Raw genomic sequence first — 66,796 nt, 5'->3', positions numbered from 1 at the left:
AGGCCTGGGAAGGGCGAGAAAGGAGAAAAGAAAAGCATGGAAAGGAAAGGAAGGGAAATGGAGGGAAAACACACAGCCCACCCCAGCATGTCCTTCCCTGTCCACCCAGCTGCAGCAAGGCCAGCCAGCACTGAGCCCTGGCTTGTGTCTGCTGCTGGGACAGAGGATGGGGGATGCACCCAGAGGTGTCCCAGGAGGCACAAGGAGTCCCAGGGGAGATGTGCTGCCTGGGCACCATCGTGTCCCACCACAGGGACAGGAGGGACGTGACAGAGCTCCACATTGCCATGGCAACTCAGAGAGACAGCTCTGCTCCAATCCCCAATCTCTAGGATGAGCTTTACAAATCAATAACCCAGCAGAGACAGACAGGGCTGGGCTGTGGGTCCCCTCCTGGGATTGACCACAGGGTGTCCCTGCCCTCTGAACACCAATTTGCTGATCCTTTCTGCAGCAGTTTTGTCCCGTGCCAGAGCAGCTGAGCCAGGGGTGCTGCCCCTGACAGGGGCATCAGTGCTTCTCTGCAGGGATTGTCCTGGTTTGGAGGACAGGTGTCTGCCAATGAAGGCAGAAGCTTCTCTTTGAAATGGAGAATGTAAACCCCCTCCCTCCAAATTATTATCATTTTGAAATTAAGGGGCTCTCAGGCAAAGAGATGGGAATAGGAATAACAGTTCCTTACTAGGAAAATTAAAATAGAAATGCAGTATTACAAAGAACAATCCCAAACCCTGCCAGAGTCAGAATCCAAGCTGACACCCGTCAGTCAGTCAGGGTGGTGGCAGCAGTCCCATTCCATGGTGGCTGCATCCTCCTGCAGTGGCAGATGTGGTTCAGCTGGAGCAGTGCTCCTGGAGAAGGTGCAGTTTTCCTCTGAAGGTTCCAGGGATGATGTGGAAAGGTCTGGCTTTCCTCTGGAATCCAGTGGAAAGAAGGTGCCTTGGTGTCCAAAATGTCAGTTTTTCTCTGGGTAGGAAAGGCTTGGCTCCTCCCCTGGCTGGAGCATCTCCCATGGGATGATGGAATTTTATCAGTCATGCTCTGGGACTCACTGGCCATGAACAGGAGATATCTGCTGGAGGGAGGATGGGCTGTGGGAAGATAAAGATGATTGCCCAGCTGGTTTAAAGATGGCCCATTAGCAGATAATATGTGCCAGGAGATCAGGGGCACTGCCCCACCCAGCTGCAGCAGATGGGGACAGAATACACATTGCTGGTCACATCCTGCACTGCAACCCAAGATAGGGATATTTCTACCCTGAATCCTGCTGGGAAATTTCTCTCCTGGTGAAACTCTCAGTGGAGCTTTGGTTAGTGCATGGTAAGTGAGAGACTGCATCGAGCAGAGCTGATGGGGAGTTGGCATCCCCTGTGCTGATTAGGGAAATGTTCTTGTATTTCTAACGCTCTAGAGATTTGGTCCAAGAAGATCCTCAGAGGAAATCAGCAGTCTCAAGATGCTCTTGCAAGACACAGTGTTTCTTCCCCAGAGGCAGCTCCAGTGGGATGTGTCCCCATCCTCCTGCTGTGGTGACACACAGCTGCCTCTTGGTACCTCCACTCTTCCATCTCATCAGCGTGGCCCCACGTGGGACCAGAGCATGGATAGGAGAGTGGGACTCCCCAGCTTTTCCCCAGCTCCAGTTCCATCCACATCTCCAGGAAAAGGAGGTTTTGATGAGTCCCACTTTAGGAGAAAGTCCTGGGAGCTGTGCAAAGCTGTCTTGTTTCCCACCCTCCTGGCCCCTGCCTGGTGGTGAGGTCCTGCCCAGTCAGCACTCCCAGACACAAGAGCCACACTGTCCCAGCCTGTCCTTGAGGCAAAGAGCCCATCCCAAGGCTTCCCAAGTGCCTGGCATGGACACAGTGCTGTGCCCAAGCCCTCCCCAAAGCAGTGGCCAGTGATGATGTGTGATGAGTGTGAGCACACTCAGCACAGGGCAGTATCCCCATCTCCTGAAGCTGCCCTTCATTCATTCCTAACTGAACCATTTAACACATGGATGCATGTGCCACCACATCCCAACACTCCCACCCTGTGGCCACCCTGCCCAGGGCCAGACCCTCACCTGTGGGTACCAGCCAGACCCCTCACCACTCCTGCCTTCCTTTTCCCCAGCTCTGCTCCTGACCCCACTTCCAGCTTTCCCCCAGAGCCCACATTTCTTTGGGGTTGAATTGTGCTGTGGCAGCAGAGCCATTAAGGCTCTTGTTAGTAGCGAGGGAGGGACGCCTGCTGTGTGCCCATGGCCACGTTAGGAAGCCAGATGAGGGCAGTAAATAAGGTTTCACTCTATTACAATGATTGGAAAGTCTTGAACGAGAGCAGCAGGCTGACAGAGCTGCAGAGGAGGTGTCCTCCAAGGGGCAATTGTCAAACAGTAATCTGCCAGCTGTCCCCATTTATCTTTCTGTCTTGCCAGAGATTATATCAAGCTCCTTGTGCTGTCTGGGGTGCTGAGGTGGCCACAGATGGCCCAGGGCTTGTCCTGTGGGACAGGACAAAGTGAAGGACTCCTTCAGCAGCAGGAGTCTGGCATTTTGCTGGGTTCTGGCTGCAAATCTGCTTCCAGGGGATTGTGGAGGAACACAAAACATGGGAAGGGTCTGGCCTGCCACAGGTGGCATGGAGCCAGAACTGCTGCTGTCCCTGGCTGGGATGCAGAGGGTAGTGGAGATCCCCACTCCTGCTATCTCCCTTCCTCACTTCAATATTTCTGTGTGCTGGTTTCATCCCCAGCACAGCAGCAGCTCTGCTTTCCTCTCCTCACTGGGTATTGGGATACTTAATTCATTAGCCTTAACGAGGTGTGGCTGGCTCTGCTGCAGCAGCACCCTGGTACAGCTCAGCTGGAGGTATCTCAGCCCCAGAGAGATGCTCGACAGAGTGAATGTGCTGATTATGGCCCTCGGTTCCCCCTGCTGCTGAGTCACAGCCAGGCTCAGCTGCAAAGCAAGATTTAAAGTCCTTGTTTAGGGCTTATGGGGTCTCTGGTCCATTACCAGGATGTCTGAGCAGCTCCAGTGCCCCTGCAATGAGCCAGGCTGGCAGTGAGGGCTGATGCCAGCTGGAGGCTGCCCCAGACACACAGGCAGCATCAGCAAAGGGGCAATGCTCACTGAAGGACTTGCAGTCCTTAACTCTGCTCTGAAGGGCAACACCAGGTGCCTAAAATTAGACTCCCACCTCCTAATTTAGGTACTTCAAAAAATAGGCTGATTTGTGTATTCCTTTCTCCCAGCCCCACTGGCACAGCTCAGCATCCAGAGGCTTCCAGGGAGGTGCTCTGCTCTCGGGCAGGTTGGAGCACTCCAGTAGCACCCAGTGAAAAAACCCATATCTTCCTGTATCCTGGTTTACCCTGAGCAGGAAAGAGGAGCTGCTCTCCATCTCTGCAAGGCAGAGCCCTCCTGGTGCTGCAGGAGCCTGATGGCTGCTCCAGCAGCTCTTAATCCGCATTATCAAAGAGCAGCCTGGTCCTGGGTCCCAGCTTAGCTACGGTGGGCTGGGGTTGCACCTCAGCCTGGCCATGCCCCAAGGGGTTTCTGATACCCCAAAGCAGTGTCCCTGCAGAACCTCCCTGCTAACCATGGCCTACCCAGCCTCCAGGAGGGACCAGAGTGGTCACACCCCCTCAATCCCATGACAGTAGGAAAATGTTGGACATGGCCAGCAGTGTGGAGGCACAGCTGGGCTCTAACCTGTGTAAAGGGAGCCATGGGGGCAAAGCAGTGCCATCCTGCTGCCTGCCAGGGCTGCTCCCTCCCCATGCCTGGGAAGGTGGGTGCCAGCCTGGCAGCTCCTCACTGCACTGGAGTGATCCGTGCACGTTTCATAGTACACGTGCCCCATTAAGAAAAAGATCAGAGTTCCCAGCAGCTAAAAATAACAGCAGGCAGTGGAGTTTGTCCAGGAGACAGCAAGGGATGCGGGGGTGTGGAGCAGAAGGTGTAATTTCACTGCTGGCTCTGCCAGTGACAGGGTGCAGGAGAAGGGGAGTGAATCAATCGTGCCGTGGCGCAGGAAATCGCTGCTGAAGGAGCAGCGTGGGGCTCTGCTAACTCAGCTCCAGCCTCACTCCTGCTGGCCTGAGGCACTGCAGGGTGCAGGGGGAGCACAGCCGGGTCCCAGGGGTGCCCTGGGTGCAGCAGGCAAGGACAGAGCTGCTGGGATGCTCCCAAATTATGGGGATGCTGGGGTAGCAGCATCCTGGAGATGGGTGTGAGCTGTAGGGCCCTGTGATGCTGGAGTGACAGGGCTGCTCTCCATATGGCAACCTCTGGTGCTAAATGGAAGAGTGAGTGCAAACACAGATCCTAATTACCACAGCTCCTCCAGAGCCAGCTCTCCCCAAGCTGTCAGATGCTCTCTAGCAAAAGCCTCCATCTCCTTTCCATGGCTGAGTTGAAGCTATTTATTCTTTACTCAAGATCCAGCAACTTCTGTTTTACCACTAGTTGAACAGCTGGGAGAGAGAGCAGGAGGAGTGAGAAGGGAAGAAACCCCTGCAGTTTCTTATAATAGCACCAGAAAATCCAAGCCCCATGTGAGAGAGAGAACAGAGGTCAGTGCCTGTCCTGGGCCAAGGAAGCAGCTGGCCCTAAGCAAGCCTTGCTGGAGAAATGATCTTCACTCCCTGAATGTTATCAGTGCCTAAAGGGACTCCAAGAGACCTAGAGAAGGACTTTGGGCAAGGGCCTGAGGTGACTGGACAAGGGGTAAAGGCATTAAGCTAAAAGAAGACAGGGTTAGGTAGACATGAGGAAGAAACTCTCTACTGTGAGGGTGGTGAAGCCCTGGCACAGGCTGGAACAAGATGATTTTTAAGATCACTTCCAACTCAAACCATTTTGTGATTCTTATCCCAGGCTCCTACCACAGCCTGGAAGGGAAACAACCAAACAAAACACAAAAAAAAAACAACAAAAAAAACCCCCAAAAACTCTGACAAAGAAACAAATATGGTAACAGGTCCAATTAGCAAAGGCATTTGGCTTCCCAGCACCATTCCCCATTGCTGCTGGCTTTTGGAAGGGCCTGGGTGAGATGAGTGGCAGCTCCAGCAGCTCTGTGCAGATGGACACATCTACTCTCTATCTGGAGAGCTTCTGTCTCCCCAGCCAGCTCTGGCACTTCTCTGCTGCTGCAGCCAGAGCAGACAACCAGGATCCATCATCCAGCACCTCTCCTGCAGGATCTCCTGCACCCAGCCTCATCCTGCTGGGATCTCCCACCTGGTCAGCACCCACAGCAGTTCCAGGGAAGCTGCATCCCTGCAGGGGCTGGGCTTGGAGCCCCAGGTGTGCAGTTATTCTGCCCCAGGGCTTTGGGGGTTCCTGGGGCTCATACTCTCAGCATGACTTCCCTTGGTGCCTGTGCACGCTTGCCCCACTGGCCTGCCCTCAGCTTTGGGTGAAAACCAATATCTGGTTAAATCTGAGATTACCAAAGATGATATCCAACAGGATTCTCGAAAATCAGCTACTGAGTGGAATACAGAAACACTTTTTCTTGCCCTCCAAAGTGGGGGGAAAAAAAAAACTGGTCTGAAGTATGAGACAAATCACAGGGAATGGCCTTCCTTGGTACCTGTCAAGGTGGACTTCCATGAGCCTCATAGATCCCTTTCAAATCAGGATATTCTGTGATGTCCACTGAAGCAATTGCAGGTGCCAGCCTGACCTGCCTGCTGGTGACAAACCCTTTGGAAAAGGCAATGGTTTCCCTTTGCTCCCAGCTCTGCTCCCTCATGCTGCTCTCCTCCCAGCTGGTGAGCCTGTTGATTATATAAACTGCTCACTGTCAGCATTGACAGAGCTGTTTGCCTCCCACCCTACTGGGCTTTGCAAGCTCTATATTTTTTTTCTTGACTTAATGGGATATTTACTCCACAACAGCCTTCCCTCAACACCCAGCAGGAGGAACTGTGAACCACCCCAACAACACACTGACTTTCACACTAAGCTGGGAGTAGACATGAGGATCTCCCAGCACTGATGGGGGTGAAAGCTGGTGCCCAAATCCAACTGAGAGGTCTTGCAGCTGATTTTTGCCCCTGGGGAAGAAGCTCCTCACATGGTTTGGAGTCTGAGGACTTGGGCAGGTAGGGCTGGGTCTGAGGTGTGTGAGTCCTGCCCTGTCGTGACAGTGCAGCTCTAACCAGGTGACAGGGATCTGGCTTGGCAGCTGCCAGCCTTGTTTCATGACAACTGCCTAGCAAGCATCAGGTAGTCGTGATTTCTCCTACTCCCTCTGACTTGGAGCGAGGGACAGAGTGGGAGGGGTCTGCTCAGCTTTTCCTGTGGAAGAAAGCAAACCCAGGTATGCACAGACCCCTTTCTCATCAGTCCACTTTACACAAGTATGACACCCATGCTCCCCACCTTCTCCTTCATCTGCTCCCCCTGGGTGCTGCTCCTGAGGCAGTGAGGGTTGTACCAGGGCAGATGTTCTTACAGCATCCCTGGTTTGGTCTGTGCATATTGATTGGATCCACGGTACCTCTGCCACATGCTGGTGTATTCTTCCTTAACCTGAGCCTCCAGCACTGGGGTAGCCATGACTACTCCTTTCTTCAGAGAACAAGAGCCCCATGGAAATTTGTTTCTTGCTCTCCATGAGCTCTGTGCTATTCTTTTGTTGTCTTGTTCTCACCTCCATTCTGCTGCTCTTTCTATCAAAAACCCCAGCAGACTCTCACCTGAGGCTGTTCCAGTGCTGCAGTGAAACTCTCACCTTGCCATCACAGGACAGCAAGAGGCCCCGGGGGAATGCAGTAAAGCAGCTGATTCCCAAGGGGCTAATCCAGCACGGAGCAGCAGCGTGGAACAGCAGCAAGTGCTGCAGTGCAGACCCAGCAGTCCTTGTCCCATCCTGCAGCACAGAGCAGGGCAAGCCCTCGGCACCCAGGGGAGGGGGCAGTGCTGATGGCATTGTGAGATCAGAGGACGGCCTCTGAATTAACTGCAGCAGGCACGGAGTCTTAAAACATTTGAAGAGGGCAACATATAACCACGAAGGAACGATTCAGCTGACCAGGGAAGAGAAGAAAATTTGTGTTTCCCTCGCGGGAAGCACGCAGGATAAGGAGCAAGTTGTTCATGTTGCAGTTTCCCACTGCTTCCCAACTCTCACCCAACACCAACTGCAGAACAGTCGTCTGGCAAATAAGCTATGAAAAAATAAGGAAACTTTGCCAAAAACGCAGCTGAAAGAGTAAAACTCTCGCAGATGATACTGCTGCTCAGAGACACTTGCCTCCTGCCTTTAAGCAGGCTTTATACCAGCATCCAAATATAAAGAAAGAAAATCTGACAGGTGTATATAAGCACTTGGGCACAAACAAACAAATCCTCAAACTCTGCAAGGAACAGGTAATGTTTTTGTGGGGGCTGTCTTCATGTACACGGATGCAGAGAGGCGTGTTTTATTTTGTGGAATAAATTCTGATATTGAAATCTAGAAAAGCATTTGAGCTTTGCTATATCTCCTCAATCTTCATTCTTGAAACATTCTTTTAAAATTCATAGTTGTATCTGTAAAGGGCCAAAAAAATGCAAACAGGTTTAAAATAGATATGTAAATGAGGCAAAGAGATGCCAACAGACAACTTTAAAAGGTGTGTGCTGTATCAAATAAGGAAGACGGGAGAAAATAATAACTTTGGGGTGAGGGATGTTCATGTAAAGTTTTAAGGTGTGACATGCTAAAAGCATAAGAACATATAATGAAGACTATCCCAGGTCATTAGAAGAAAGGTAGCCAGTGATATGCTGGATTCTTGAGTTTCTGTGGCTGCAAAAAGTTCTGACATTAGGGCATCACATAAAACCAAAATGAATCCCTTTACATCAGGATCTGTCATGGACAATGTTGGAAAATTCACACACTCTGCCCTTTGCTCTAGCAGATAAATCTAAAGAACTCTCCAAAATGGAAAGGTCAGAAAATGTTTTTTGGAAAATACTGACGAGATGGAGATCAAGGGATTGCCAGGACCAGGCAGGATTTCCCTACAGGCTCTGGAGAAGGAGCAGTGTGGAATTACTGAGCTACCAATGGGGCTGGGTGCCCTGCTCCTGGGATGAGCACTGAGATCGTGGAGATTAAAAAGAGGCAGCAGTTTCTGTCAAAACTTAGAGCCAGGAAACTATATCCAAGTCCAACTTCTGTACAGAACAAATGAGTTGCTTGAAGCTCTGATAAAGAATAGAATGGAAAGATGTGGAAAGTCATATGATGGAAGTCAGTCATGTTTTCAGAGGAGGAATTCGTGGCTCGCAAATCTATTATTCTTTCTTGAGTATGTTAGCCAGCTAATAGTGCACATGAATTCCCCAATTCCATGGTAACCTACCTCCCAGCCCTTGCTTCTCAATCTATTTGTAAGAAATACACACAAGCCTCCTTTCATGCATTGATAATGTAGTTTCCTTAAGAGGTTTTGTTGATTTTTTTCCCCGCCAAGACTGGGAGGGTGGTTACCATGGAGTTACCTTTGGACGGGCAGACAAACAATCCCATGCCTTTGGAAAAGGGGATGAAGAGTAAGGTGACAGTGTTTGTACATCACATATAATGTCCAGAGGTAATTAACAAAAATTAACAAAGATAATGAAGCACTGCAGGAGGGTTTCATGATGTTGAGCGATCCGATGACAACATGGCAAGCGGCACCCAAAGAGAAGTGCCACAGGCAGAGGGGCTGGCAGGGCAGGCAAGGAGCGACCCGAAATCGGAGCCCGGGGCAGGCTGGGGATGGCACCCGGCTGCCGGTGCGGGGGTTTGCGGGGCCGGAGCGGGACAGAGATGCAGTCTGCTGGCCGGGGCGTGCCGAGCCGGGCTCGGGGCTCCAGGGAGGCTCGGTACCCACCGAGAGCGCCGTCCGGGGCCAGCGGGCGATGCCCGGGGTGCGGGCGGGGGCGGCCGAGCCCCGCGCCCCGCCGGGTCCGCCCTTCGCCGCCCGCCCCGCCCCGCCCCTCCCTCCCCTCCCCTCAGAGCCGCGCTCGCCGCCGCGGGCTCGGGAGCAGCGGGCCGGGCCGGGCCGGCATGGCGGGGGCGGGTGCTGCGGGCCGGCAGCAGCACCAGCAGCGGCAGCAGCAGGAGCGGCGGCGGCGGGCCCCGTCCGAGCGCTGAGCGCGGCGGGCCATGGGGGCGGCGGCGGCGGGGGGCTGCGGGAGCCCTGCCCTGCCCTGCCCGCCCGCCGCGCCCGCCGAGCCCGCGGCGCCTCCTGAGGGAGCGGCGGCGGCGGAGCCCAGGTGAGCGCTTAGCCGGCGGTGCCCGGTGCGGGGACAGCCGTCGGTGCCCCGCGGGGAGCTCGCCGGCCGGCCCGCGGTGCTCCGGCCGCCCTGAGGGCGCTGCGAGAGGCGCTGCCGCCCCTCCCCGGCAGCTCCCCGTGCCCGGCCGCCCCGCTCCTCCCGCGGGGTGCCCGGCTCCCCGGGCGCGGCGTGCCCAGCGGCCATCGCCGGCGGGGAGCAGAGCTGTGTCTCGTCCTGCCTGCTCAGTGGAGATGGCCGGGCGGTGCTGGGGTGCCCCGTGTCCCCGGTAAGCCCGGCGCGGTGCAGGATCTGGCTGCAGGGCTGGCGTGCTCTGGATCGGGTCGGTGCCGCCGAGCATCGCACGCACCAGGGGTGGCTTTCCCCATCCCTGGGCAGGGAAGGATGAGCGGACAAAGTGGGGCTCGGGGCAGGGAGCTCCGCCGCTTCCCCCCCAGGTCACCTTGGCGTGCTGCTGGGTGTCAGTGTTCTTGCTATTAGTCTGGTATCATGGCAGTTGCCATCATGAAGTGTGGCTGATTGAGCTGAAAGAACAGAGACAAACGCACTTGGCTTCTGGCTTGAGGCTTGTTTGGGTTTGGGTTTTTTTCTCATTTTCCTATTTTAGAGCAATTTGGATGGGATGAGTTTTTGTCGGCAGCAGAGAGATGTGGCTTGCTTTTGAGGAAGTGCAGTTTGAAAACATTCTCACCTTTCTCTTCGCTGATGACAACCAGTGGGCTGTGTGCCACCTTCAGCCGTCCAGTGCCTCAGTTTCCCCATGTCCACAAGGCAAAGGTTGAAGATAGACGAGCTGGTTTGCACCATGGTGGTCTGGGACGTGTGAGAACCTCTGCTGGCATGAAACTGCCTCGAGGGCAGAGTGGTTCTGGGTCAGGCCCAAGGGAGACTGAGCCTGTGGCCCATCTGTGGCAGGAGGCAGGTGTTGGGTGCAGGGGAGGGCTGGCACTGCCTCTGTTCTGGGCACAGACCATGGCAGGTGATCCCAGGGTTTAGCAGCTCTCCATGCCCATCCACGAGCTGCTGGCATCCATGTTGTCCTGCAGTGAGCAGCTCGTGCTGCACCTGAGCAGCAAACAAAACAGCATCCCAGTTTTTTCCATATCAAGTTGGGGTTTTTTGGCTTCACCATGTCGTGTGGTCATTTCTTTCCCAGTGCCCTGTGCCTTAGAGCAGCAGCCTGTGGCTGAGCCTGCACTCTGTGCTGCTGGCTGAGGAACCCTGTGATGCTGAGCTTTCACTTGTGTTTGCTGCCCTGGTGCTGCCTCCTTCCACTGTGGCTGTCACAGCCACTGGGGCACCAGGGACACCAGCCATGGCTCATGTGTGCCCAGCTCCTGGAGTGCAGGGGAGTGGGCTCTGGGTGCTGCCTGCACTGAGGACTGCTTGCTGCTGAGAGCAGCTGAGCTCCTCAGGCTCTGTGATGCTGCTGCAGGAGCCCTGGGGGAATCAGCCCCCTGGGACAGCCTGGCATGGGTTGGTAGCGTGGCTGCTCTCCTGGTTTGACAGTTCAAGGTGCCAGCTGCCCATTTGATTGGCATGGCAACAGTGCTGTGCTGCAGCTCTGCTTGGAAGCCACAACTCCAGCGTTGCTGCAGGACCAGCCCATGAGGGGAGCACAGGGTGCTGCTGGCTGGGTGCTCCACCATGGAGAGCACTGAGCCACCAGTGTGCCACAGCTGGAGCATGTCTGCCCCTTCCCAGGGCTCCAGCACTGCTGGCACCGAGCTCTGTCCCTGCAGCAGCCCCAGCTGCTGTGCCTCCTCCTGCTGTGAAGTCCCCAGTGCTGCTGCCAGCAGCTCACTTGGCTGCCCAGGAGGCTTTATCAGCTCAAGGGAATTGGGATCACTTGTTTAGGATGAACCTGTACAGCAGATGCAAACCCATATCCTCTTTGCACAGCGGCAGGTGTGGGGAGCACAGTGGGGATGCAGCTGAAGTGGGCTCAGGCTGGTCCCTCTCTGTTAAACAAGGGGTGCAGTGCTAGAGATAAGGCTGGGGAAGGAAGAGGTGCCCCAATATGTATCAGGGTGGAAAGAGACCTGTTGGTCTCAATCTTCCTAAGGCAGGAGGGCAGCCACATGCTTGCACTTAACAACAGTGTGGTTGTAGTGAGCCTTGGAGCTCATTTCTGCCTCAGACCCAGCCAGTCTGAGCTTTGAGCTGGAACTGAAAAGCATAAAGCCCTGTCTGTCACAGGAAATGTCCCTGGGTGGGAAGAAGTCAGGAGAGAAGATGCTCTTTGCACCAGCCACTTTCATGTTCATCACCTGAGCTCCTGGAAGCTGACCTGCAATGCTGGGGCTGAGCAGAGCTCTGGGGTGTGCCTGTGGATCAGCAGAGCTGGGATTTTACCTCCAATCCCAACCCCAGGATAGCAGGAAAATGCTTTTATTGTTTCCTTGGTGGATGTACCCTGACACTGAAGAACAAAGCCTCAAGTCCTCAGCTTTGCCTTAGCACTGGTTCTTCCTCCTTCCCGCTAAAATCAGTAGCAAGCCTCTCTCCTGATTCATGCCTATGAGTTCTCTGTCCTTTGCCAGGGCAGCTCCAGCACTCAGTCTCCATGGATTTGTCACAAAATAAGGTGTTTAGACGAAGGTCAGCTTAGGTGTTGCCTTGAGGAGTCTCTAGCCTGGCTGGAGCAAGGCTCAGATCATCTGAGGATCTTCCACAGAATGGATTCCCCATCATTACTGGGGCAGCAATGCTGCTCCCATGTGCCCTGCTGTGGGGCAGAAAACAGCCCAAATCTCCCAGGGCTGGGATGGTTTTTGATGCCACCTTGCTCTCCAGGACATCCCTGGGTGATGTCTCAAAGGCTGCAGTGGGAGAGGGGAGGTGAGCTGATGTAACAGAGTCTTTTGCTCCCTGACAGAGCAGGGCTTGTTTGGGTGTGCTGCTCCCCACCCACAGCACCCACAGCTGGGCTGCTCCAGCTTTGAAAGGAGGGGACAGATGCATGGATCCACATCAGCCAGGGAGAAACACTTAGGAAGGTAGAAGGAAAAATGGCACCATTAACTCATACAGCTCAGTAAGTGGTGGCCTTGGGCACTATGAGCTGGAAGCTGCCTCTGGCTTGTTGAAGGAGACACCTTTTCCCACTTTATCCACCTAAAACTGAGTCTTTCTTCTTTTGTGGCTCCTTCTGGGGGTGTGTTCACCTCCCTGCTTCTTGGAGGGCTGGAAATCTCTGATCTGGTTGGATATTAATCCTCTGGCTGGCTATCCTCCACAGTGGGAAGAGAGGGATGGCTGCCTCACAGCCTTCTGTGAGGCTGAGTGAGTTCTGCTCTCACCTGTTACACTGGGAGTTGTCTTCCCTGAAAATGGAGAGCCAGGAGAGGGCTGGGGGAGGCCCTACATGTACCAGAGCAGAGACTTCTGCCAGGACAGAGATAATAGCCAGGAGCCAACTTTGAGGACCTGGCAGTCAAGCAGCTCTTTCATGCCACTTGAAGTGATGATCAGAACACCATGGCTGGGTGTGGGGTGATAGAGGAGCCTCAAATCTGGTGCAGCAACAGCTGCACCAAAGGAACACCATGCCCAATTTTAATTGCTGCTCAGTGCTGTGAGTGTTCACATGCATTCACAGATGGACATTTTCTTCCTAAGAGAGCACAGATCCTGCACTGTGGAAAAACCACTGTGCTTCTGCCTTGCCATTCCTCCATCCCTGACCCCTCCATCCCTGCCTGCCCAGCCTGAGCATGCACACAGCTGCCTGGTGACGTTGGGAGCACTTCTGAGCTCCCTCGTCATTCTCCCTCTCTTTCAAATTAAGCAGGAGCTGAGCTCAACAGCCAGTCAATAGCAAGACTTATCTCTTAAATAGCATTATTGATTGCCCAGGAATTGCCTGGTTTTGTATCAATAGGATATGTACACAGGCAGGCGAGTCGTGTGCCAGCTCCTGGTGGTGAGTGGCACAGAGGAACATGCAGAGATGGTTTGGTGCAGGTGTGAGTCCATGTGAGGCAGATGCAGCTTTCCATTGGAGAGCAAGGTGAGGCACCCCAGGGTCTTTCACATGTGATCAGCATTATTGTGCTGCCTTGACCACTCTTGAAAATGTCCCTTTCTTTCTAACACGTGACACTGATGCAGGACCTCTGCCAGCTTGCTTTGCCTTTGCAGGGAGGCTTCTGCACTCTGCCTTTGGAGAAGATGTGCAGATATCTCCCCACAAATTGTGTGGTCTCCTCAAAGATCACAAAGATTTCAAACCAAGACACAGGGATTCTTCACATGGGAGACCTGGGAGACAGATAAATGTGCAGATTTCAGTCTGCTGTGGCATCACCCAGAGGGACTGGTTGGAGAGGAGGAGGGATGAGACAGTCTGGACCCATCCTGCCAGGGAGGGCATTGAGCTGACATGTGTGGGAAGTGTGGTGGCACCTGGCTGAGCTCTGAGCAGGTGGAGCCATGGGAGCGTAGCAGGGAACACAGCTCTCTGGGAAAGGCAAAGTGTGCTGCTGCTCTCGAGCTGTCTCCCTCCAGGTAACAGGCAGTGGGTGCAGGAGGGTTCCCACGGGCTGTGGGGCTTCACTGGCTTCAGGAGTGTCCCCTCAGGGCTCAGAGTGGCCCTTGTCCCTCGGAGGTGGCAGAGTGCTGGCTTGATGCTCAAGGCCCTGTTTGCCAAGGCTCCTGAACTGCACATGCCTTCATAGCCAGCGCCTCGTGTGAGGGGAGACAGGAGAGGGGCCTGGAGCTGAGTGTGGTCAGAGCTGTGTCCTTCCTTTTGTGCAGCACCCTGGAGCATCTCAGAGTGCTGGGAGCCCTGGCTGCTCTGTCCTCCAGGGTCGTGGAGCACAGCCAAGGTACAGTGATGCTCGTGAGAGGAATTGCAAAGCCTCCTGCCAGGTTTGCTGTAGCAAAGCCGGGGCTGTGGCAGTTTTGCCCTGGTGCTGCAGAGCCCGGTTGCCCAGCTTTGCTGGGGGCTGGGAGCCCTGTGGCTGCCACAGCAGACTGTGTGCTAACTCACACTCTGTGGCACAGCACAGCCCCATGTCCCATACCTGCTATCCAGCCTTGCTTTGGACTGTGCTGCCTGATGCTCTGCTCTCTCCTGGGATTAGCTGAGGCTGAGGAAAGTGTCAGCAGTGTTATCACAGGCGGATAATCTGTAGGGTCAGCTCGGCGAAACCTGACGGGTAGGGGCTTGTAAGATCTCTGTGTGTGTCACTGGCACAGGAAGTTCTTGGGTGTCATGCCTATGTTTCCATGCATATAAATGTGTGTGGATATGTAGCACTATAAGATCTTGCTCCTGTTTGGACCCTCTCAGCATTTTTCTAGACAATGCCTGCCCGCAGCGAGTGCCGGTTGCTTGATCTTAGCCAGCCAATCTATGCAGGGATCTTGGGAAGGAACAGTTGGGGTTTTATGAAGCTGGCATAATTTACAGCTAAAATAGCACACCAGATATATGTCCAATCCAATCTCCTTTGTAATCTTGTTTTCATTTAAGCCTCCAGGGTGGTGATGGGGGGAGAAAGGAAAGCAAAGTGCGAAGGGAGTTTATTACCCGTGCCAGGGAGATTTGCATGATGCTCTGCACCAAATGACCTCAATTTGCAGAGGTTACAGCTGGCTGTGGTGGACCCTGCCTTGGAGGGGTGTTTCCTGCCTGTGCTGGGGGCACTGAGTGCAAATCCTTCTGCAGATGGCTGTGGGTGTGCTCAGGACTGTGACCAGGCAGGATGAGCGAAGCCGTGCATCCGTGTCACCCTGGCCAGCTCCACAGCAAAAGGAATGAAATTATCTCACAGCCATTGCCTTTGCGGGTTGCATTTCTCTTTAGTTTTCAAACCACATATTGTCCCAGATCTCCTGCCAATAGCAGGGAGCAAACTGATAATGCAGCTGCTATTAATAAAGCAGCGTTGTTACATATTCATATCAATCAGACTTCGAATTCCACAATATTTTTTCAAGAAGAAAAGGCAGTGCTTCTCTGGGGCGATGGAGGAAGCTGTCAGGTGGGATGGTGTTGGAGATGCCTTTCACCAGCACTGGCAGAACCTGCTCCCCTCACGATTCTTCCCTTGGGGATTCCTGCACCAAGCTGGCCCTGGGGTCCTCATCCACCTCCCCTTCAGCTTTCCTTCTCCTGGGAGTGCTGAGCTAAAGGGTGGGATCCCCAAGGCAGTTGCAGAGTCCCTGGAGCACTGTCACTGTGGGGAAACACAAGCGGTGCAAGACAGAGAAGTGCTGAATTCCAGCGGCTGCTTTGGCAGATGCAGCTCCGTGCTCTTCTCCATTTCATAGAGAAATTTTCGCATATTATGCAAATTTCAAAGCAAAGCATGGAAAATCTGGGAATAAATCTGGGATGTATGTATGTTTGTACAGCCATTAGAGAGGGAAGTATACCACAGAATTCTGGCCGATGGATAAATATACTTACACTGCCATTCCTGCAGTAAAATATGCTTTTTGTCATTGCTATAGTATAAAAAAAAGTACTGTCTCCAAAACTGTAGCAGCACTTTATGGTGTGCTATAAATTGGAAGAGATACCTGATTATTCATAGAGTATTATGGAGATCTCAGTGACTTCACCATTAAGCCCACACCAATACTTTGCCCATAAAGCAAAACCCTCTTTTTCACTTCTTTATGATTGAATTCAATGTCCAGATTTGGCCAAATAAATCTTGTGAAGCTGAGCACGTTTTCCCATTAATGTTTTTCTGGAAACTCTCCCTTACCCTCGGGCTGGGAACGTTTTGAAGCCTTAGCTGTGGGATCTCCAAGTCCTAAACCAAGCCCTTGAGCCTTTCCAGGCTCTCTCATCCCTGGCGCGTGTCAGAGCTGCTCCCAGCTCATCCCTGCTTCCTCTGGCTCCTGGCACATGCCAGGGGATGGTTGTTCCACCAGGTTCCTTGGTGGCAGCCCTGGGAGTGGGCTGGCACTGAGCCCTCCTGGCAGCAGCTGTCAGTCGCTGCAGCAAACAGTTTCCAAGCAACTCGGAGGCTGCTGGTCTGAAAAGGCTCCTGATAGAGGTTTGTAATATTAATTGGAGTTATGGAAAGGAGCGGTGCTGAAGGAGATGTGGGAAGGGCAGCTGCTGTACTGTCCTCCTGCCATCAGTCGTGCCACAAGTGCTGAGGAGGGCTGGCACGACCCCAGCTCTGTTCCCCTGCTGCTGCCATGGGATGCAGGGCATTGCTGCCCTGCCAGCTCTTCAGATGGAGATGGAGATAGGGCAAAAAGTGCAGTCCCTGCCCCAAAGAGCTTCTGTCTGGGGCCGCCATCCAGCTTTGACACTCTCTCTGGGCAGCTCTGTTCCCCAGCATTGCTCAGCTGTGTCACAGCCTGTGGTGAGTGCTCTGCTCACCTGGGCACAGGTGGGAGAAGGGCACTGGGTGGATCAGGTGGGTCTGGCTCCCTGTGCAGATATCCAGCTTCTATCCATGCTCTGCCATGCATTTTCTCTCTGGAGGCTCAACTGCTTCGTTCAGGTCATATTTCCTTGCTCTGCCTCTTTTTATTCCCAGTATTTCAATGCTCCTTTGAATCTTGTGCCTACTTCCACCATGATCACCAGCCACCTTTGAGCATCCATCCATCCTCTTCTCTTCATCTTTGCTGTGGCTTGCACCCACTGGGCTGTAATGGGGGGAACATTCCCACATGGACTGGTCAGTACTGGGAGTTACCAGCCAGTGCTGCCTTCGAGTGGAGAGGGCAGTGGGAAGGCAGTGTCCACAGGCACTGGGAGCAATCTGTCCCTACACATGCAGCAGGTTGGAGGTTTTCCCCTCCATTCCTTGACAAGTACAAGCTGGAAATGCTCCTGCTGCTGCCCAGAGCCCTGGAGGCTGATATGGTGCTGGTGGGACGTGGACCAGGAGCTGCCATCAGGGTCATATGTGCCTTGGTGTCCTGGTTTGAAGGACAGGTGTCTGCCAATAAAGGCAGAAACTTTTCTTTGAAATGGAGAATGTAAACCCCCTCCCTCCAAATCATTATCATTTTGAAATTAAGGGGCTCTCAGGCAAAGATATGGGAATTAGGAAGAACAGTTTTTTTACTAGGAAAATTAAAACAGAAATGCAGTATTACAAAGAACAATCCCAAACCCTGCCAGAGTCAGAATCCAAGCTGACACCCGTCAGTCAGTCAGGGTGTTGGCAGCAGTCCCATTCCATGGTGGCTGCATCCTCCTGCAGTGGCAGATGTGGTTCAGCTGGAGCAGTGCCCTGGAGAAGGTGCAGTTTCCTCTGAAGCTCCAGGGATGATGTGGAGGGTCTGCTTTCCTCTGGAATCCATTGGAAAGAAGGTACCTTGGTGTCCAAATCTCAGTTTTTATCTGGGTAGAAAGGCTTGGCTCCTCCCCTGGCTGGAGCATCTCCCAGTGGGATGATGGAATTTTATCAGTCATGCTCTGGGACTCACTGGCCATGAACAGGAGATATCTGCTGGAGGGAGGATGGGCTGTGGAAAGATAAAGATGATTGCCCAGCTGGTTTAAATATGGCCCATTAGCAGAGAATATGTGCCAGGAGATCAGGGGCACTGCCCCACCCGGCTGCAGCAGTTGGGGACAGAATACACATTGCTGGGCACATCAACCCAACACACTTGGCTATCACATCCCTTCTCCCAGCTGCTGGGGTTGGACTCAGGTCTCTCTTGGGAAGGCTTAGAGTGGTGTCTGGGTGATTTCTACCATGGCTGGTTGCTCTCCAGCCCCACACAAATCTCTTCCATCCCAGGGGCAAATAGAGACACCAGCACTATGCTCTGGCCAGGGTCTGGGAGGGATCTAGTGGCTTCTTGTCAAGTAAGTGGTGAGTGTCCCTAAGTGGACTGGCAGCAAAAGTCCCTGGACATCTCCAGAGGACCATGATGGTGCCTGGAAAAGTTCCAGTACAACAAAGGGAGATCTTACTGCCTGGATGTCTGGTCCTGAGGGTGGGGAAAATACAGGCTGGAACTTGTTGGCTGAGGAGATATGTGGTGTGTGGGCAGCTGAGGGGTTCAGGTGCAGAAACCTGTGGTCATAGGAGGAGGCAAGCAGGATCAGCAAGAGCATGGAAAGGAGTGCTGGGACACTTCCCTGTGGCCAGCTGATATTGCTGGGACAGGCCAGCAGGGCTCCTGCCAGGCTTTCTGAACTCTCAGAACCCTGAGCCCAAGGGAGGAGAGATGCCATGGCAGTGCTCACCAGGATTTGAGCTCTGATGCCCAAAGCTAAGCCCTTGCTTTGGCAGGGTGAGCGTCTGGGGTGTGACAGCTGGGAACAAATCCACTTTGTGCACATTGGAGGCTGGATCTCCAATGCCACCTGCCAGATCTGCAGAGTCCTCCCCAGGCAGTGTCTGGTGTGAAGCTGTGCAGTGGCAGCGTGCAGGAGCTGTCCTGCTCTCACAGCACCAGCCATGCTGGGAGTGGATTTGCCACGCTCCCTGCCTGGGTTAAGGGAGGGCTTGGCACCTCCTCAGGCTGATGCAGGGGTTGTCACAGCAGCAGGGCTGGAATTCTGGGGGGAAGGAAGGTGGTGGAGCAGCCTGTGGGGTGCTGGATGGGAGGGAGGAGAGACCAGGCACTGCCACTGGTCACTTGGTCCCCAGCATGGTGAAGCAGTGGAGACCAGACTTGTTCCATGTGGAGTGGGTGGAAACTGAGGTTAGTCCTGCTGGGTGAGCTGGCACCTCCAGCAAGCCATTGTCCCCAGCAGAGCACAGGATACTTGATTTTGGGAAGGAATAAGAGAGTTAGAGCTAATTGAGAGAAGTCAGGAGCTGTGCTGGTAGCAGGTGGGATTACTGGTGTCACAAGGGAGCTGTGAAGTGCCTGTGCTGTTTGCTGTGGCTCTACGAGCAGGAGGCATGTGGCTTTTCTTACCTTGGCTGTGAATTTAACTTTCTGTCTCTTCTGAGGTAGTGTGAGCTCGGTATGGGCAGGGAAATAAGGAGGAATTGTTTTTTTGCTGATCAAAAACAAATCCAGCACATACATTGTTGTGAGCAATTACTGACCTTGCAGGATTGCAGAGGCCACAAACAGCTTTTGCTTGACTGCCCAGGCAGGGGCTTGAGGATGCCTGGGGGCAAGATCCATCTCTCCCTGTGCATGGGAATAAACTGCTGGATGTATCATTGGGACACTCAGATCCAGAGATGCTTTTCAAGAGGCTGTCATGGTCCAAATGGGCAAAGTCCTGGTCCTTGGGCAGGCATTTTCCCCTGGAAGTGGAAAATGGGTGACTTGGCAGCTTGTCTGTGTCCTGGTTTGGGCTGAGCTCTTACCTGCTGCCAGAGCCCCCAGGGCAGCAGCCAGGGGAGCCCAGTCCTGGGCAAAGGATGCCAGCAGATTATCTGTGGTACTCCCAGTGTGTGCCAGAGCTGCACAAGGCTGTTTGCAAACAGGCTGAGCTGGGAAGATGCCCAAAGAGGGGCTGTGACAAGAGGAGGGAGCACAGGGTTGTCCTGTAGGACTGGATCCCACATGCTGGGACAGCCAAGCCCTCAGGAAGAGATGGGCTGTCTGTCTGTCTGCTGCAGTCCAGCATCCCCTCTGCTGCTCCAGCAGGGCAGCTTTGCAAAATATGGGTCCCCACCTGCCCTGAGATACTGGATAAGGTGCTGGGTCACCAGTGGCACGGTGCTGTCCATGGGGACACTGACCCTGGGGACTGGCTCGTGCCAGAGGCTGCAGGAAGGGATGCTGGGACCAGCACAGCAGTGCCTGTGCTGTCATAAATCTGCCTGGCATCAGTGCAAAGAGCATTGCTGCTGACTTATGGCTTCTGTGCTCCGTGAGGATGGGAAGCAGCAGCTCATGGCTGGCTCTGCTGGCATTCACTGCGTCATGAGTTGTCCTTCCTCCCCCTGTGACATCAGTGAGACACAGAGAGTGGCTGCAGCAGGCAGGTGAGGTGTTGAGGGCAGAGGAGGTGTGCTGGCAGCTCAGGCTTGTGTGAGGCTGTTCCCATGCAGGAAACTGTATCATATCAGCTGTCACTTTTAGTCCCACCTTGCACTGAGGAAAAGGTGGTGGCCAGGTGTGAAGTGGTGCCACCCCTGCTGTGCTACCTGATGGCCCTTGTCTGGTGTGTGTTACCCTCCATCCTCCATTGACCCAAGTCAGTGCTTGATCCTTCCAAAGCTGCCTTGCTTGCAAAGCTGGAATGGCTGTCAGGGTCCTCTGCCACCACCAAGGATGTCACCACGCCGGTGGCTGGCCGTGCTCTGAGCAGTGGGGCAGCCAGGCTCACCCCTGTGGCTCTGCCACCAGCTGTGCAGTCCCCTCAAGGCCTTGGGGCTGCAAAACATCCCCATAGTGGCAGTGGGTAAGGCTGGGAGAAGCAGCAGAGCACACCAGGGCCATGCAGGGTGGCACACCGAGCCCTGCTCCTGTCGAGCCAGTGGTGCCAGACCTGGGGAATGCCACTGTCCCCATCCCAGGGAGGATGTGCTGCAGCAGCACAGTCCGTGCCTGTTGAACTGAGACTCACAGGTTCCCCTTGAGCCCTGCTCTAACCAGCCTTGTGGCTGCTGCTGTCCCAGCCCATTCTCAGTGTTAGACAGAGGTATTTTCTCCCCAGTGCTGTTCTCTGCTGTTGCCTCACTCCTCACAAAGCCAGCTCTGGGAAGTCTGGCCTGTCCCACCACAGTGCAGCAAGTGTGGGGCACTGGGAAGCAGTGGGACACCCTGCTCTATTCCTGGCAGCACCTCAGCCCCTTCTCTGCACTCTGGGTCTCATTGGCTGGGTACTTTCTGCTCCTGTGCCTTGGTTTCCTTGCAAGGGGAGTGTTAATAATGTTTCTAAAGTGTTCTGGGAGGAAAGGGAAATGCCATGCACCGTCTCTGTCCCTGATGAGATGGTCATCAGGCTGTGGTGGCCTCCTAAAGCTGCTTTGCCCAGGGAGGTCCCTCTCCACCTCCCAGCACTTTAAATAGAAGTGATGCAGCTCTTGGCTAAACAAATTTTCTCCACGGCTCTTTTCTTTCCTACTCAGAATTCAGGGAACATAATTTTGGTAACCAAGGTATTTGCATAATCAGTATTTTGTGGTAATTGCTCCCTTTCAGAAGAGGTGCTTATCATCCCATCGGGTTTTGAGGAGCTTGTGCTGTCTTTGAGGCCAGGCAGGGAGGTGATTTCCAAAGGGGAGTGGCTGGGCTGCTGCCCTGTTGTTTGGGAGATGCCTCCCCTAGGATGAGCAGGATTAGAAGAGCTTTTGCCTCTGGGCTTCTCCACCATCAGTGACCTGCTGCAAGTCCCGTGCCTCAGTTTCCCCTTAGTCCCAAAATCTCTGATCTGGATGGAGGAGATGCCTCAGTGCAGTGGGGCACAGGGTCTCCATCTCTGCAGGACTTGCCCTCCCAGGGCAGCTCCTTCTCTCCCTGATGCCATGGCATGGAAAAGCATCCTTTGGGAATGGCTCTGCAGTGCTTTAGCAGCTGCCAGCTCAGTATAGCAGGGTGGGGGGATCACCCAGCTGCAGGAGGTGCCACTCCCTGGGGACACCCTGGCTCTGTGCCCCCTGTCACTGCAGCTCTGGGGGGCGAGTGGCAGCCGGTGGCTGGGAGCCACCCTCGCCCGCCCAGCAGCGTGACTCACTCCTCAGAGGCTGCTCCCACTCGGCAGCGTTTCCAAGGAGCCCAGGAGGTGTCTCCCAGTGGCAGGGCTGGGATGGGGAGCCCGGGACCCCTGGGCAGGCTGTGAGCTCCGTGCCTGCCAAGCAGAGCCGGGAGCAGGAGCTGGGGCAGGAGCAAAGGTGCAAAGCAGGCAGCCTGCACTGCAGCAGAAAGCAGCAGAGCAATGCTGGTGTTACCCAGCAAAGGCTGGAAAGGCCGTGAGGAGGGTGGCTGGCATGTGGCAGGGAGCAAGGGAAATGCCCAGCTCTGAGGGCTCAGCCATCCCAGTCCTGCAGGAGAGGCAGGCAGCTCTCTGCTTTGCTGCCATTCAGCCCCTTCTGGTCTTCAGCACTTTGCTCTTGCAGAGCCCTGGGCTGCTGGCCGCAGGTCCTGGGGTTCCTGTGGGTCTGGAAGGCAGCAGTGCAGGAGCCAGCCCAGCCTGTTGTGCAAAGGTTAAAGCAGCCCTGGCTGCAGGAGGAAAAACAGCATGTCCTGTTCTGTGCCTGGGCAGCCTTGGTGCTGCCTGACCTGACTGCTAAGCAGGGGCTGAGGCTCCTTGCAGCACTGATCTCAGTGCTCACCAAGCCATCCCTGCTTCCTTCTCTGCACCTGTCCCTGCTCCCCTGCACTGGGATCATTCCTGGGGTGGCTTTGCTGTTCAAACCCAGCTCCTCTCTTGCCTGCTCCATCCTCCATTGTTTCTGTGCTGCCATCAGCCAGATAACAGTGGCTGCTCCTGCCCCAGTACTGACTGTTTCCCCAGCTGTATTAAGTCTCTATTTATCTATATAAAATCTCATGTCATTCACTGTCCTAAAAAGCTGGCAGGTAATTCTGTAATTACCATCCCTCATGTAGTGCTGGCCTCTCCTCTCTCCCTGCTAGTTGGATATCCTCTTCAAGTTTAATCCCCTGGGAATTTACATTGTCTTTGCCATCCCCAAGGGAACAATGCTGCTAAATCCAGATCCCAGTGCTGGCCCCTTAATTCACTTTCTCATTAGCAGAATGCCCAATTAGCAACCCCTTGTGACTCCTCTCCTGGTCCTTCTCCCCACAGAAGAGATCTGATGCTGGCTGTGTGAGCTTGGATATGGTTGAGTCCATGCCCTCTTCCCAGACAATCCAACCTAGGATGCTGGGATGTGCCAGCACTGTTTGCCCCACACTCTGCAGACCCCCTTTGATTCCTTCCAGGGGCAGGGAAGGCTTCAGACTGCTTTGCACCCACCACTTTGTCTCAGAGACACCACAGACCCCCCAAACCCATGGAGGTTTCTCATTGCAGCCCCCAAGGCCATCTCATGTGCAGGGTGGGTAGTGGGAAGCGGGGAGCTGCACTGGAGCATCTCCCAGGCTTGGGCTCTCAGTTCAGGGAGCATTTGCAAGGGTCCTTTCTTCTGGTGAGGCAGAGGATGCTGTGATGCTCCGTGGGTTTTTGTTCTTTGCACATTTTTTCCCCTTTAATGGGAATTGTATTCTGAGCATGGAGGCAGTTGGTGATCTTCTGGCTGATGCAGCATCACCTTTGAGCAAGGCTCATGAGACTCTTCTGTTCACTGGCTGTACAGAGAACTTGGGCAGAGGAGCATTGGATCTGTTCCTGCTGTGACCCTGTTGATGAGAGAGACTTTACTGAGAAGGCAGGAGATACCTGGTCCTGCCTGGGGTGGGAACACATGGAAGAAACCTTGGGAGATGCATCCCCACCCCATTAGCTGTGGGGGTTCACACAGGGATCTGTATAATCACAGTCAGCAAAGCACAGAGTGTACCCCACTGATGTTTTAACAGCATAAAGGCTGATTTTTGATTTTTATTTTTTCTTTAAAAAGGTGCAGTAAGGATCCTCAAGTTCCAGATGGGAACCAGGCCTGAGCCAGGGGAGGGAAGAGAACATTCCCCAGGGAGTGGGGGCCTTTCCAGAGCTGTGGGTTCCTCCAGGAAGGAAGAAAGGCTGTGGGAGAGAAGCTGGATGCTGCAGTCTCAGCTCCCATCCCTTGGCTCTGTAAGAGGGAGATGTTTGGGGTTTGCTTTGTTTTAGTTCTTTAGAGGAGATCTTTTTAAGGGAACATCTTCCCTTGCTATCTGTTCAGGCAGGATAAGATCCAAGTTAGATATTCTCTACTGATGCTGATACTAAGGATTTGCCTGTGTTTACCTGCCCCTGGCAGTATTCCTGCAAATGAGGTGTCAGCAGGGGTGCTGGCTGTGTGTGGGCTTTACAGGAGCAATAAAGCAGGGCTGAGGCTGTGGTCAGAGGAATTGTGGCACCCAGCCAGCAGCACGTGGGGAAGTTTGAGCTGACAGTGTCTCATCACTTGCTCATTCACCTGGCACCCATTCAACAGAGGGACCTTGTGGAAATTGCCTGAGCACCAGGTGTGCTGAGCACAGCTCCTGCAAGCCCCTCTGCTCGTGAGGTGGCTCTTTGTTACTCCAGCACAGGCTGCTTTCCCTGGAATCACCTGCTTGTCATGAAGAGCAAAGGCCGTGGATAACAGTTGTGGGTCCCTCAGTCCCTGTGTGATTTGGCTGCAGGGCCCTGCTCCTGCCTGTCCTCTGATTTCCCCATCCTGCACAGGGTGTAAGTGATGCTCCCAGACACAGCTCTGAGGAGAGTGGGAAACAGATCTCCATCACCAACACTGTGTCTCTAACTCAGTGGACCCTGGCATTATTTTGGAAACTGCTCCTAGACCCTGAGCTTGCATTGCCTGTAGCCTCTAACATATCCTGACCACTCCCTCTGCAGCAGCAGGAATGATTGGGCTGTAAAAAGAGGACCAGAGACTTAGGAGCATCTCATCTCATCTCTGTATCTCTCTCCTGCAGATTTTTGGTAGCACCTGTCATTACCAAAATGCTGCTGGGTAACCCATCCCCAGTGTGTGCACAGGCTCCAGGAAATCTGTTCCTCCTGCCACTGGCATTGGCATCAGGATTTGCAGATGCTCTTGGTCAGAGGGCTTTGTCTCTCCTCCCTTTTAATTGTCACAATAATTGGTTTGGTAGTTTTGAGCAGGGGGAGTCCATGAGCTCTTGTTCCTCTGCAGCACCCATGCAGCTCCCTGCCAGCAGGCTGAGTGCTGAGAGGCTGCCAGAGCATCCCAAGGTGGGAGCTGAAATCCTTCCCACTCCTTGCACTGTGAGCTTTCCCAGATGGATGTCCATCCTCGCCCCAGGATGGAGCCTGCAGCTCCTGTCTACCCATGGCAACGAGCTGCTGGCAGCCAGGAGGAGTGAAGGACCAACTGGCTCATCTGCTGAGAGCATTTGATTGATGCTGTTATCGTTTTGATTACCTTTTTTATAGGCTAACAGAAGGATTTTAATCTGAACAGTGGAGTAGGAAATGGGAGAAGCTGTGCCTGGAACTTGATGAGGAGGCAGCGAGGGCTGGTGCCTCTTTGTCCACATCCTTGGGAGTTGATTTTGGAGCTGTCAGCCAAACTGAAAGTGGCAGGTAGAGGTGTTCCTGGCCTGATCTTACTGGAACTGCAGCTGTCTCTTGTGTTATTTACAACACAGCTGGTGCCCAGGCAGCTTAACCCCAGCCCTACGGCTGCCCAGAGCCAGGCACTGCCTGAAAGCATCGATCTGAGCCGGCGGAGGAAGGGACAGCAAGCTCTGAGGCCAAGTTCAGCTCTCTCTGCTGCTTCTTGTGACTCAGGGCAGTCATCTGATGTGTTGCCATAAGTGGCTAGGAATTGTCATTGTCCAGAAGTGCCAGGGTGACAGCTGTGGGGACCAGGGGCGTTGGTTTTGCATGCAGACAAGGAGTGTGTCAGTCCTGGCTCTGTGATGCTCCCAGAATGGGAATGCAGTGCTGGGAACAGGCAGGGTGGATGAGAGAGCCACTGCTGCTCTGCTACCTGGGCCACCTCTCCTCTGAGGCGTCTCTGAGGCTCTACCAGTGCCCTGCAGGGTTCAGTTTGCCCCAAAATTTACTTGCTTCAGCAAATCTTTTGTAGAAGGCAAAGTAGTGGTGCTGTAGGCAGATCTGTTTGCTCCATTCTCCAGCAGCTCCAGGGCACAGGCTAGGGCTGGTAACACATGGCAAGGGAGGGGTGGTATAATGGTTTTAAAAGTAAAGTCAGTGAGAGACTCTAAGTCAGAAATACAATTTAATAGGAAAAAAGAGAAAAATAAAACACCTTCAATAGTACAAAAGTTTTAAAAACCACTGACAGTCAGAATACAACCTGACACCCTGCTAGTTAGGGTGGTGGTTGCAGTCCAGATGAAGTGGTCTTCTCAAAGCAGTGATCATGTAGAAGGGTTTGGTAGCTCTTGCCCTCTGGAAATCAGTGGATAAGGGCTGCCTTGGTGTTCCAAATCTCAGTTTTTATCTAGGTAAGAAATGTTTGGGTCCCCCCCTGGGTGGAGCATCTCCCAGTGGGATGATGTAATTTTATCAGTCATGCAGTGGGACTCAATGGCCCATTAACAGGAGATATCTCCTGGAGGAAGGGTGGGCCCTGGAAAAGATAAAGGTGACTGCCCCACCTGGTTTTTAACAGCTGGCCCATGAGCAGAGGATATCTCCCCCAGAGATAAGAATCACTGCCCCACCTGGTTTCAGCAGATGGTGATAGAATACAGACTTTTGGGCACATCTTTACATTGTACCGTAGGACAGACGGTGATGGGGAGCAGGGCTGTGTCCCATGGGACTCAGAGAGCCCCACCAGGACTGAGATGAGGAGATGTCTTGCCCCATGCCAAGCTCTCCATGTCACCCCCAGATAGCTCCTGGAGGGCTGTTGCAGTGTGGCTGTGAGGTGGGCTGTGGCTGTAACAGAGTACATCCATCTCCATCCCTCCCCCGTGCCTGCCCCAGCTCCTGGTGCTTGAGTGGCTGCTGGGTGGTTGTTCCAGCCTGATCTCATCAGCTATCATGGTCTGCAGAGCCCATGGCAGCAGCCCATGAGTGTCCTGCTGCATAGTGCCCTATGCAAGGGGACAGGTGACAAAAGCAGTGGACAACTGTCCTGGGTTGCAATACAGGATATGCCCAGCAATGTGTATTCTGTCACCGTCTGCTGCAGCCGGGTGGGGCAGTGCCCCTGATCTCCTGGCACATATTATCTGCTAATGGGCCAACTTTAAACCAGCTGGGCAATCATCTTTATCTTCCCACAGCCCATCCTCCCTCCAGGAAATATCTCCTGTTCATGGCCAGTGAGTCCCAGGGCATGACTGATAAAATTCCATCATCCCACTGGGAGATGCTCCAGACAGGGGAGGAGCCAAGCCTTTCCTACCTAGATAAAAAACCTGAGATGTTAGACAGAAAGATACCTTCTTTACAATGAATTCCAGAGGAAAGCCAGACCTTTCCACATCATCCCTGGAACCTTCAGAGGAAAACTGCACCTTCTCCAGGAGCACTGCTCCAGCTGAACCACATCTGCCACTGCAGGAGGATGCAGCCACCATGGAATGGGACTGCTGCCACCATCCTGACTGACTGACAGGTGTCAGCTTGGATTCTGACTCTGGCAGTGTTTTGGGATTGTTCTTTGTAATACTGCATTTCTATTTTAATTTTCCTAGTAAAGAGCTGCTATTCCTAATTCCCATATCTTTGCCTGAGAGCCCCTTAATTTCAAAATAATAATGATTTGGAGGGAGGGGGTTTACATTCTCCATTTGAAAGAGAAGTTTCTGCCTTTATTGGCAGACACCTGTCCTTCAAACCAAGACACCAGCACCCCTTGGCCAGGGGACTGCCCAGGGAGGTGATGCAGTGGCTCCCACACACCAGGCTGTGTGTGCTGTGGCATAGCAGGGGTGCCACAGCCCCTGGCAGTGTGGGTTGCAGGGTGTTGTGCAGGAATGTGTTGCAGCTAATGCTGTGTGACAGTGTGACACGTCCTCCCGGGACAGCCAGAGCTGACATGTCACCTTCAGAGCTGTCACTGTGGCTGCCACACCACGGCGTGGGCTGTAAACAGGCGGCGAGGGGAGCGCTCCCCCCCTGTGTGAGGAGGGAGAAGGGCTCTGCTTTCCTTGGCATGTCCTCAGATGATCAGGCCCATGTCACTTGGCACTGGGATGTATCCTTCAGAGAGATGGAGCCAGCTGGGACGAGGGCAGAGAGGAGAGGGCGTTCAACATCCCCCTAATCCAAGGATGAGATGCTGAGCACCTGCCTTAGAAGATTCTGTCATGAGCAGAGCATTGTCTGCCAGCCCAGCCAGGGGTTTCACACCCAGCCAGGCAAGCTGTGGCTGCCACAGTGCCTTGGCTGGGGAGCCAAGGGCATGGCACAGGCTCTTTGGGACTGGGGTAGCCACTGAGCCCTGGGGGATGCTCCTCCTCAGCCCTACAGTTAAGCCTGGAGCTGGATGTGGAGTTTCACAAGTAAAATGTAGGAGCAGAAGGACACAATGCTGCCTATCCCAACCCACTGAACTTCACTCAGGATGTGAACAGTGTTCTATATGGACCACTGTCCCCTGGCAGGAATTCTGGGGCACAAGATGCCCACAATGGACCAGCCCTGGGGGATGCTTATGATCCTGTACCTCCCATTTCTCTGCTTTGCCTGCAGCTTGTGAAGCTCTTCAAGAACACTGAGGATCCCAGTGCTGAAACCCTTTGTCTCTCAGATAGAAACAAACGTGGCACACGCACCGGGGAGCAGAATTACCGGTGTGTCTGGGGAGCAGGGAGCTGGAACCAGACAGGCTCTGACAGCTGCTTTAGCTCTGAGAGAGACCAAGCAGCATCTCAGCCACACACAGCTCGTCCTGCACAGCATCAGCCCCTCTTTGCCTCGCTGCTTTTGGCATGATCAGCCTGCCCAGGTACCAGGAGCTGCCTGGCTTTACCTGTCCTGGCTGTGAATTGCATTCAGGGCGAGTGCTGGGGTGGCAGCTATGGGCTGGCTCCTTGTGGGATGAGCGGTGGGGATGTGCCAGTGCTGGCAGTGGGACTGGGAAGCAGCATGTGTTTCCAGGCTGAGTCATGCTGAGGATTGTGTCTTGTTCCTTGTTACGAGTCCACTTGCAGTATTCACTTGGCAGAATCAGCTCATCCTCCCTCTCTCCCCAATTGTGTGTCTGTCCGTCGCTCCCACCTCCTTCACACAGCAGCAGAGTAGCTCTTGAAGGGGAAAAGAGAGAAGTAAAATCTCTACCTGGAAGCTCTGCAGGACTGTAAGGTCAGGACAGTAAACCAGTGCTTGCTATGCAAAGCACGGAGCCAGTGTGCTGGGCAGGCAGGTACTCACTGAGCTGCAGCTGCCAGGGCTGGCTTTGCACTGGGAGGGGGACTTGCATCCATGGGAGGGGGGAAATGGTGCCACCAGGGCCAGAATGAGGTGGAGGCAAATGGGAGATGGAGACACACAGCTCCTGAGTGGGGCTTGCTGTCCTGTCTGCCAGAGAGAGGAGGGAGCTGCAGAGAGGGACACCTGCACTGCTCTGTCCCCCCTCACTGAGCTGTCTCTGCTCAGCTGCTCTGTGTCTAGGTTATTTTAGCTTTGATTCAGCTCTGAAATTGCCTTGGCTGAAACTCTGTCTCTATTGTTTTCAGTCTGCAGAAGCATCATTGAACGTGTCAAAAAGATAAATTGGAGAAAAAGAGAGGAAGGGAAAAAAAAAAAAAAGAGGAGTGCAGTGCAGTTGGTGAGGAGAGCCATGCTGGTTGTGGGTTCCCAGAGCAGCTGGCTGCTCCAAGCCCACGCTGCCTTTCCAGAGGCAGCTCCCTGCAGCCCTGTCCCCTTCTCTGCAGGACTGAGACACCCTTCCAGACATCCTCCTTTACCTCCTGCCAGAGGGCTTTTCCCCCTTGGCAAAGCTCACTTAGGCTTAGCATCTGTCCTGCCTGAGCCTTTTCTGGGAGCATTGTGAGCACAGTCTCTGCTCTCTGTCTCTGCCCTGGCTTGGGCTGACACTGAGTCCAGCCTGGTGGATCAGCCAGAGCACCATAGCAGAGCTCTGGAGATGAACAGAAAAGAAGTAGGATGGGCAGGAAGAGGGGTCCCAGGTGTGGGCAGGGGCCTGGAGCAGACCTGTGTGTGTCCCCAGGGGTTTCACTCCCTGGTGACCTTGTGCACACCTTGGGGTCCAGCACCAAAATATCTGGTCCAGGGTCGAGGGAGCTGGGGAAGGTCTGTGCAGCATTGACCAGTTTGATGGGTCTGTTTGGGCTCCAGCCCAGCAGTTCAGGGGTCCCTGTCCCAAAGGGTTTAACAGGTTTCTGCATCCCTGGAAGGATCAAGCCTGAGGGATGAGGTTTGAGGTCTGTTTGAGGTACCATTTGGTTCTCTCTGAGGGCTGTTGTATTGAACAGCACGGGGTGAGTTGCTGTGTAACACCTTCATAATTGCTAATTACCTCTGGGAGGAGGAAGAAGGCACTTGGGAAAGGAGCTGGCAGTGAGTTATGGGAGGATGCAGAAGTGGTTGTTGCTGCTGCTGAGGGTGCTGGGGCAAATGAATAACCTGTTAAATAAAATGTCAGCCAGGAATGGATAGGAACTGGCATTGCTTTTCCACTTGCACTTTACAAAATGAATCTCCCTGTGCGTGGTTGATTTGCTTATTCAAAACAGACCGTGGTGGAGGGGCTCTCCTGCTGAACCCGCTGACACCAGGGGCTAAATTGTGTAAATTCTGTTATCCAAATGCTCCTCTGAATGGCTGCAGTGATCTAAGGACATAATCCATTGCCAGAGGAGAGGGCTTTTCAGAGCCTAATTCCCTTTGTTTCTAGAAACAATGAGAATGTGAGAAATGAAGCTGAGAAATTGCCATTAAGCTCCAAGCTGCAGTCCAGTGCTGGGAAAGGTGAAGCCACTCCCTGCCCCAGTTGCCTTTCACACCTGAAACGGGGAAGATCACTCTGTGTGAAAACTCCAGGAGGCAAATACCGAGTGGGTTGCATTAGATAAGGCTGGTTTCAAATGGAAACTGATTTGCATGGGCTGATTAAGCTCATTACTACAGCAGGAACTCAGAAAATCATCAGATGCCCGTGCAGCAGGAGTGCTGAGGTCTGCTGCGATGGTGCTCGGTGTGCCAGCACTGCTGTGCCTCCTGCAGCATCTCCTGGGAGTGCACACAGGACATGGCCAGGGGCCACTCTGCTTCCAGCACCAGCCTGAGCTGGCAGACCTGTGGCTCCAACGTTTATAAATGACTTGGCCTTGTTTAGAGAGCTGCTGGAGTGTTTCTTGTCATTGGGGGCGCTTTCGGAGCGCCGTGGTGAGCGCGGTGCTGCCGCCCCACAGAGCAGGGCTGTGGGCAGAGCAGAGCCCTGGGCACCCACACAGCACCTGGGCATGAGCACCTTGCTCTGGCTGGTGCTCTGGTCACATTGGCACCCCAAGGACCAGAGGGATGTGCTGGCAGCCTCTTCTGCCACAGCCAGGGTGAGTGTGACCTGCTGGCACAGTGTGTGCCAGTGGGGGACCAGCATGGATTGTCCCTTGGGCTTTCCCCTGGAGACAGTGACAGTGTGTGCATGCATACCACAGGGACCCAGGTGCTCGTGTCCTGTGGAGGGCCACATGTGTGTGCATCCCACAGGGACCTTGGGCCATGCAAGGCAGGTCATGCTGTGCTAGGAGCAGCTCTGTGTCCCTGTGCCTCTTTCAAACTGAGAGGAGATTTAGATTAGATACTAGGAAATAATTCTTTTCTGTGAGGGTGGGGAAGCCCTGGTATGGGCTGCACAGAGAAGCTGTGGCTGCCCCATCCATGGAGATGTTCAAGGGCAGGTTGGATGGAGCTCTGAGCAGCCTGGTCTGGTGGAAGGTGCTGTTGCCCATGGCAGGGGGTTGGAACTGGATGAGCTTTGAGGTCCCTTCCAACCCAGGCCATTCTGGGGTTCTGTTCCTGCAGCATTTCCCCAGGTGAGCACCTTGTGGTGCCCTGTACACAAACAGGTGCTGCCTTCCAAGGCTGCTGCTGCTTCTTCTGTGCAACACTTGTACACCCACGTGTTGAAAACAGAGTCCATGTGGGCAGGTGTGCCTCTAAATATATATACATACCTGGGAAATACACTGCACTCATGAGCACTGCTCTCATGAGCACAGACTCTGCATTTGCAGAGTCCCCTCCTCGCCCTGCACCCCCAGGGGTACCCTGGCACAGGCAGCATAGCTGGGAGCTGATTATGAAGAGATTATAAAGAGTTATAAACTAAGCCTCTCTGCTAAAAAGACCAGGAGCCCCAGGCTGGAAGCGTCACACGCAAAGGCTCCTCTGCTCCTGTGCATTTTCTCTTTTTAATGTTTTTGCCTTTATCTTGCATCAGCTCAAGAGCTTTACTAAGGCCTGGAGCACAGAGAGGGGTGCTAGGAAAGGCAGGGTAGAGAGGGACTCTGTGAGGCTGTGTTTGTCACCTCCCATAAGCAGGTGACAGTACTGGGGGCTTGGGACAGTCCCTGCTGCCCCACAGGTGAGCTTTTGGGCCAGTTCTGTCCCAGCTTGGGGGCCCATCTCACCAATGCTGAACTGCCAGAAGTGCTGCAGTGTTTGCAGCTCTGTGTCAAGGTGAGCTCTCACCCTGGATGGGCTGGCAGGGCAGGGCTGTGGGTTGCTGGAGCTGCTGGGTGAGCTTTGAGTCCAGCTCAGGCTCCCTCTGCACCCAGGAGCTGTCACACAGCCTGGGCTGGGCCTGGTGTTATCTCTCCTGCTGTCCTGCCTCCCCTGGCATTGCTGCCCCCAGGTCCCTGCTCTGTGCTCTGCTGGGTGCAGATAGGAGTCCAAGTCATCCACTGAGGAAATTGCTCACTGTAAATCCACAGTGGAAGTCCTGCAGTTCCTGAAGGCCCAGAGGAAAGTGCTTGATTGGATTTTCAAGCCTCTCTGCCAGCTGTGGGAGAGGAGGGCTGACAGGCTCCCTGAATCTTCCTCAGTGATGCCTGGGAGGGGATGCAGGCTGTGCCTGCTCGCTAATGGAATGTAAAGGATGTGTAAATCTCCTGCCTTATTTAACTCCCCCCTGAACTTTATATGCAGCCATAAATTTCTCCTCCTGCAAACCTGCTGGAGCAAGGTGGTGCCCACGTAGGTGTGGGGGGAGCCATTCTCCTGCTGTGGAGAGGAGCTGCTGTGCCTTGCAGCAGCCAGACCCTGTCCTGAGGGGCTCTGGGGACATGCTGGGTGCACTGGGGACTCTCACAGGAAAGGCTCAGTTTGGGTTCAAGCTGCCCATGCCAGCATGAGAGGTATAGGAGCACCTGGGGCTGGTGTAATTCCCCTCCTCCCCAAGGGGCCAGGGGTGTTTGCATCCAGTACCACCAGAAAGCAGAGTTAATAAAACACAAAGATCTCCTGAGTTAAAACTGCATCAGTAATGGACAGGCAGAGAGTGGCCAGGCTGTGGTGGAGAACTAGTATCAGTCCAAACCCCCATCATGCAGCTGAGCATCACACAAATAACAGAGAAAAACACTGCAAATTTTATTCTATTGCTCCTTTTCTCTGATTAATCCTCTTATGTGTTCATCTCATTTTATACCAGTATTGACTGCCTGTTTATTGTATTTCTGTAGTCCTCACAAAAGACACGAATTCCTCTGAGTCTTGCCTGGCTGAGCAAGGGGGGGCTCCTGCCTGCTGGCACCAGTGGATACCACAGAGGAGAGGACCAAGGTAACATCCCATGGTCACCACAGCAGATGGTGGCAGAGGAGGGGCTGAAAACAAATTTCTCCCTGGCCCTAGATTAGTGCCCAGCTGCTTGGGCATCCCCAAATATAAAGAAAGATACCCTAAAAAAATATTGTTCCACAGTGTGGCTTTGCAGCCTGTGCTCAGGGCATGTTCTCAGTGCACTAGAGAGGAGACAGGCTTTCCTCCTCACACCCCTCTCTCATTGCAGGCAGATTTGTTAGACCCCTGCAAGGGAAGCCCTGCCTGTCTCAGTCCCTCTTCTGCAGCCCAGCCTCTCCAGCTCTGCTCAGTTTTTGCAGCAGCCCCATGGTCCCTACCTGCTGCTGGCTGAGTCAGGAGCATGAGCCTTCTGGGCCTGACCCTGTTGCTAAAGGATTGTGCTTTGATCTTCTTCTCCAGCTGGGGAGAACAAAAATCCCTTAAACGGACAAAAATCATAGGGAAGATTGAAAGAGAAGTTTTTTACCTGGATGGTAGCCCCTGGTTCAAACAATTTGGTGGAGAAGGATGGTGTTTGTAATAGCTCAAAACAATTTGGAGGAGAATGGTGTTTGTAATGTGGTGGAAGCTTGCACAAATGAGGGAACCCATTGTCTTTGGGGGGCACTTAGGTTCCACAGCACCCCAGCCTGTCCCAAATTTGTGCAGGCATGGCCAGGCTGTGTGAGGGAGCAACCTGGAGGTTGTCATCATCTCACACTCAGCATCCTTCACTCCTGCAAGTGCTGAGTGCTTGCCCTGAACCTGAGTGCCTCCTGAAGGATCCATGGCACACTGGGGCACGTGCAGCTTGGGTCCCACCTCTGGCACTCTGTGCCTCTCAGGCAGCCCCTGCCTGTGCACTGTGCCAGCAGGGTGGGCTCAGGTCCTCTCTCCTGCTGCACATTGATCAGACAACTCTTGGTGTAAATTCTCCCATGATCTGGCAACCTACAGCACAGGAACTGTGGAGGCTTCTGGCTTTAGTAGCTGGAAATGGCTTTTCAAACCCAGTGGAATTTCCAGCCTCCCCAGCATTACCTGTGGCAGGAAGCTCCTGGGATTAATTGGTTTAGTGTGGCAAAGTGCTGCCTTTTCCATATGTCAAACCACCTTCCACATGTGCCTTCCAGTCTTCATGCAGTGCCAGCTCCCTGCCCAGTGTCAGGCTGCTTTCAGGGACCATCATGGTCCCTCTTCTCCTTTTTCCCAAGTCTTACCTGGGGAATGCAGTGTCTGTGTGTTTGCCTGTGGAAGGTGCAATACAGGCTGAGCTTCAGATTCTCAGGGGTGCATCTGTGTCTCACAGGACAGCCTCTCCCTGTGCAGAAGCAGTTTTTTTCTGGTGACCTGAGCGTGGCTAGAGGTTGTGGTGACACACAGGGTCTTTGCCAGCCATGCTTATACTCTATTTTTTTTTAATTGGCATCGTTACTTTGAGAATTTTTGGACCCCTCTTGCCCCCAGCATCTTGTTAAGCTGCTCTACTCCTTGCCAGAGAACAGTAAGTCCAAAATATAACAGGTCCTAGTATTTCCAACTAGCCTCAACCCACCTGGCCCCTCTGCCTGTGTTTATCTCTAGGTGAGGTGCCAGGACCATTTAAAAAGCTGCAGGCTGAGCAGCAGAAGGCTGCAGCTGCTGCCCAGAGCCAGGCTGCGGCTGCTGCTCTGTTATTTACAGCTGCCTTTGGCTGCTCATGAGCTTCTCCAGCAGCTCTGCTGGACCCTGCTCACTGTCTGCACTGAAAGCCAGGGGTATTTGTGCCTTCACACAGGTGCCAGGGTACCAGCAGCATACCCAGCTCACCTGCCAGCTCAGGACAGAGCCAGCACCAGTGGCAGAGCTAACCCCTTTGGGGAGCTCTGCTGATCTTAAACTGCTTCCCAATACTGACAGCAAATCCAAGCTGGAGCACAGAGGGTAAAGCTATATGGCAGAGCCTTATGCAGGCTGCATTCTCCAGGCTGGGTCCATGAAGGACCTCACCCATCAAGGCCAGGGTTACTCTGCTGCCCTTGTATTGGTCCCAGCCAGGCTGGCAGCCCTCAGTGCAGCTCTCCTCACTTCATTCAGCTGTGAAACACTGCCAGAGCAGGGGCAGCATTACCAGCCTGTCAGGGTCTGTGTGGCTGAGCAGCTCCTCAGTGCTCTGGAAGCACAGCATCTGTTTGCCCGTGCTGGGGGCGTCTGACACCTAAACATGAGCCAAATGGCATTTTCCAAAGTGCAGATGCAGGGCTGAAGGAGCAGAGATGCACATTGTGGTGGATTCCATGCCAGGCAGCTCTGCCTGCTCTGCTTTGTCCCTGCTGTTGGTCCCCACAGCCCTGGCTGCCCCACAGCTCCCTCTGAGATGGAGACTGGGCTGTGAGGCTGGAGCTGCCATATGTTCCCCATAAAAACACTTCTTGGCCCGTTGCTGGCGTTTCCTGCCGCTGCCACACGTGCTCAGGATCCCACATGCCTCACAAGCCGTTCACCAACTGCAGCCTGGCAGATGGAGGAGCCGGGCACGGCTTTGCAGGAGGAGAGGCTGGAATCCACAGGCTCTGTTTGTTCCTGGGCTGTTCACAGCAGCAGAGGAAAGGGGAGGAGAGCTGACACCCACCCCTGCAAAGTGCCAAGACCTTCCCATAGGCAGTCCCCATCCCAGAGCTGAGCTGTGAGCCCTTCCTGGGCTGCACAAAGTGTTCTCACCTGGTGCCACTAGTTCAAAGGCAGTTGGAAATGGTGTGAGTGTCCTGGGTAGATGGAGACCATCATTCCTTCCAGGCAGGTGGTACTGGTTTGTTTTGGTGGCAGATGGCCAGTCAGCATTAAGAGCAAAGGCAGAAAATCAGTCCTCAGAGGGAGCAGAGATTTATTGCGGTAGGAAATTAAAAATGTTTGTGTCAGCTTTTGGAGTAACTCCTGTGCTGCCTTTATCTATCTGGGGGGGATGAGGGCTCTGTGCCCAGCCCTGCTCCGTGGCAGGGAGGTCTGAAGGTGCTCAGGAAGCTGAAGGCACATCCCTTGGTGGTGAGTATATCATGATGGGCAGTGACTGGAGCGAGCTGATGTCTCTCTTACCTTGAGTGGCAGAGTGTGACCAGATCAGTCAGCTCTGAGCACAGCAGATGAGTGTCCCAGCCTCAGGAGTGGCTCTTGCCATGTCAGTCGAGGTGTTCCCACAGGGGTGTGTCTGTGGTGTGCTCCTGCTGCTGCTGGGCACAGAGAGGTTTCTCCTGATAAATCATTTTACTTTGTGCTGAGCTGTTTTCCAATGACATTGTGCCATGGTGGTCCTGAGGACAGAAGTGGAAGCAGATCAGGCTGTTGGGCTAAGGGTGGTCAGCAGGCAGGTGAGGACACGGGCAGGGTGGGGACATGGACATAAACAGCCAAGTGCTCCCTGCAGTGGGATGGGGTCAGTGCTGGTCTGTGTCCTCCAAGGTGGTGGTGGGTGCTCCCCAAGCAGTGTGGCCCCAGGGTGAGGCTGGGTTTGGGTGCTGCTGAGGGCACCAGAGCTGCTGAGCTCCAGGGATTGCTTCATATCCTCAGTTCCCTGCTGCAAGAGCGAGGCTGTGAGCTTTGCACCCAGTGCAGCTCTCTGCCCAGAAATTAAAAGAAGGAACACAAAAAAATCAGGCTCCTGGGGTACAGCCAATTAAGGGGAGAACTACCTTACCCACAGCTGCTGCTGGTTTTGTCTGACCTCTGCTGTGGTCCAGGGTGAGCACACGTTAATCCCCAAGCCTGGCACGGGAGCGCTGCTGCAGGGAGGGCGTTCAGAGGCACAGCCTGGAGAAGGCATGTTGTACCTGCTGCTGAGCATATTACTGCTTCTCCAGCAGTGGATGAGTCCTGCTTACGAGGACACTCGTCCTCTTTTATTTAATTTCCTGGTAATGCTTCTGCAGCGTCCGAGTCTTATCAGGAGAGGAGCAGCTTAAGAGGCCGGTAAAGGAGTTTTATTGTCAGTATCCATCTCTTTATTTCTCTCTTCCCTTTGATGCTGCATGGCAGGCTGGTTGTGGCTGAAGTGAGGTGTGCTTTCCTTTCCTTTTGTCTGTTAAAGATGCAAAGATTTCCTGGCTAACCAATTCTGATGGTAATTTGGGGAGATGCTGCTGTCCCCATCCCCAGGGTGTCACCAGCTGTGGTTCCATGGAGTGTGGTGGGGGTGACCCTGACCCTCCATGGCACACAGAAGGATACATCTGGGGCCACAGCTGGGACTCACTTTGCTGTGACTTGGTGAGCAAACCCCTGCCTCTGTTTCCCCTGAGCTCCGAGGCATCGCAGTGCTTGGGATGCTGCTGTTCATCCTGTGTTCATCTGATGGAGGGGCTGGGATTGTAGGCAGCATGGGTGGGATCAAAGTGTCCCCTGGGAAGCCAGCAGCTCGGTGACTGCTGTTGTGGCAGCCAGCTCCATCCCTGGCATTCTCCCTGGCCATGCCAGGTGTGTGGAGACGCAGTGCTGCATCCAGTCGCCTTTTCAGCCGTGCACAATGGCCTCGGATAATGTTTGTTTGAGAAAATTGGCTGAATCCCGTGATTCTTTTTCTTGTGGTTGTTACTGTTGTTCTTTTGAATGCTCATGGGAGTAGCAGAGCAGCTAATGAGGCAGCACAGAGACAGTCGCTGGGGAGATGGTCTGGCCTGTTCTTCCCTGCAGCTGCACTCTCCTGGTGATGGAGCTGGCTCTGCTCCTGCTGGGAGCACTGATGGGTGCGGCACTTCCCGTGCCCAGACCCTGCTGCTCCTCCCCCCTTCCCTTCCCTTCCCCAGGCCTCACTGTTTTCTCCTCCAGCCATGTGGGAGGGGAGAGCCAGCTGGCACTGGGAATGGGTCACCTGGCTGTGGTAGCATCCCATCACCCTGGGCAGACTCACCTGGTGCTCAGAGCTCTCATGGCTCCCATGGCAGATGTTGCATCCTCCCTTAGAGGGTTTTGGGTGGCATCAGGCTCGGCACAGGGCTGTCTTTGCTGGCAGTGATGTCCTCAAGCCCCAAGCTCTGTGTGCTGGTGTGGAGCTGCCAGGAGCTGCTGTCCCCTCCAGCCCCTCGTGCTGTCCCTCTTGGCTCTGCAGCAGGTGCCAAACGCAGCGCTGGGAGCGGGCAGGGGTGTCAGAAATGCAGACAGATAACATTAGATGGATGATGCATCAAATCCTAAACTGATAAGAGGTGGGACAATTGGTGTGTTGTCAAAAGGCCAGGAAGGATCTTTTTTAAATAGTCTAAATAGTCTGGACAGGAACAAGCAATGAGCAGCACAGAAACAACAGCACGTTCACCACTTTGTTTTTCTGGCTGGGCTGTGTGTGCTGCCGTCTGTGCTGGGCTCTGTGGCCATCCCGTGGTGCTGGGATTGCTGCCCCATAGCAGGCTCACAGCCTGGAGCCATGCTGGCATTGCTCTGGGATGCCAAGGGCAGCTTTGATATGACCTTGCCCTGGGCTGGATCTTTCCATCTTCTGGTTATCTCCACTCCAAGGAGTTCTGGGCTAATGGTGGAGATCTGGTTGTAGCAGCACAGCTGAGCCTGCCTTAATCCCAGCTTTTATACTGGCTAAACTTGTTTTCACTTATCTCTGATATTGTTGAGCTGTGTTACCCAACATGAATAACCCTTGAGTTTGCTTTTAAAGCTCTGCAGAATTGCAGAGAGCTCTCTGGCTGTCTCTCCTGACCTTCATGGCAGTGCCATCCCTCAGGGAATGGCCAGAGCCAGACCACCAGACCACCCCTCACAGATCTGCCATCTCATCAAGGGCACTGCTGGGGCAGGGGTGCTGAGGTGCTGGGACAGGATGGTGTGTGGCATCTCCGTGGATGTGCCCTTGCCTGAGCTGCTGGTGCTGTTGCAGGGACAGAGCAGCACTGCTGTGCACGGGAGGATGGGGCTGTGACTGTCCCAGGAAGGGTTTGGGAGTGCTGGGAGCCCTGCAGGTGCGCTGGGGCTGCCCTGCAGGCAGGACTCTGTGGTGGGGTTACAGCCTGCCCCTGTGTTATAAGTACATATTATATTATTGGTTTTTTGCAAATATTAAAATGAATGCTATGTGTGTAATGTTGGGAAAGTTTGCTGAATGAATATAGTTTCTTTTGGTTCTATTAACAAAACTTAGAAATAGTTGTGTGATAAATATGGGGTTTTTTTGGACTGTAACATGGTGATGTAAAAAAGCTTTTGTTCATTTAACTAACTCAGAGAATGGTAAAAAGATAATCAGAAAATCGTTCATATTCTTGGATTATCCTATCTGGATGGAGACAGGGGTGACAACACCAGAAGTCCAGGGAAAGGATTTATTGATCTCCATTATCAGGGAGTGCACTGACAAGAAGGAGCCACAAGGAAAAAAGGTTTAAAAAGTAGGAAAATGTTGGTTGAATACTGCTCTGTGAATATGCAACAGGTTGCTGCATTTAACTAAACGTTTTCTGAGTTAAGGTGTGCTCTTGGCAGAATGCCAAGCACCCGGCCGTTCCACCCTTTTGCTGTATTGTCTGTTATTGCCTTTATTAAGCTGTTTAAAATCCATCAGGAGAGTGAGCGTGTTTCCCCGCTGTGCTTGCAGCGCGGCCATGTGATGCCGGAGGAGCGCGGTGGCGATGCTATGGAATGTGGGCAGCCGCCTGCGGCCACGCTCCGACAGGTGACGCTGCGGCGCCACCCCCTCCTCGGATTCGGCTTCGTGGCCGGCAGCGAGCGGCCCGTGCTGGTGCGGTCGGTGGCAGCAGGTAGGGTGTGGGGAGTGCTCCTGGACGCAGCCAGCAAACGCAGCGGCGCTTGCCCCTGCTGGGACCCCGCCCTGGGCTCGGCTGTCCCCTCTGGCGGGCCTGCAGGGTGCCCTCCGCAGCCGCACACAATGCTTTGGGATGCTTGGGACCCTCTGCTTCCCCTCCACCCCGCAGCTCCGGGATGCCTGGGTTGGCCCTGACCCTCTCTCCTGGCAGGCGGCCCCTCTGAGGATAAACTCCTGCCAGGAGACCAGATCTTGGCCATCAACGATGAGGATGTGAGTGAAGCCCCCAGAGAGAGATTCATCGAGCTTGTCAGGTGAGGACAATGCTTGTCCCTCATCTCCTCTGGGGAAGGGCTCATGCCAGGCTGCTGTTCCCCTACCAAAGCCTTGGGCTGTCAGTGCATACCCAGTCACTGCTGGGGTGGGGAATTCTCAGCCTGAGCAGGGGGAGTGCCTTGGAGCAAGTGCCATAGTCGTTCCCAGCTGGCCAAGAAGTGGGAAAGTATCCACAGCCGTGTTGTCAAGCACCCCAAGGAACCCACAAAGGTCCCAGCCACCACTGGGCTGGGAAGGGTGGGATGTGCTCTCAGTTGCCCATGTTGTGGTCCATCATCATAAGGTCCCATCCATCTTCATTTCTCCTTTCTGTCACAGGAAGGCCAAGGACTTCATCATCCTCACGGTCCTGCACACCCACCAGGTGAGACTGGCAGGGTCATGGCCAGTTCCAGGGGAGCTGGGACAGGGGTGAAAAGCCCTTTTGGAGTCTGAAGTGGGGTCCCTGGAGACCCTGGGAGATCACTCAGGCAGCTCAGCTGATTTGTTGGACCCATGTCCCACCACCCCAAGGCTCTTCCAAGCTGTTGGGTCTGTTGAGAGCTGCCACGGCCCCTTGGGGTGTCAGTGGGTGTGCAGCCATCTCCCCATCCTTGTCACCAGGAGGGAGGGAGGAAAAATATTCCCAAACCCTGCTGAGACATCAGGTGTGTCTGATGGAGTAACTATGTCTGATGGTGCCAGAGGTGGCAGGGAGGGGTTGCTGCTGGCTCAGGAGTCCCTGGGGAGCTGGGAGGGCTGGGCTGCGGGAGGGCTGGAAATGCTACTGGCACCATGGCCATGGTGCACTGGGGCAGAGTCACACCAGAGGCACCATTTGTGCTTCACTGAGTCTTTGATGTTGGGAAAGAAGTGTGAGAGCTCCCCAGTGCTCCCCTCCTTTCTAGGAAGGAGATGCTCCCACCCAGAGCTGCTCTGTCAGGAGTGGGGGTGTGTGCCACACTCCAAAAAAGCTTTTTTCCTCTGGAATGGCCACCAGCCAGGACAGGCAGCTCATCTGGTGCTGGCACCATCAGACACACACAGCTCTGTGGCACAGCTGTCTCTGTGCTGGGGTATGTGCAGGCACTGCCACCAGAACATCCTGCAGGGATGCCCGGGGTCCTGCCATCTCCCTGGACCTGCAAACCCATATCCAAGGGGGTCATTTCTCTCATCCAACTGGTGCCAGTGCCCCCAAGCAAGACCTGGCTGACATCTGCTGGAGCTCAAGGGGTGCCAGGCACAGCTGTTCAGTGGGGTGCAGCCTCCCTGCCACACTGCTGTGTGCTGGTGTGTCTTCAGGGGCTGCTGCTCATCGTTCTGGCCCTGCCTGCAGCACTGTGGAAGCACAGCCAAGAGGATTTGCTTTCCACCCTCCCCATTTTATGGTTTGCTGCCCACTCCCCATCATCACACTGGCTCCAGAGGCATTTCCTCTGGGCCCCATGTTTGCCTTTCCCCACACCATGGCTCCAAGGGCAGGCAGGTGATTTACCCAGTGCTCTCTTTCCAGTCTCCCAAATCTGCTTTCATCAGTGCAGCCAAGAAGGCGAAGCTGAGATCCAACCCCGCCAAAGTCCGATTTTCAGAGCAGGTGACGGTCGGCGAGACAGACCCAGTAAGTCCTGCCCTGCCTTCCTCTGTGCTGAGGTGTCCCAGGGTGTGGGGTGTTGGGGGCCACAGGGCTCCTCTGCCCTGGTTAGGGCTCTGCAGGTGAGAGCAGCTCTCTGGCCTGGGGAGCCCCACGGGACAGATGCCCTTGGGCACAGTCAGAGTGTTGGGTCACTGCTGGGGGGACTTTCTGTTGTCCTCCTCTGTCCCTCTGAAGGAGCCCCAAAAACTGGCCTTAGAAACCTGGTCTCAACTGAGTCCCCCTGAGCACCCAGGAGAGGCATCCAGGCAATGCCAGTACCTGCTCTAAGGAAGATCTGTGCCTTGCAGCCTGATCCCAAAAGCTTTGGATTGCCTGTATGTGGGGCAGGGTGACCAGGGCACTGCTGAATGGCTGTGGAAGCTGAAGAGTTCCAGCCCAGTGCTTTTATCTTTAAATTGCAGGAAGGTTTTATTAACAACAAAACAAAACTGGAAAAAAACCAAACCTGTAAAGCGCTTCTAGCACGTTCTATTTTTAAGCAAAATCAATTAGGTAATTATCTGATTGAAATGCTTCTCACCAAATACAATCAGCCTTCTCCCAACTTCCTGCAAAGGGGATGTGCAGGGTTGGGTGGGAGATAGGTGTGTGTTAAGGGTCAGGAAAGGGGGATCAGCTCTGAGCCACCCCAGCCATGCCTCCCCTCTGGGACACCAGCTGGGGAGCAGGAGAGGCTATCAGGCATGGGCACTGGGATGTGCTGGGCAGAGCAAGATGCTCTGTTCCCACTGCAGCTGCTGGGAGCTGAGGAGGTGAATCTTTCAGGCAGCTCTGAATTGCCTCAGCTCTGTGCTTCTTGATGGCTCAACAGAATGCTGTTTCCAGGGGAAATGTGCCTCTTAGCACAGAAGCCCAGAGCAGCAGAGGATGCCATGAGCACTCCATCACTGACACTCTCTCTCTCCCCACCCTCCCTCTGTGCCCCCCACCCTCCTTGCCTCCCCCTTTGCCGGCCCCACATGCCAGGACATGTTGAAGAAAGAAGCTCTTCTCCTCATTCCCAACGTGCTGAAGGTTTTCCTGGAGAACGGTCAGATCAAATCCTTCACGTTTGATGGCCGAACCACAGTGAAGGTGAGTCCCTCTGCTGTCCCACAGCACTGTGACACTCCTCTCCTCCCACCTGCCCAATCCATTTTCCCTCTCCTGCTTCCCGTGCACAAACCCCGCAGCAGCGCTGGGCTGGCTGCGAGCTGCTCTGCTGTGATGGATGGCCTGTCTGCCTCCCCAGGCAGCAGCTTTGCAGCTGGCAGGGATGGTGGTTTGCTGGCTCTCTGCCTCTCCTACTTCTCTCCTTGCTGTCAGCCTGCCCTCCAGCCAGGGTGGAGTCTCCCTGCCAGAGCCCAGCTCCCTCAGCACCACCACAGTGTCACTGCAGGTGCTGGGGCTGTGCCTGCTGCTCACCTCCCTCTGGAAAGTGCCATCCTGTGGACCCTCTCAGCCTCATCCTGGCACAGCCCCAGTTGCCAGGGATGAGTGGGCTCTCAGTGAGGTCCCAGCTCCCCCTGGGGAAGTGCCAGTGCCTCACACCCAAGCCTGTCCCTGGCATTTGCAGGACGTGATGGTGACGTTGCAGGACCGCCTGTCGCTGAGGCACATCGAGCACTTTGCCCTGGTCCTGGAGTATTCCAGCTCGGAGCAGAGCCACCGCTTCCTGCTGCTCCAGGACAAGCAGCCACTGGCCCATGTAAGCTGGGTGTTGGGATGGCTGAGGTGAGGGGTTGGGCACAGAGAGCCTCCTCATCCCCAGTGTGGGGTGAGGCTGGGATTGTGCTGTGCCTCTGGCATGATCCTGCAGGCTCAGGGGTGAAAAGAGTGGCCAGAGAGGGAGACAGTCAGGGTTTTATCCATCCCACACTGACAGCACCATGGAGCTGCTCTGTGCTCTGGCCTGGGCAGCTGCAGACAGCACTCATGAGCTGGCTGGGAGAGCCAATAAGCTGGCACTGCACAGAACCAGAGACAAAATGGGGATCATGGAGCCTGAGTGGCATAAACCCTACAGCACCAGGCAAAGCTGACACACCAAGGAAGGCTGGGATGTTGCTGGGATAAAGGTGGTGCATGGAAGAGAGAAATCAAATATCACGCCAGAAGAGAGGAAAGGGCATCTCGTGCCCTGCAGCCAGTGGTTCCTGGGCTCACTGCTCCCCTCTGCTGCTGCCACAGGTTGTGCAAAGAACACACTACCACGGCATGAGATGCCTCTTCCGTGTGAGCTTCTTCCCCAAGGACCCAGTGGAGCTGCTGCGCCGGGACCCTGCAGCTTTCGAGTACCTGTACATCCAGGTGGGGACTGGGGGCTGCTGGTGCTCGTGGCCTACACCTCTGCCAAGGCTGGGCCTGTGGTGGCACCCCTCAGGTGGCAGTGCCCTGTCCCTGTGGCTGTCTCAGGACACCTTTTCTGCCTCCACAGAGCCGCAACGATGTGATCAGAGAGCGCTTCGGCACAGACCCCAAGCCGGAGATGCTGCTGGGGCTGGCTGCCCTCCACATCTACATCACTGTCTCAGCCACCCGTCCCAGCCAGAAGGTCTCCCTCAAGAATGTGGAGTGAGTCCTCCTCCCTGTCCCCAGGCTTCCACATAGCCCCACTTTGTTGTCATTTCCCTGTGTCTCTGTGTCACAGCAACGTTTTGGGTGTGAAGCATGGGATGCTCTGAGAGCCCCCCTGAGCTGGGTGGTGGCTCAGGGGCTTGGCAGCAGTGACAGCCAGCCCCTGATGCCACCATGGGGCTGTGTAGGACCCCCTCACACTGACATCCACCTGCATGCAGCAGCCAGGGCTGGGGACATTTGCTGTGAGCCCAGGATCATTTCCATGGGAATCTGGGCTGATTTTCTACCTGCACCCAAGCAAGGAGAAGGCTCTGTGGCTGTGCAGTCTCAGCCTGTCACCAAGCTGTGCAGCACTGGCTCAGCCCTCCTGTGGCTCCTGGGGGACTTAAACCCATACCCAGCCCATCTGTGCAGGCTGGCCTTGCCCAGTCTGGATAGGGAGGAAGGAGGGAGGGGTCACCCTGAGAGCACCCCAAAATAGGTTTGGGAATTTGCCCTGCATCCCCTAAGCTTACATGAAGGTGAGTGGGAGCTGTGGTCTGCTGCAGAGCATGGCACTGCTGTTCCCCAGCCTGATGCTGGTAGCTGTGTCTCCAGCCTGGGGTCCCATCCCCCTTGGGGACCTGAGCTGGGGGCTGCTGTTGCTCCAGCTGTGGCACCAAGGAAGTGCTGGTGTGGCTCCAGCTCCCTCTGATGGCAAGAAGATGCTCTGGGACAGTTTTCTGTCCCTCTCTGCTTGCTGGCAGTGTCTCCAACCTGGCAGCTCATGCAGGCTTCCCTCCCCACAGGAAGGAGTGGGGCCTGGAGCCCTTCCTGCCCCCCTCGCTCCTGCAGCTCATCAAAGAGAAGAGCCTCCGGAAATCCCTCTCGCAGCAGCTCAAAGCCCACCAGCACCAGCCTGGTGGCACCAAGGTGAGCCCAGCCCACACAGGCCCAGTTCAGGGCTGGTGGGGTGGCAGCCTGCCCTCCACCCCAGCTTGCTGTCCCCAGCTTCTTGGGGACTCTTGTTATTAAATCCCCTGGATGGGAGATAAATCCCAGACAGCCTGGTAGACACTGTCTCTCCTGAATCCACTTTCAAGAGCTGATGTGGATTGCAGGGAGTGCAGTGAGGATCAGGGGTGAGATCAGCTGAAGCTTGGCTGGAGTGGCACACATCAGCTCATTGTTATCTCTGCTTCTGGGCTTGGGAAGCTCTGGAGGCAGCTGCTGAGCCATGCCTTGGTCCCTGCAGCCTTCACAGCTCCCCAGGGAGAGAGGGAGGGAGGGCTGTACATCTCAGGGGGTTATACATCCAGCACTGGGGCTCCTTCCTGCTCTGAGTTGCTCCCAGCAGCTGCCCAGGGTGGCAGGGGAGTGGAGACCCCCCCTAAACCACGACTCAGACTCTCTGCCAGCACAGCCCATGCCCAGAGCTGCCTGACAGCTTGCTGTGCACCCCTGCCTGAGAGCCCCCAGGTCTGTCCCAGCTTCCTGCATCTCTTCCCCCTGTGCTCATCACCTGTGTGATGTTTTGTCAGGTCTCCACAGCCCAGGCAAAGCTGCAGTACCTGAGGATCCTGAATGAGCTGCCCACCTTTGCTGGGGTTCTCTTCAACACGGTGGGACTGGTAGGTAATCCAGGCTGGGCTGGGGGGTGCCTGCTCCTGACTGTGTGCTGGGGGCAGCCAGGGGCACGTGGAAATCACAGAAACAACTTCCTCAGTCTCTTGCTCTGCTCTGCTGAGCTCCAAGCCCACCCAGAAAAGCTTTTGGAACCTCTGCTGTCAGGTTGGATTGTCAGGTCTGCAGGGTCAGGATCTGCTCTCTCTTGCCAGCCTGTGGGGCAGTGAGATGACCTGCTCAGTGAGGTTGGAGTAGTTTCAGGCATGTGTTTTTAGCTCAGTCATGCCTGGCACATCCTGCCATCCATCCTGGAGGAGGGCAGCTCCTGGCAAAGGCCACTGTGTTTCCTGCTTGCCCACACAGCCCTGGCTGGGCTGCTGCCACTCACAGGTGCTCCATCCTGATCACTGCCACAGTGATTCTTCATCTCCACTGCTCACCTAAACCACCTCAGCAGGGGGAAAGCCACCAGCCCAAACAGGACCCACAAAGGCTCCCCACTGCCTGGCTCACCCTTCGTCCCTCTCACCCCACTCCCACCCACAGGTTCCCATGTAGGTGTCACCTCTCTGCCACCCTTCCCTTTACCCCCACCTGTGGTCTCAGCACTTCCCTGGCTTCCTGTGCTTTGCCTCCTGGGTTCCATCTCTGGCAGCCTTTGGGCTGCTCTGCCCCTCACTCACAGCTCAGAGGGCTGTCTGCAGGAAATCTGTGTAGACACATCTCATGGTGCCTGGTTGGTGCCATGGCAGAGCAGTCAGAGCCTGCTCCTGACACTGCCTGAGTAGACAGCTTTCTTTTTTTTATATCTGACACCAAAGCAATGCCTCTGAGCCAGCCTGTGTGTTGAAATGTGTTGAAGTGGTAAAAAATATTCCCTTATTATCTTCTGCAATGGTCTGCCCAGCTCCTCTTCCCCTCCATGCCTGGCTTGAACCATCCTTTTAGACCAGAGCAAGAAAGATCTCGATTTCCAGTCGAGGCTTTGGTCTTTCTTCTTTTCTGAAATGCATTCACTCCCTCCCTTGCTTCCTTCTCTCAGAGGCAATGTCAGATCAGACAGATTTGTAACACACTTACTTTAGTGTAGTGACACCAGTGAGTCTGAATATTTCATGTGGACAGTCAGTTCAGAGCTTTACTTTTAAATAACCTTGGCGTCCTGCACTCCACTCCCAGCCCTGCAGAGGGGCTCAGGGAGGCAGGATGATACACCAGCTTTACCTGCTGCCCTACAAAAGCCATCCTGGACCTGACCAAGCTGCCAGCCTTGAGGCTTGGCTGCATGGAGGGAGCCAGGTGCAGCCTGTGGACCCCAGGATGTGTTTGTTCAGCCCTGGCTGTGTCTCTCTCCCCATGTGCCCCCAGGATGAGAAGCAGCCAGCCACCACCCTGCTGGTGGGACCCCGGCACGGCATCAGCCACGTCATTGACCTGAAGACCAACCTCACCACGGTGCTGTCAGAGTTCAGCAAGGTCAGCAAGATCCAGCTGTTCAGGGAGAACCAGGGCGTGGCCCGGGTGGAGACCAGCATCCTGGATGCCAAGGTAGGTGTGGGTGCTCTGGAGGCACAGGGGTGTGGATATGAGGCTGGTTATTTGGAGAATCTGCTTGGGGATTCCTAGAGACTCCAAAACCCCTTTCAAACCAGGGTTTGCAGCATCTCCCCTGTTGCTCTGACTCCTTGTGCCACACAGGCAGGGACTGCTGCTGAGGGCCACAGGGCAGGCATAAGGCATTCTGGCCATGACCCAAACATCTATCTAATGATTCAGGCAGGGTCCCTGGGGCAGGTGGGGAAGGGGATACAGGCCAGATAGGTAGCAGGACCCTTTGGAGGCAGAACAGCACCTCACGTCTGCTCAGGGCTGGAGAGGAACAGTGCACAGCCACACCTGGGCTGGGTGCAGCTACTGGAAGGGACTGGTAGGTTTTGTGCATTAGTAGCACTTATGGGGCTTGTCAAGCCAGGCAGGATTGTTGAATAAAGTGGCAGTGATGGGAAGGAGGTGCCAGGCTCAGTGTGAGCCCAGATGACTGTGTGTCCCTGGCCCAGTAGCCACCCCCTGGGTATCTTGTCAGCTGCCCCCACTATCCTCCCCTCCAGCCCCCAGAGCACCACTTGGCACACCCTCCTGAGCCCCCTATGAAATCATCCCCCATCTCCTGCTGGTTCTGATAGTCCATCCCCGTGGCCAGGTCCTGCCATGGGTCCCAAACCCTCCAGGAAAAGTGTCAGCAGCACAGTAAGGTCTTTATTTACTTCTTTAGTGCCCAGTGCAGCAGCCACAAGATCCTAAGGAGATCTTCCCTTGGCCTTTGCTCAGGTTTCTAACAAGCTGGACCATGTCCCTGACAGCCTCAAAGGCTGTGTGTGTCTCCAGGGCATCCTCAATGTCACTGCCTCCCTGCCCCATGGGGAAGGATAGGTGAGAGGCAGAGATCTCACAGATAAAAGCCAAGCCTCATCTTCTTCTCTCCTCCCACTGAATTCCACAGGACTCTACTCCAATTTAAGAGTTAGGATTGAGTTTGGAGTTAATTAGTCAGGCAGTACTTGGCAGAGGCACAGTGGGGCCAGGACTCTGTGGCCATGGAGGTGCTGCTGCACAGGTGTATCTGCACAAGCCCTCTGAGCTTGGGTCAGCTTTCCTGCCCCAGCCATCCCTTTTCCCTCAAGACTGATGAAGCTGAACTGCTTTGCCAGCTGTCTCTGTTTCATCTCCTGCAAGGTCTGAAAGGCTCAGCCCTGTCTACAGTCCTTTCTTTGCACTGTTTCAGTCTCACAGCTGTAATCATGGTGGGTTTGTTTAGGATTCTCCTGCTGCCTCCTGTCCTGGTGGATTTTAGCACTTTCTCCCACCTGGCTCATTAATTCCTCCAAGTCTGTTTTCCTGCTGCTGCTGTGCCTGGTGCAGTAGCTCTGCAAACCTGCAGTAAAACCCCAGTAGCCTCTGCCAGAGCTGTGTTAATCCTCATCCCCTCTGCTTCAGCTCTCCCCTCCACAGCCTCATTGACAAAGCCCTTTTTTTGCATTCCTAATTCAGTGGGTATTTGGTCAACTGTAACATTTTTAACATTCCCTTTTCTGCATCCCACCGAGGTCAGTTGTTGTGCAGTTAAAGCCTTGGTGTCCTGCTGTGCCTGTCCTGACCATTCAAAGCCCTCACCCTCCCCTGCTGCTGCCTGGGCAGGTGGAAGCCCTCCTTGCCCAGCTCCTCCAGCTGCCTGGACTGTGCAAGAATCCATCAATTTACTCCTCACAGAGCAGGAATAACCAGGGAATATTGCCTGCACCAAGAGTAACCCTGCTGGTTCCTTCTGCTTGGATTTGTGTGTATAAATCACCATATTAATGCATTAATGATAGGCTATTCATGACCCTGTTACTGCTGTGGCTCACTGGGAGTGCTCTGAGCATGGCTGTCCCCATTGTCACCTAGCTCCATGGCACTGACCTCCTGGGGTGCTGCTGTGCTCTCCCTGGTGTGGAAGAGAGCACTGTTCCCCCAAGCACAGCCTGGCCACAGGAGGGACAGCTGCTCTGGAGGCTTAGGTGATGCTGGCATCCATCTGCTCTGAATTAGGTGGCAATTCCCACGCAGATCCTGCTGTGCTGCTCCCCACAGCCATTCCCTGCTGCAGAAATCCACTCTGTGCCTCCACCAGCCCTTTCCTGCTGCAGAAATCCACTCTGTGCCTCCACCAGCCATTCCCTGCTGCAGGAGCAGCCTTTCTCCTGTGACCCTGCTATCCAGCCCCACAAAGGCTGGAGGAAAGCCAGCTCACTGGAATACCAGCTCACATACTTCCTGCAAGCCTGTCCACATGCACCATGGCTTTATCTCCATCAGAAATTCCAGGCAGCTGCCTTTGGTCACCAAAAGCCCCTCTGCCTGCTTGCAGTGGAGCAAGCAGCCCATTTATGGATCTCAGCAGGCTCAACAGCAGCGTGCCAGGGCAGAGGCTGCTGTTATCTGTCTTCATTTAGCCATTATCCAAAGGGCTGGGTTTTAAAGCCAGAATGTCTGCTCCAGAGTGAGGCATATGCTAATCCTACACAGGACAGCGATAGATGAGGCAGGCTAAGAAAAGCAGGCAAAAAGATCATTACCTCACAGTGCTGATCTGCTCCCTGCAATTGTTCTATTGCACTGACCGTGTCACTGGCTAAAGCCCCAGGTTGCAAATCAATCCATTTCTGCTGTGAGCTGCAAACCATTAGAGGGCTCAAAGTAGTGTCCTGACTGCTCTGGGGACCTGTCAAATCCATGTCACCCTTGGGAGGCTGTCAGAGCTCCATGGATGGCAGTGTAGGAGGGGATGTCCCCCTGGGCTGTTTCACCCTGGTGCCTGGCACTGCTGCTGTCATGGGCTGCTGGTGCTGGGGCAGCTCCCAGCCTGGATCTGCAGGAGGTGCTCACTGAGATACTGTGGAAACACAGATGGTCAATGATGGTTTAGGGTTTTGTGCAGAAAAACCATCTTGAATTTCTCAGTGTAGTTAAAATTATGGGCTAAAAGAAGGGGTCAGGTCATGGAGCAGCCCTGAGGTCTGAACACCCTGACCAAACCAGCCAGCACAGCCCAGGCATCCTTATCTGCTGCTGACCTGCAACCACAGCCCAGACTCACCTGCCAGGAAGGAACTGGGGGAGATTTTCAGGTAAAAAATAGGCTTGAGGAGATCATAAACCATTTGCATTTATTTCTGACGGAAAAGAAATACTGTTTGTCTTATGAATTATTCACGAGGTAGTTAATTGGTTTGTTTTGGAGCTTTTCCATCCTGGGCTTCAATTTCTGTTTAAAAGAGCCTATTTGGGATACAAACCCAGGGCTGGTACCTCTGCTTTGCCTTCTTTAGCATTTTGCCACTGTGGCAAGAGGGGGGCAAATGCTGACAGAACCCCTCAAAGAGGAGCTGCACAGACAGAAGAACAAAAACCTCCAGGCTTCTGCTGCTGGTTCCAAAGGTTTTTGTTCCCTGCAAGGTCTGTGAGAGCTGCAGGGAAGACAGGGCAGGATCCTGTGATCTTTTTACATTAAGTGCATCTTGCCAGGTTAGGGGACTTTGCATCTCCTAGAGGCTTCCCCCTCCTGCTGGGACCAGCATTTGGGCCAGCTCAGAATCGAGCTTCAGGCATGCATCTCCCTCTCTGGTGCAGCACTGCAAAGTCCTCCTGTACCTCCCAGTATCCCAGGAAGGACAATGCCAGCATCTCCTGCCTGGCACCTGGACAAGCCTGGCAGCCTGGGTGGGGCACAGGGAGGTGACTGCTGCTCCCCCACGTTCCCCCAGGCTCCCCAGAGCAGGATGTGTGGGGGGAACTGCCCAGCTCCAGGCTCCCCTGGCTGTGCAGCTCCACAGCTCCCACAGGAGCTGAGGGTTTATTCTTACTGAAAATGGCTTTTCCAATGGAGCATTTCTCCTTTCTGATTTACACAGCTGCACACCGCTGGGCTTTTTGTTATTAACAGTCTTGACATTGGGAAAAGGCTGCTGAAGCACTCTGAATGTGAATGAAAGCTGCTTGGGGGACAGCTGGAGCAGCTAAGCCTGGCCCAGGCTGTGCCTTGTCCCTGTGCTGGGCTCTGGGGCAGGATCCCTGTCCCTGTGCTGGGCTCTGGGCCAGGATCCCATCCCTGTCCCTGTCCCTGTTGTGCTCTGGGGCAGGAGCCTGCAGCCCTGGCTGCTGGCCAGGCTCAGTTCAATCAAAGGCATGGGGTAATTGCCTTTGCTCTCCCAGCAGGGCTCGCAGCCAGCCAGTGCTTAAGCCGAGATCAAGACTTGAGAGAGGAAAACAAAGGGAAAATTAATTCAGAAAGGTCCCTGGCTGCTGCTGTGCCTGGAATCTGGGTACTGGTGTTGGTGTTCCAGGGCGTGCTTCCAGCCTGCCATGGAAAGAAGGAATGTGTGCACAGCTGGGGCTCTGCCCTGGGAGGAGCCAAGAGCCCCTTCCTCTGCCAGGTGATGGGATGGTGACCCCTGAGCTTCCCTGCTGGAGCCAGCCCCAAGCCTGGCTGTGCTCCCTGAGCTGGGGCAGGATGTGCTGTGGTGCACTGGTGAGACCAGTGCCTGATGTGTATTTGCCAGACTCCAGTCTGAACACAGTGGGGAGCCCCATCAAAGTCACAGGGCAGGTGAGGCTGACATTCCTCCACACTCACCCTGAGGTTTCTCCTACAGGAAGAGAGAGGCTTTGGAGTGACAATGAGCCTGTGGCTCTGGTTCCTTACACTGAATTAATCTTCATTTGCATTAAACCATTCTGAAGCACTGTCATCCCGTGGGAGAGAGAGGGATTGAGATTTCCTTTGGCTCAGTACCTGGGGTGGAGGGGCAGACACAGATCCCTGCTGGGAATGGGATGGGAAGCAAAGGGAATTGGATGGGAAGCAAAGGGAATGGAATGGTAAGCAAAGGAATGGGATGTAAAGCAAAGCACTAGGATGCAAAACTATGCACTTCCCAGCTCCAGCACCACCCAGAGCACTGCCTGCAGGCAACCAGGACAGGAGCCAGCCAGAAACAAGAGAGGCAGACAGCATGTGGAGAAAATGAGTTTCCAAGCCTGCAAAGCCAAATTTAATTTGTTCATTAAAAAAAAACAAAAACAAAACAAAACAAAAAAAACCAACCAAAAACAAAAAAAGCCACAAAAAAAGAGCAAACAAAATAAGTCCCAAAGCCAACCAAAAAATGCAGCCCTCCAAGGAAGGAGAAACCTGCAGGTCTAACCAAGGCAGTGCCCTTATTGATCAACAAGTGGGAATAGTGGTCCTAGTCACAAGCAGCCTGGTATTGATAGAGCTGAGTTAATACTGCTTAAGGGGAAAGAAGGAAAGGTCAAGTAGAAGTGAAAAATTGACTGCTGCCTCACTAGGCCCAAGTACCTGTATTATGAAATAAAAACTTGGCAGTGCACCACAAGTAAACCAAGGAACATAAATTATGTAAATTCATCTCCCATCTTTCTGCATTAAAGGAAGTAGGGTGAGACCCAAAGTGCATGATAAAGAGGGGAGATTAAAAGGAAATGCATATAATCTTAGAGGTTATAGTATGAATAGATTGGGTCATAAATTAATTTCAGTATGAGGACTGTTAAAATCATCTAGCATAACCCTGGCCAGAAAATTTCCTACAGACCTTTGAGCAAGAAAGTACCCTCCAGAAGGACACTGAGATCTTACTTAAAAGCAGGGCATAATAGAAAAATCACTTTATCATTAATAAACTAATAAAAAAGTCATTTATTTTATCCAGTATAAATGTATTTTGTTTTACTTCACAGAGAGATTGGTTACCAAGCAAGAGACTTTGAATGAAAAGGTGTCCTTTCCTCATGAGGCCTGGAAAATCTAGGAAACCATTATGAGTGAAAGATCAAGCCATGAATAATTTCAGACTGGCATGACACAATTAGATGTAGGAAGAGCATCCTTGTGAAAATTTGCTTCTTTCCATGTTGGCACATTGCAGGTCAGAGATGAACCTTTACCTGGGCATCTCACTGGGAATCTGATGTTTGGCCAATTTTTAGAGCAGTGAGGTTATCCCAGTAAGTTTGCTTCTGTGCAAAACTCAGAGTTTTCATCTTAAAGTTGTTGCTGTCCTAACAAAACACAGGCATTTCCCAAGGGAGCAGAGCCCTGAGGAGCTGTAGCAGCAAGGATGTGCTGTGAGAATGAGGAGGAGGATGGGCTGGTGGGCATGAGACAGGCCAGAGGTGTGTGCTGGGAGGGCAGCCAGGGCTTATCCAGGTTGACAACTTGTTCCCCATCAGTGCTCAACTCATCTCCTGATTAGCAGCTGGGAAAGAGGGTTCTGCACCTTGTGGCCACAGCCAGAGGAACAGCACTGCTTCTGCCCCTGCTGCCTCCCTCCCTGCCTTCCAGCTGCTCACTGAAGTCTCTGCCCTAGTCCACCACTGGCTTTAGAAAACTTAGACAGATTCTTGCTCTTCCAGGTTCTGCCTTTTTGTTGGGTTTGGTTGAGATTGAGCAGCGAGTTGAAAGAACTGCAGGGAGATACACAGGGAAGTCACAATAGCACCAGCCCTCAGGCACCAGGCCAGTCCTGACCTCAGGCTCCAGCCCTCACTGCCTCTGCAGGATGTTTCTAAGGGAAAAGCATGTTTTCTAAGGGATGTTTCCCATGTGCCTGAAGCCGTGGGTGTCACAAGGAAACTCAAAGCACAGACTGCAGTTCTTCAGTGTTGTTCTTATTTAGAGCAGCTCCCCACAAAGCTGCCCTGAATGTGCCACCTAAAACCCTCAGCACATGAGTTGGAAATGTTCTGTGCACCTGTTCACAGTCAATATTTGCTCAGCTTGCCCGTGCCTGGCTGTCTCCACATGATCTCGTTTGCCTTGCCCACATGGGGCAGGGTGACCAAGGCTGCCAGTGCCTAAAAATAACCCCTCCATTAGCTGCCACCCCAATACCTCCTCTTTGTGGAATCATTTCCCAATGGAACAGGGCTGCTGCAATCAGGGTGCCTCTGCTTCTTGGCTCCATAAATCACTTTGAGATTTCAGGGGGATGTGGTAGCAGGGTAGGCACCTCAAAGACAGCTGAGCTGTTGCAATCTCAGCAAAACTACCCAGTGGAGTGGAAGAGAGAGACTCAGTCTTGTAACCCCATGTGGGAAAGGCTCAGATCTTGTGCCAGAATTCTGTTAGTGAGCAGCAAAGAAGCCACCAAGGCCAAGGGAGATGCACAGGCTGACTGCAGCAGCTTTGCTCACAGTCAGTGTCAGTGTAAACAGCTCATAATCCATGAGCAGGACACAGACCCATGGCACTCCCCAGGCCAGGGGGAGATCACACATCCACAGCATGGGTGGATGGCTTCAAACTGCACCTCAAGTGATTTAATCCCTAACAACAATATTATATGCTTGATAATTGAAGAATACTCACAGCTGTTAGTATATCAGAGTAATCTTTTCTAAGCTGTAATGTTAACCAGGTTTAAGATTCCTCCTGTTCAGAGCAGAGTGCCACAGTTAACCCCATGCATTTATTGCTGCAAGCCAATCTGAAGGCTGGACTTGCTTGGAGACTTGATGGGGAGCTCTCAGCACCCTGGTGTTGCATTTGTAGTCAAGAAACATCAGTCAGGATTGTTGTATCTCTACTTCACCCTTCAGGAGGACTGATCCAGGGGCTGCCTCTGCCAGCAAGAACCTGCAGTCCCATCTCTGGGTAGGTGGGAGCATCCTGAGGCAGAGGTAGCTGAGCAGAGATGGAATAAGGTCTCAGAGGTGCTGCCCTGGGGGCTGCACAGTGAGCTCTGGCAGGGAGGCAGTGAAGGTTCACAGCCCTGTGCCACTCTGCCCTGCTGGGATTCACACATGGTGGAAACTATCCCCTGGTTTGCCTTTTGGAAAGGGATTCTCAGCCCACCTTGGCCTCATAGTTTAATCTCCTGACAGTGGGTGTTCATTGCCTCCCTCTCTTGCTGCTGACACTCCAAACCCTGCAGAACAGAGCAGGGAAAATGCACAAATGTGTCCTTATTCAACAGATGGCTGGAAAAACCCAGGAGGGCTTAGCCCTGTGAAGAAGCCACTTGTTTTAAGGATGCTTCATACACAGAACACATGGTTTCCTTTCATCACTTATGTCAAGACTGGAGCTGGGCTAAGAGGTGTCACCCCCCTCACCACTGCATGCCTGCCTCCTTTGAGCTAAGTTGAGAATCTCTTCACTCCTCTCTCTCTGGTTTGATACTTCCCCTTTGATCTGTGTCATCTCAGGTTTATTTTCCAGGATTCAGAAAGAGCCTTGTCAAGCAGGCAGGGGCAGAGCCTCTCAGCAGAGGATGTTCGCTGATCAAGCTACTTCTCTTCTACATCAAGTTAATTCTTTATCTTCCTGCACAGCAGCCAGAGAACTTCTTTACCCTGGCCCTGGGAGAAATCTGCCCCTGCCAGGGCATGGCATGGCTTGGGGATCACGTGCAGCTCTGCCTAGGGCTGATGGCTTCACACCCAAGTTTGTTGCATTTTATGGTCCAAAGCATGTCACTCTTAAGGTGTGTCTTCCTTTGCCAGAATTGGTTTGGTGGCTTACAGCAGCAAATATTAAGCAGAGCACAAAACTGGCCAGTGGGTACCAGGAACCTCTTGTGGTTATAAAAGAAGAAAACCAAAATAGCTTTAATGCTTTTCACACTGTGTAGGCTTAAGTGATTTTTAAAACAGCCTTGGCATTCTCTGAATGTGGTAAATGAATTCTTCTGAGTCCTGGAGGGTTCTCAGTGTGCAAGAGGCTGAGTGTGGCAGGACAGGCAGCCTGAGACAGCAGCAGTTCAGCATCCCCCAGTTGGCTCAGATATCCCCTGTACTGGGAACAAAGGTCCTTTAGGTAGAGGTGCTTTATACAAGGGGGAGGTGAGGGCAGGAGCTGCCTTTGCCATAACTATTGAAGGCACTTGTCAATTTGTTCCATCTCATGGGTCTGTCCTGGGCAGTGCTGGGGGCTCAGATGGAGCATGGACCTCTCAAGTGAGCTGTGCTGACACAGGCTGCTCTGCCCAGCCTGGTCCCAGCAGTGCACAGGACCTCACTGGCTGGGTAAGAGTGGATCCCACCCCAGCAGCTTCCCTGGGTTAGCTAATCTTCTCCTTGGGACAATCTGGGAACTGGGAGTTGCACTGTCTGCTGCTAGATTGTGCTGTGAGGTTATGTGTGTCACACAGATCATGTCTGAGTTTTCTCTCTCTTTAAAGCAAAGATCTTTTTTAGCATGCAAATAAATGCTCTCCTAAAAGGGAAAGCACCATCTGCTCCTGAGCACTAATTTAATTTTCCAAGGGGTTAGATTTAAATAAGATCCACAATCTCAGAGTGGTAGCTGAGGGAACCTGTAGTGGGATTTGGCCCCTTTGGCATCTTGCTGGAAGCAAATATTTTAATTTATGGGAGGGAAACATGGCAATGAAAGAGGGGTTCTGGCAGCTGGAGACCCCTCAAACTCCCTGCACTCCTCCCAAGGGCCTGATGGTTGAACAGGTACTTGCAGGTGGGCTCAGAGCACTGACATGGAGCCAGAGGATCAGAAGGACATTGTTGTGGCTCCCTCATCCATGTGCAGTCAGCAAGCAGGAATCACAGCTGCATCCAGACACTTTTCTGAGCATGGCCATTTGTTGGGTGAGCTGAGCAAGGCTGTGCACCCAGCTGAGCTTTCATGTGGCAGTGCTGGGATCAGCAGCAGCTCTCCAGTTCCTCCAGTGCAGGCCCAGCACAGCTCTGTGGAGCTCTGCCCATCAGCTGAGCCCTCCTGCACTTTGCTCTTGCCTTGCAGCCGCTGGTGTTGCTGATGGAGTGGCCTGAGGCCACCAACTTTGCCTGCCTCATCGCGGGCTACTGCCGTCTGCTGGTGGACTCCAAGAAGATGATCCTGTCCAGGGCCCCCAGCCAGCCACCCCCACCTCAGATTATCAAGGCAGGTACGTTTCAGCCTCTGCTTTCTGTGCCAGCCCCTTCCCCAGCCTCCCTCCCCTCCCTCTGCTCAGCACTCTGCAGCAGGAGGAAGCTGAAGGCTTTCTCTGGCATCTCCCCTCTGCTCCCATTCACCTTGAGAATTAGCAGACTCCCTCTTTAACCAGAGAGCAAGACAGGTCCTCATTTTGGGTCAGCCAAAATGACTTGTGGTATCAGCTCAGGCTCCAAACACTCACCATGAGTGGTCATGGCAGCTCCTGGAGCAGCTCCAGCAGGTGCTGTTTGACCTGCAAAGCTGCCAGCCCCATGCTGGGCCCTCCCAGAGCAGCTGTGCACTGCTGCAGGGGTGCAGCACACATCCCCTGGCTGGCATCCTGCTCTGGAGCCCCACCTGAGTGTGTGAGCTCAGGGCACTGCATTCCTGCTGCCTCCAGCCTGGGGGCTGAGCAGGGCAGCCCTGCTCTGCTGATTTCCTAAACCAGGAAGGCAACTTTGCTATCCCAGCTCTTCAGGGAGCAGAAGGCTGGTCTGGACACAGCAGGAGCTTCCATCCCAACAGGCACCAATGCTGTCCCTTGAGGATGGATTACAGGTGTGAGTCACCCTCTGAAAAGACAAATGATTGTTAACAGTGATTTCAAACAAGAGCCAACCATACATGCTGCTGTTCCATACAGGTGTTCTCATCCAGTAATTTTTGTATAGGGAAATATAAAATACGGGTTCAGTGGGAAGAGATGGGCAAAATACCAACCCAGCTGCCTGTGGAAGGTCACTCCCAGACCTCCCAAGTGACACTGCAGCTCCAGAGAGCTGAGACAAGTCCTCAGCTCAGCTGCCAGTGTCAAAACTCCCTTCTCAAGATGGGCCTGACTTGGGGAAGTAGGAGGAGTTCAGAGAGCTCACAGGGTCCTTGGGAAAGCACTTGGTGCCTTTGAGGAAGGCACCTGAACATGGATTTGGCACATGTGGGAGGACACACTCACAAGAGGGATCAGGAATGCACCTGCAGCAACCTCAGTGAATCCAGAAAAGGCCTGGCAGGTGATTTTGGTGTAAGTATAAGCAGCTTTTTTTCCTCTTTTCCCCTGTGTCTCTGACTGATAGCTGTCACTTGGTTGCCCTATGGAAATTGTATTTAATGTCTTTAATCACATTTTGCTGTGAGCAGAGGGTGTTTTCAGCTGAACTGGTTTAAGTGTCATCAGAGTGGTCCTTCCCTGGCTTATGCCACCCTGACGTGGGCTACAGGGATACATGGGGCATGTGGGGAGTCACAGAAGTGGAGATCATCCCACACCCAAGGGCTTGGAAGGAGGCTGGCAGCACCAACAGTTCCTGCCCTCTCAGGGAATGTGCCAGTGGTGTTTTTCCATACTCTGGCTACTGTGACAATAGCCAGAATTTTTTTCTGGGGTTTTGCGTCAGGGCCATGTCCAATCCCCTACCAGAAAGGGTTGCAGATCTTGCCCTGTTCTTGACAGTGTCAGGGAACCAATGTAAGTAACTCTGCAGGGGCAGTGTGAGTGTGAGAGGGAGTCACAGTGTGGGAAGGACAGTGATGGATCTGTGCCAGCCCCTCTCTGTTTGCCTGGTCTGCCCTCCTGGGTGCAGTGAAAACTTCTGTGACCAGTGGAGTGGAGCAGTTTCCTTGCAGACCCAGTGCACTCAGCCTAGTCCTTGAGGAGGAGTGAATTTAGAGAGTGTTGGGGGAACAGTGTGCTGACAGTTCTGGTCTCCACAGGGCTGCAGGCTGAGCTGTCAGAGCTGGGAGGATCACAGGGAGCAGCGACTGCTGATCATTAGCACATCCTTGCAGGAGAAAGCCCCACTGGGATGAATTAAGTTAGCCCAGACTTCCCAGGCTGCAGGCAGACTGTGCCAGAATCTTAAATATAAAATCAAGCCTTAGCCCATGTTTTTACCTAGAAGAGGAGCACATCCATCTTCCCTGAGGCCCATTAGAGCCTCCTGCTGAGCAGCAGACATTTTTAGAAATGCGCACGCTGTCCGAATGTTGTCACTTAGATCCATCTCTCTGCATTTCCCTGCGGAGCCATGTGCCAGAGCCTTGCCCTCCATTGTGCCATGCTGGAGCTACACAGGTGATTCACCTCCCTGTCCCTCCTTCTCCCCCCTCTCACCAGCAGCCATCAGCAGCCAGGCAGCTCTCTGCCCTTAGTAGCTCTCTCAGGTCCTTGTTTAGGAAGTTTTCTCCTTCCTGAGCATGCAGCAGCTGGATTGTGGATTGTAGGGGTTTGGCTCCATTCAGCAGCAGGCTTTGGCTTGGCATGGGCAGCCAGCAAACCTCTGCCACCCTGCTACAGCCCACACATCCCCAGCACTGCCAGCCTTGTGCTGCCTCACACAGCTGTCATTTCTGAGCGCTGCCATGGCCAGGCATTAAAGGGATTTTGTTTTTATTGGGATTTTAGCATTGCAGGTGATGAACAGTATAATACAAACATGTGTTTGGGGAGACAAATTGTCCAATTTGTTGAGCTAATGAATTTAATTAGGATTTGTTTGATTTAATTTATCCTTGGTAAGGCAGAACCTGCTTTCCCCGGCAGGTGCTCTCAGCCCAGCTGCACAATCCAACCTGCAATGCAGGCAGATGCCCCTCCTGAGGGATGCACCACTGGTCAGACATTCAAGCAGTATTTCAGCCACTTTCCCTGCACAGGGGAACAAGGGGAGGCTGTCACTGGGAGATATTTAACAGCAAGAGCAAGGGGCTCTGTTATAGCCAGCCTGATCGAGAGCTGTAGCCAGATGGAAATAACATGGATGATGGGCAGTGAGGGACAAGGGGCTGGGGGGGGTGTCTGTCACTTGAACACAGCCAAAATACAGTGGATGTGTCTCCAAAAGGCAATAATACTCCACTTTTAGTAGTCCCCTAATGAACACTGCTTGATGTGGCCAACGTTACCCAAAAATGGCAACAATTCCTTCTTGCCATATAACACTGAGCTGTAGCAGGCTGAGGCTGGAGGTCCTTGGAGCAGCCAGGTGGCTCCTGCTGCCCTCTGGATACAGCTGGTTATCAGTGATGCAGCACCCACATCCCTGTGTCTCAGTGCTCTGTGCTGACCAGCTCTCCTCTGGGCTCAGCTCTGCCCCAGCAGAGGGATCAAGCTCAGGGCCAGGAGTTTCATGTCTTCATCAAGGACACAGTGGATTGAGAGCACCCTCAGCAAGTTTGCAGATGACACCAAGCTGAGTTGTTCAGTTGAAATGCCTGAGGGACAGAGTGACATCCAGAGGGACCTGGACAAGCTTGAGCAGTGGCCCATGGGAATCCCATGAGGTTCAACAAAGCCAAGTACAAGGTGCTGCACCTGGGGCAGGAAAACCCCAGTATTGATCCAGGATGGGGGATGAACAGATGGAGAGCAGCCCTGCAGAGAAGGACTTGGGGATGTGGGGGAGGAGAGGCTGGACATGACCCAGCCATGTGCACTCACAGCCCAGAAAGCCAAGTGTGTCCTGGGCTGCAGCAAAAGCCCTGAGGGCAGCAGGGGAGGGAGGGGATTCTGCCCCTCTGCTCCACTCTGGTCAGAGCCCAGCTGCAGTGCTGCCTCCAGCTCTGGGGTCCCCAGCACAGGAAGGACATGGACCTGCTGGAGCAAGTCCAGAGCAGGCCATGAAAACGATCAGAGGAATAGAACACCTCTCCTAGTTGAGAGAGTTGGAGGTTTTAGTCTTGAGAAGGCTCCAGGGAGGCTTTTTAATAAGGCTTTAATAGTAGCTGTAGGACAAGGACTGGTTTTAAACTGAAAGAGAGTAGATTCAGATTAGATGCAAGGAGGAAGAGTTTTATAATGAGGTGGTGAGGTGTAGGCACAGGTTCCCAACCCTGGAAATGTTCAAGGTTTCCTTGAATGTTGGACATGGCTCTGAGCAACCTGATCTAGTTGAAGGTGTCCCTGCTCATTGCAGGGGGATTGGGCCAGATCCCATTTAAATGTCCCTTCCAACTCCTTCTGTGGTGCAGGACATTTCTTCTATCCTGGTTCCTGGCAGACAGGCCCAGCGTTTTCCAAAGCACCAGTCAGGTGCCTGACTGTGCTGCAGGGAATGTGGTGTCCCCGTGCAGTGCTGAGGGCTGGAGGGCAGAGAGCACACACACAGACAGCTGCTTCTCCAGGGTGAGCAGGAGCTTCCCCACGCTGCTCTCCCTTCATCCTGTTGCTGCTGCTAATGTGCCTGTTGTGGTTTTGGTTTAGATTACATCAACTCACATAACTTCCAGCGGCCTGCCACAGCAGGGCACGTGGGAAAGAAGGAGAATGGGCTGGTGGGTGGCTCTGCCACTGTCCCCGGAGCAGCCGGGGCTTCTGCCACCAGGGCTTCGGACTCGGAGCTCATCCGCTTCTGCTACCTGCACATGCGAGAGCAGAGGAAGGAAAAAGAGAGCGGGACGGATATCAATGAAAACCTGATTTTTTTTGAGGAAACTCGTCCCAGGACCAAATCCGACCCCACTTCCAAAAGCTCTGGCCAAGGCTACAACGGGGCAGCCAAGGAGTGCGAGCCGGCTGGCCTTGAGCAGGACAGGCAGGGCAGCAGGGCCAGGGCGCACACCATAGACACCCACCTGCGCAGCGACGCCGCCCACTCCTACTGCCAGTCCTGCCAGGCCAGGATCAGGAGCCGGCTGGCCGCGGGCACGGGCGGCAAGCCCGGCACCCGCGACAACATGGTGGACTTGATGTCGCTTCCCCCTCCTGGGAACGACGAGGAAGAGGACGAGACAACGTCGCTGCTGCCCGCCATCGCCGCCCCCCCTCCCGGCTTCCGAGACAACAGCTCCGACGAGGACGACCCCAAGCGCCGGGCGGCGCAGAGCCAGGAGCAGGGCCGGCAGCTGCGCGGGCTCCTCTACGACGAGATCCCGGTCACGCTCATCGACACCGTGCAGCCCCGCACCGTCCGCGACCACGCCCAGGAGCTGGACGATGCCCTGGTGTCCACCCTGCAGGCGCTGGAAGCCCTGGCTGCTTCAGAGGATTGTCCACACCCCCCGCCACAGCAGACAGCAGGTATTTTAGTGGCTGTGACTCCCTTTTTTCCCCGTAGCCTTTCTTTCCTACTGTACATCCCTCCCTTTAGTCTCCTCCCATCCTATAAGTGACTGTGAAGCAGTTTCTAGTAAAAGCTGAGTTGTGGCAGCAGGCTGTAGCAGGAGCAGCCAAGTGGCTGCTCAGAAGATGTCTGTGAAGCTGAGGTGGGACTCCTCTCCCTGGCAGTGGCTGAAGGAGTCTCTGGGTTGTCCCATACCTGCCACATGCCACGATGCTGGGGCGAGTCACTAACAATCCAGTACTGTGAGCATGAGTTCCTCCCCACTGTAACCCCACTCAGCTGGGGCCTTTGGCCATCGGTCTTTGCAGGTTCCCACCCAGGTTTTGCAGTGTGTGAGCCCTTCACAGGGCAAACCTGCTGCCAGATGGGTGACTCTGGGACCAGCCTGCTGGCAGCACAGTCCTTTGTCCCTCTTCCCACCTTGGTTGCCCTACTCACTGTGGTAGAGTACCTGTTGCCCAATGTTCCTTCTTGTGCCAAACACATCCCTATAGCTCTGCTACCACCAACAACGGAAAGTTTCACAGGATGTTTTCCTGGGCCAGAAGCTCTTGCTGAATGGAGCTATCAAGCCAGCTCAATGCTGACAAGTCATCTCCCTTAGAAGCCTTATCTCTTAGTTGTGAGAAGTCACAGAAGTTTCTCCAATGTGCCCTGCATTCCTGGGACCCTTCTGCAGCAAGGAGTTCCCCTCTCCTCCACACAGCGCTGTGGTGTGAGGGTTGTTGTGGGGTTTTCTTTGTGTCCCTCCTCAGGTCTTATTGTCCTGGCTGCCATCACTCCTGAGTCATCCTTGGACTCTGGCCACGAAACAAACTCCTCAGAGCTGACCGATGTCTCGGAGATGGTCTCTGCTATGAAGCAGCATCAGAACGCAGCTTACTTCCTCACTCAACACATCAACAAAGAAAACCTCCTGGCCAGGAAGGACTTGCCTTTCCGAATCCAGAGCTGTGCTGCCCAGGCTGTCCTCACCTCACCCTACCCCCTGAGCCGCCAGGACCCGAGCCCTTCACTGAAGCCAGCCTTCTCTACCCAAAGTCCCAGCCTTACCAACTGCAAGAGCAAGCAGGAGCAGCAGCACGGGGAGCAGAGCTGCACCTCTGCTGCCCAGCCAGGGCTGACCCCCCAGCTTAGTGAGCAGAGCAAGGGGGCTTCAGTGCCAAGCTCTGAGTGCAAAGGTCACACAAAAGCTGCCTTTGAGGTATCTCTGCATGCCACAGCAGCCCCGAGCAGGGAGCAGGCACAGGATGTACAAGAGAAGATGCCCAAAGAGGTGCAGCCGAGCTCCAAGCTCCTCCTGGATCACAAAAGCAGTGTAACTCCAGCCATGGTTTCAGCTGCTCTGCAGCAGGTGGCAAATGCAAAAGCCTCAGCTCCCCAAGTGGTATCAGCCTTAAAAGAAGACCAGAACGTGAATGGTACCAGCAGCTGCGCACCAGCCAGCATCAAGCCTTTGACACTTAAAGGAGGTCCACAAACTGCAGAAACATTATGCAACTGTCAGCAGCAGCAGCAGCTCTCTCCACAGCAGCACTGTGAAGTTTCTCCAAGTCCTAAGGAAGCTCCTGGCAGTCAGGCTGAAGCTTTCCACCTTGCCTCAGCAGGTGAGGAAATGATGTCCAGTAAGACTTTTGCCTCTAAAAGCTACCAGCAAAAAGTGAGCAGAGATGCTGCAGGAAAAGCTGCAAGCGGAGAGACAGGTCAGAAGGCAGGTGGGGAAGCCACAAGCCTCGTCTTGCAGAAACATACAGCTCCTTCAAATCAAGGACAGAAAATACAACAGGAAAGCTCAGCCAAAATCTTAAAAGCTGAGAGCAGCAACGTGCACTCTCCATCACCTGGTAGCACTTTCAGGAGCACCAGTGAGGAAGCCAAAGGGCCAATCCAGCTGGTGCCCAGATCCGACAGCCTGCAGATTAGCACTGTGCCTTCCAAAAAAGTAGAAAAAGCCCTGGAGGTAACCCAACAAGATGCTGATGTCCCAGCTAAACCCAAAGCCCCCAAAGCTCCCTTCAGGCTTAGGAACCTGTTCTCTGCAACATTTCCCACGCGGCTGAAGAAGGAGACAGACGAGCGGCAGGCCCAGCTGCAGAAGGTGAAGCAGTACGAGCTGGAATTCCTTGAGGAGCTGCTCAAGCCAAAGAGCAAAGGTGACCTCCCACCACAGGAGTATCTGCACCCACCTGCCCCTGGGCGCTGCAGCTGCCAGCTGAGGAGCAGTCCCGTGCAAAAAGTGCCAGGCATGTCCAGGGAGCAGAGGCGTAGCTGTGACTGCAAGCGGATTTGCAGGGGAATGAGGCCACCCCCCAACCAGCTGGTGGTACCAGAGCTGGAGAGGCGAGGCAGGGATAAAGCTGCAGATGACCAGAAGCAGGTAGAAGCCATTAGGCTGACAAGCATGAGCAGCCCGTCCAAAGGCAAACGGATCCGATCCACAAGTTTAGAGTCCAGAGACAACCGGTCAGATCCAGAGAACGACATGTCCTGTTTGGCAACGTGCACCTCCCGAGGGGAGTGCATGGGGGCACCCCACTACAGGAAGCTGCTGCGTCGCTACAGTGTCAGTGAACTAGATAAGACTGATAGGACATCCTTGTCCTCTGATGTCTACCAGAACATCTACACAACCAAGCAGAAAGGCCCCCAGAAAGAGCCTGAGCCCAGCATCCTCTGTCCCGTTCTGAAGAGCAAAATCCAGGAAGCCTCTGGGGTGGCTGATCCCTCCTACGTCCAGATCGCACAGGACAAAAAGAACCAGAAGGGCCCAGCAGTGTTCTCTGTGCAGGAGGAGATGTATCCCAGTCCTGCTGAGCTGCGGGATGAAGACATGGAGGATGAGAAGTGCTGCTCCATCCGCTACTGCTTTTACTACAGAAAATGCGACGGTGCAGACGACGGCAGCGAGAAGGATGAGCTGTCCTATTCCATCCCCATGCAGATACTCCCGGGAATGAAGCTGGACAATCAGATGGTCCCAGTCATGAGCAGGACTCTTCAGGTCCTGGACGCAACAGCCTGCAGCAGTCCCAACGAGAGCCAGACCCAGGAAATAGATTTAAGGACCTCCAGTTTTGAGGGAAGCTTGGCAAAGATCAACACCCTTCGAGGCCACGCCTACAGCTTTCCCAACGGGTTCCTGCAGGTGCAGCTGGACACCAACGAGCTGCTGACCATCCTGCGGCAGTGCGTGCTGAGCCCGGAGGTGCGGGACTGCAAAGCCTACGTCTCCCAGCTGGCTGAGTACAAGCAGGAGCTGGCCCTCAAGTTCAAGGAGCTGCGGGCGTCGTGCCGCCGCGTGGCCGCCGTCGACAAGAGCCCCAGCCACATGCTCTCCGCCATCACGAGCAGCTTCCAGGTGCTGAGCAGCCTCATCGAGACCTTCGTGAGGCTGGTGTACGTGGTGCGCTCCGAGTCCCAGCGCCAGGAGCTGCTGGCCAAGGTGGAGGAGGTGGTGAGGAACTACACCTTTCTCCTGAAGGCGGCCGAGGAGTCCACAGCCAGAACGCTGAGCCACCAGCAGGCCGTGGAGCAGCTCGCCCGCCAGTCAGCCACGGTGGCCACGGTGGTGAGCACCCTGACACGCTCCCTAAAGACACTGATCAACAAGTAAAGCCAGCTGTGCAGACCAACAGGCCGGCTGTGCTCGCAGTCTCACAGCTCTGGTGAGGATGTGGCTGCAGGCCCAGGCTCCCGGGGTCTGTGGCAGCCAGGACACTCTCTGATCTCTGCAGAGCTGATGGCTGGGTTGGTGACGGGTTGGAAGGGTGAATCCGTGCCCTGTCACAAGCTGTGCCATTTCAGCTGGGCAGTGGGGCTTGAGCAGCTTCTCTGCTTGTTCCCCCATGCTGGCTTGTTGGTGACAGTACTTG

The 66,796-nt window shown here is 54.1% G+C and overlaps 1 protein-coding gene across 3 annotated transcripts; it reads left to right on the top strand.

Moving 5' to 3' along the window:
- Positions 1–8,997: 8,997 nt before the first annotated feature.
- On the top strand, positions 8,998–66,559 carry FRMPD3 (FERM and PDZ domain containing 3). 3 transcript variants are annotated; one of them, XM_079318753.1, is made up of 15 exons: positions 8,998–9,260; positions 40,070–40,232; positions 40,449–40,551; positions 40,892–40,937; positions 42,069–42,173; positions 43,176–43,283; positions 43,765–43,896; positions 44,379–44,498; positions 44,626–44,762; positions 45,557–45,680; positions 46,289–46,378; positions 47,742–47,921; positions 57,694–57,838; positions 62,066–62,881; positions 63,680–66,559. In XM_079318753.1, exons 2-15 carry the CDS (start codon positions 40,082–40,084, stop codon positions 66,535–66,537), a joined length of 5,115 nt encoding a protein of 1,704 aa, XP_079174879.1. In that variant the 5' UTR covers positions 8,998–9,260; positions 40,070–40,081; the 3' UTR covers positions 66,538–66,559. The 3 variants fall into 3 exon arrangements, with proteins under 3 accessions (XP_079174879.1, XP_079174881.1, XP_079174880.1); XM_079318754.1 differs by lacking the exon at positions 8,998–9,260 and adding an exon at positions 33,480–33,498; XM_079318755.1 differs by lacking the exon at positions 40,449–40,551.
- Positions 66,560–66,796: the final 237 nt, after the last annotated feature.

This window comes from Erithacus rubecula (assembly GCF_903797595.1).
Source record: "Erithacus rubecula genome assembly, chromosome: 15".
In the NCBI taxonomy this organism is placed as follows: Eukaryota; Metazoa; Chordata; class Aves; order Passeriformes; family Muscicapidae; genus Erithacus; species Erithacus rubecula.
This window is presented reverse-complemented; position numbering and strand designations above follow the sequence as displayed.

What these genes read in the sequence shown, in the direction of transcription:
- FRMPD3 (XM_079318753.1), top strand. Translation starts at nt 40,082, where the DNA reads ATGCCGGAGGAGCGCGGTGGCGATGCTATGGAATGTGGGCAGCCGCCT. An exon ending in ACAAGCAGCCACTGGCCCAT is followed by an intron (nt 43,897 to 44,378) that starts GTAAGCTGGGTG and finishes CTGCTGCCACAG; the next exon opens with GTTGTGCAAAGAACACACTA. An exon ending in ACCAGCCTGGTGGCACCAAG is followed by an intron (nt 45,681 to 46,288) that starts GTGAGCCCAGCC and finishes ATGTTTTGTCAG; the next exon opens with GTCTCCACAGCCCAGGCAAA.